Here is a 72,089-nt window from a genome sequence, read left to right as displayed (position 1 = left end):
CCTGTCCTACACTCACTCACCCCCGGTCTGGCCTGTCCTACACTCACTCACCCCCGGTCTGGGCAGTCCTACACTCACCCCCGGTCTGGGCAGTCCTACACTCACTCACCCCCGGTCTGGCCTGTCCTACACTCACTCACCCCCGGTCTGGGCAGTCCTACACTCACCCCCGGTCTGGGCAGTCCTACACTCACTCACCCCCGGTCTGGCCTGTCCTACACTCACTCACCCCCGGTCTGGCCAGTCCTACACTCACTCACCCCCGGTCTGGCCTGTCCTACACTCACTCACCCCCGGTCTGGCCAGTCCTACACTCACTCACCCCCGGTCTGGGCAGCCCTACCCTCACTCACCCCCGGTCTGGCCTGTCCTACACTCACTCACCCCCGGTCTGGGCAGCCCTACCCTCACTCACCCCCGGTCTGGCCAGTCCTACACTCACCCACCCCCGGTCTGGCCTGTCCTACACTGACTTATATAATTAATTTAAGATTAGTACTGCTTCAAAATATGTTTAGCAAAGGGACTAAGTTTTACCTGCAACTTTCTTGCTTTCAAGGTTAAAACTCCCATATGGTTGCCCTTTTATTGGCTCCATTGGGATCACCTGACTGTAGCTGGGAAGAGTGGGGGCTACAACATGGAGCTGGCCACTGCTCCTGTATAAACTATATCAAAAGGGGGAAAAGGGGAAAGTTGTGCTCAACCACTAAATTGCAATGAGGCTGTGACCACAAAATACATATAGACAGCAGCAAAAGATCCTCTGCACTCACCCACCAATGTATTCTCCTCTAACTACTCCTGCCCTTGGCCAAATAAAACTCTACCAGCTGTTTACTACACTCGCTTGTCTACATTTGATGTAAGAAGCTGATTAAATGCAGGAACCGTATAGCCCCAAACATTGTTCTGCAGCAGTTTGTTAGATTAGCTTCAGCTGAGCGATGAGGTGCAAACAACCCTCATCTTGGGGAGGAGGGTCAGAGGTCTATGCTTTACCCTTTCTACTCCACTTTACTATTCACTGTAATAAGGGGAGTTTGTTTAAAGGCAAACTATACCCCCAGAATGAATACTTAATTATCAGACAGTTTATATTATATGAAGTGGCCTATTAAAGAATCTCCCCAAACTGGAATATATATATCAGTAAATATTGCCCTTTTACATCCTTTCCCTTGAGCCGCCATTTAGTGATGGGCTGTGTGCTCCCTCAGAGATCAGCTGACAGGAAGTGATGCAGCTCTAACTGGAACAGGAAGTAGTGTGGGAGTAAAAGGCAGAAAGTGTGGCTTAATAGCCAATTCTAATAATTAGAAGGGGAGACCACATACTATGCCAAATAGTGTATATGTATATTTATGGGTTATTTTAGTGGCAGCCGAGCCGATGCGGTCCCCGATCCGACCGGATTTTCTAACCTGGCCGATCGAGATCTGGCCAATTTCAGGCCAGATATCGGTCGGCCAGGCCGCTCTGCCCTGCCCATACACGGGCCGATTAGCTGCCGAATCGGTCCAAGGGACCCATATCGGCAGCTATAGTCGGCCCGTGTATGGCCACCTTAAGTTGGTGAGGGCAAGTGATGGCCGGCGAGGGCCATTTTGGCTGACTGGAGCCAGAGTGATGGAAAACCTGTAATTCAGCTCAATGAGGGAGGTAACCCTGGGGGAGCCCTGGGGATTCAAGGACTGTGGCTGGAGCAGATGGTAGAATTGGGCGCTCCTGCCCCAGTATTGCAGCTCTTCTGCAAGTCTATCTATATATAAAGCTTTCTCATCTGAACATACACAGGCTGAGAACATCTGTTGCATCTAACTCTGCAAATATTAAGTGCTATACCTTTGGGCATGTTTGCTGGGTGTCTTTATCAATACCAAAATATAATTCTACAGTGTTAAAGTGTGTTTACATTTAGACAGATACATAGATAGATTATAGATAGATAGATAGATAGATAGATAGATAGATAGATAGATAGATAGATAGATAGATGATAGATGATAGATAGATAGAAAGATAGATAGATGATAGATAGATAGATAGATAGATAGATAGATAGATAGATAGATAGATAGATGATAGATACAGTAGATAGATAGATAGATGATAGATGATGATAGATGATGATAGATAGATAGATAGATAGATAGATGATAGATAGATAGATAGATAGATAGATAGATAGATAGATGATAGATAGATAGATAGATAGATAGATAGATAGATAGATACAGTAGATAGATAGATGGTAGATAGATAGATAGATAGATAGACATATAGATAGATAGATAATGGAATGATAAAGGTAGATAGATAGGTAGATGATAGATAGATAGATAGCTAGATAAATAGATAGATAGATAGATAGATAGATAGATACATGCTGAAGGATTTATTTTTCTTGTTACACTCCAATGCTACAAGTTGTTTTGCTCGTTAGACGCATCACTTGATATGAAAGGGATTAACGGGGTTTAGTTGTTAATCACTTTGAGTTAATCCCTCAGACACCTATTAAACAAGCCAGTTTGGCTACTTTAATGCCACCATTGTTACCATCAGGCACCTGTTAAACAGGTCTCATTATTTCTGTTATTTAAAGCAAATTCAGCCAAGTGGTTGGAAAGTGGCAGCTTTGGGTCTGTGGCTGAAGGCAAAGTATAAATGGGAGAAATACAAACTCCCCACAAACATTTAGTGAAGTGGAAAAGGAACAAAGAAAAAACAGTGATTATAGTGATAGCAATTATTTTATTTGGTCCATCAGCCTAATCAGGAGCAGGGAATGGGAGAGGGAATGGGAGAGGGATAGGGAATGGGAGAGGGATAGGGATAGGGAGAGGGATAGGGAGAGGGAATGGGAGAGGGATAGGGATAGGGAGAGGGATAGGGAGAGGGAATGGGAGAGGGATAGGGAGAGGGATAGGGAGAGGGAATGGGAGAGGGATAGGGAGAGGGATAGGGAGAGGGATAGGGAGAGGGAATGGGAGAGGGATAGGGAGAGGGAATGGGAGAGGGATAGGGAGAGGGATAGGGAGAGGGAATGGGAGAGGGATAGGGAGAGGGAATGGGAGAGGGATAGGGAGAGGGAATGGGAGAGGGAATGGGAGAGGGATAGGGAGAGGGATAGGGAGAGGGATAGGGAGAGGGATAGGGAGAGGGATAGGGAGAGGGAATGGGAGAGGGATAGGGAGAGGGATAGGGAGAGGGAATGGGGAGAGGGATAGGGAGAGGGAATGGGAGAGGAATGGAGAGGGATAGGAGAGGGATAGGGAGAGGGAATGGGAGAGGGATAGGAGAGGGAATGGGAGAGGGATAGGGAGAGGGAATGGGAGAGGGATAGGGAGAGGGAATGGGAGAGGGATAGGGAGAGGATAGGGAGAGGGATAGGGAGAGGGAATGGGAGAGGGAATGGGAGAGGGATAGGGATAGGGAGAGGGATAGGGAGAGGGAATGGGAGAGGGATAGGGATAGGGAGAGGGATAGGGAGAGGGAATGGGAGAGGGATAGGGAGAGGGATAGGGAGAGGGAATGGGAGAGGGATAGGGAGAGGGATAGGGAGAGGGATAGGGAGAGGGAATGGGAGAGGGATAGGGAGAGGGAATGGAGAGGGATAGGGAGAGGGATAGGGAGAGGGAATGGGAGAGGGATAGGGAGAGGGAATGGGAGAGGGATTAGGGAGAGGGAATGGGAGAGGGAATGGGAAGGGGATAGGGAGAGGGATAGGGAGAGGGATAGGGAGAGGGATAGGGAGAGGGATAGGGAGAGGGAATGGGAGAGGGATAGGGAGAGGGATAGGGAGAGGGAATGGGAGAGGGATAGGGAGAGGAAATGGGAGAGGGAATGGGAGAGGGATAGGGAGAGGGATAGGGAGGAGGGAATGGGAGAGGGATAGGGAGAGGAATGGGAGAGGGAAGGGAGAGGGAATGGAGAGGGATAGGAGAGGGAATGGGAGAGGGATAGGGAGAGGGATAGGGAGAGGGATAGGGAGAGGGAATGGGAGAGGGATAGGGAGAGGAATGGAGAGGGATAGGGAGAGGGAATGGAGAGGGATAGGGAGAGGGAATGGGAGAGGGATAGGGAGAGGGATAGGGAGAGGGATAGGGAGATGGGAGGATGGAGAGGAGGATAGGGAGAGGGAATGGGGAATGGGAGAGGGTAGGGAGAGGGAATGGGAGAGGGATAGGGAATGGGAGAGGGATAGGGAGGAGGGAATGGGAGAGGGATAGGGATAGGGAGAGGGATAGGGATAGGGAGAGGGAATGGGAGAGGGATAGGGATAGGGAGAGGGAGAGGGATAGGGATAGGGAATGGGAGAGGGATAGGGATAGGGAATGGGAGAGGGATAGGGAGAGGGATAGGGAGAGGGAATGGGAGAGGGATAGGGAGAGGGATAGGGAGAGGGATAGGGATACGGATAGGGAGAGGGAATGGGAGAGGGATAGGGAGAGGGATAGGGAGAGGGAATGGGAGAGGGATAGGGAGAGGGATAGGGAGAGGGAATGGGAGAGGGATAGGGAGAGGGATAGGGAGAGGGAATGGGAGAGGATAGGGAGAGGGAATGGGAGAGGGAATGGGAGAGGGATAGGGAGAGGGAATGGGAGAGGGATAGGGAGAGGGATAGGGAGAGGGAATGGGAGAGGGATAGGGAGTAGGGAGAGGATAGGGATAGGGAATGGGAGAGGGATAGGGATAGGGATAGGGATAGGGAGAGGGAATGGGAGAGGGATAGGGATAGGGAGAGGGAATGGGAGAGGGAATGGGAGAGGGATAGGGAGAGGGAATGGGAGAGGGATAGGGAGAGGGATAGGGAGAGGGATAGGGAGAGGGAATGGGAGAGGGATAGGGATAGGGAGAGGGATAGGGATAGGGAATGGGAGAGGGATAGGGATAGGGATAGGGATAGGGATAGGGATAGGGAGAGGGATAGGGATAGGGATAGGGAGAGGGAATGGGAGAGGGATAGGGATAGGGAGAGGGATAGGGATAGGGAATGGGAGAGGGATAGGGATAGGGAGAGGGATAGGGAGAGGGAATGGGAGAGGGATAGGGATAGGGAGAGGGATAGGGAGAGGGAATGGGAGAGGGATCAGCTTTGGAAAATTAGGAATGCATATTTATCAGTACATTATCCTGTACATTTTGCTTGTACCTCCCTGTTAGCAAATACAGATAGTGGTGGTAAATAATCCAAATGAGAGGTTTAATTTGCCCTCTCTCTGTCTGTCTGGGGCAGATCAATATTTATCTGTCCTTCTTCACACGGCTAAGCCTTACACTTCATTATTGATTGAAAATCCGTTCTAATTGTTGCACATAAGGATAAAGTTCTTACTCCATGTAGCCCTTCTCATATACTTCCCTTGGGTACAAATAAGCAGTGTGGGACTGGCCCACCAGGATAGCAGGGAGACTCCCAGTGGGCACAGGGGTCAGTGGGCCCCCAAGGTCTCACCCAACCATTTTGCCTTGTACAGTATGCCTATATCTTTGTCATTCATTGTTTCTGGTTGGGCCCTGGCATCCCAGTCCGACACTGTAAATAAAGACTACGCATGGGCTATGGTTGCTGGGCTCCCTTTTATTTCCGGTTAATGACCTACTTTTAGGATTTGGAATAAAATGGAAAATTCTCACTTGAGAGACAAGGAGTCATTTATTAATTACAGTAATTGAGCCGAAGAGATATCTGTGATGTTACGGAGCCAGGCTGTAGAAATAAAGGAACCCCTCCTGCTATGTATCCCCAGGCCGGTGCAGTTGGCAGATCCAGTAAATGCATCCAACTTAAAGCTTTTCTTTCCCAGCAGAACTGGGTTTTGGGGAGATGAGTTACCTTGGGGCATACATATAATAAACTGTTCCCTTTCAGAGGGGAATAGATATATACATAATTAGATATATAATTAGATATATAGATAGACAGAAGATTGGTTGGAAGCTCTAACTTGCCTTAACATTACATAGGGCAAATATGGCAAATATTGAGGCCACATTAGTCTGGAACTCTGGGGCAGCCCCATGTCTTATTGTGCCGCTGGCACTGATGGTACCATATGAATTGGAAAACTGATGTTTTCTTGGCAGAGGCAATCAATATGGCAGCTTCAATTCATATGTCTAAGTACTGACCAAAGAAACAGATCTACTTATAACTATGGTTCCCTTACAGCACATTGGTTTGCACCCTTTATCCCTTTCATCAAATTAGCCGAAGGTCAGTATTATATTTGAAAGAGCATTAATCCTTCCCTAATTTAGCCAATCTTCTTATGGGAGCCTAAAAATGAAGAACGTTTGATCTGTGGGCGATGCTTGTCTTAAATAACTTAATCAGATTACATTTATACCATTAACCCGAACACTTGAGAGGCAAGGAGTCATTTATTAATTACAGTAATTGAGCCGAAGAGATATCTGTGATGTTACGGAGCCAGACTGTAGAAATAAAGGAACCCCTCCTGCTATGTATCCCCAGGCCGGTAGTCGGCAGCTACAGTAAATGCATCCAACTTAAAGCTTTTCTTTCCCAGCAGAACTGGGTTTTGGGGAGATGAGTTACCTTATTTATATAATAAACTGTTCCCTTTCAGAGGGGAATAAGTGGAGTTCAATACTATAGATAGCAGGGGGTAACTCTGTCACTCGGGTCAGCAATGCCTTTACTCTGTGGGGGGAATCTACCCCAGTTAATACATTCTTGGGGTCCCTGTACTTGTGGCTACTAACGCAACTATCAATCTTGGTGGAGCATAGGGTTTCTCACCGTATGGTTCTGCAGAACCTCCACAGTGTATCTGCTCCTATGCTGGCTAATCCTGGGGCCTACCTACCCCAGTACCTACAAACCCATTTAAACCCAGCCCTAAGGCAGCTCCAAGAGAAAGAACTACACCTCTTTGCTACTATATGTACACCCCAAAGGCAGTCACATAGAACTCTATGCACTCCTAGAAGGGAACTATATACCTAAGGGCGCTTCTATGAGTTCTTCTGCTGCTTCTACCACAAGTAACTGTAACCCTGCAAGGGTATATTTTGGGTTTCTGTGCGGTGCTGACTGTAAAGGTGGCTAAACATGGGCAGATTTCAGCTGCCGATTCTGGTTCTTCAGGCCAATTCAGCAGCTTATCTCCCCATGTATGGGCACCCCTGATGGGCTTACCCTGAAACAGGCCAGATCTCAATTGGGCTGGTTTGATTATCCATAAGATTGGAGACTGCATTGGCTTGCTGATGTAGTCCTTGGTCCAACAGTGCCTACGCCCGGCATTGAAAATTGATCTATTGGCCCTGGGGACAATATCCCTGTGTATGGCCACCTTTACTAATAACACAGGATCAAGCACAATGACCTCAAATGGCTTCTACCAAAACACCAACATTACAACTAAAATATGCCTTCAACATATATATTAAAGTGATTCTGTCATGATTTTTATGGTGTAGTTTTTATCACTAAATTTCACTGTGTACATTACAAGTAATTCAGTCTATCATTAAAAACTTTTTTTTTTAGCTGTAATATTGGTGTGTAGGCGCCATCTCAGTGCATTGTGCCTGAGTCTGAGCTTTCAGCCAGCGCTACACATTAGAACTGCTTTCAGCTAACCTATTGTTTCTCCTACTCCCATGTAACTGGAGGAGTCCCAAGCCGGACTTGGATTTCTTACTATTGAGTGCTATTCTGATACCTACTGGGAGCTGCTATCTTGCTCCCTTCCCATTGTTCTGCTGATCGGCTGCTGGGGGGGGGGGATATCACTCCAACTTGCAGCTCAGCAGTAAAGTGTGCCTGAGTCTGAGCTTTCAGTAACAGTCAGTACTGCACATTGCAGCTGCTTTGAGACAGCTATTGTTTATCCTTCTTAATGTTATTTCCCAAGCGGTGTCTCCACTTTTTTTCTCCTATTTCTCCTGCTTGGGTGCTATTCCTATATCCACCACTAGATGGGGCACAGGAGCATTTTTAGCAAAGCAACCAATTTCTGATTTAATTTGGATCAATACAGTATTAAAACCTCCAGCCTTTAGATCAGGGGTGTCAAACTCAATCACATAAGGGGGCCGAAATCTAAAACACAGGCTAAGTCGCTGGCCAAATTTGTTTTTAAGATACTGTATGGTCAGGCACAGTCACAGTCATGGGCGTCCGCAGAAAATTTTCCAAGGGGGGGCAAGTAAGCTAGCATCATCCTGCAACAGATAAATATATATATATATTTTTTTTTTTTGCAGGATGATACTAGGGGAGGCTAAAGATGGCCCATACACAGACTGACCTACAGCTAATGTGACACTTAGTGGATTCACTGCTGACGTAAAAAGTTAACCTCCCAACTACCTCTTGCCGTTCCCACTGACTCCCAGGGATACTGTACAAAAGTGCGGGTGGGGGTGCTTTTTTTTTTTACCCTAAAATGTTTAGTATTAGTAGTAAAAGTATTCATACGCGCACTTCTGTTAGGGGATCTGCAAACATTTGTGTTTGGGATCAGTTAGCTTAAAGGGGTAGTTCGCATTCGAATTCACTTTTATTTTTAATGGTTTTTCAGTTATTTAGCTTTTTGTTCAGCAGCTCTCCATTTGGTATTTCAGCAGCTATCTGGTTGCTAGGGTCTTATTTACCCTAGCAACCAGGTAGTGATTTAAACAAGAGATGGGAATATGAATAGTTAAGGGGCCTACTTGGAAAAATAAGTAATACAAAATTATAATAATAATAAAATTGTAGCCTCGCAGACCAATATTTTTTGGCCCCCATCTGAAATCTGTATAGAGGCAGAAGAGAAAGGCAAATTATTCAAAAAAAATTAATTAGGAAGACCAATTGCAAAGTTGCTAGGAATAGGCCATTTTATAACATACTAAAGGTTAACTTAAAAGTGAACCACCCCTTTAGATGTGTTTATGTTAGTTTTATAGCAAGAAAGGCAGTGGGTACTGACTCCCCATTATATACAGTGAGACACAGTCCGTAGTTACAAAACCAGCACATTATATGCCATGAGAAGCAGTGGGTACTGATGGCAGATATTCAGGCACTGGCACTATAACACTGGCACTGATACACAACATTGGCCCCACTGTAACTTACTATAAATGAACAAAACAATGACAAAAAAAAAAAAAAAATAGTAAGTGCAAAAAACAACAACACATATATAAACACACAATGAGCTTTTTCAGAGGGAAAGAGTTAACTTACCCTCCATGTGTTAGGGTAGGGGATAGATTATAAATTAAACAATTTAATGTCAGCTAGTGATTCTTTAGAACTGTATAGTGCCTGTGTATAGTGCCTGGGTATAGTGCCTGTGTATAGTGCCTGTGTATAGTACCTGTGTATAGTACCTGTGGGATGAAAACTGCAGCAAAAGTTGAGAGTTGGTTCTCAGGTAAAGTTACAGCTGCAGATTCATCTTTTCAGTCTTTATTTCTGTTTCCAGTTTGCAAAATCTCCCGATCCCTGTGTGCATCTGTGCTCTGATTGGTCAATTTTACTGTCTGTCAAGGAAGCTGTGCTCTGATTGGTGAATCCACAAGAAGAAAGATCCAATCGGAGCACAGCAAAAACGGGCTTGAGGGGAAAGTGCAGAAACGGAGTAAGGTTTTTGTTTTTTTTGCTACTTTTCCAGGGGGGGGCAAGTGCCCCCTCTTGCCCCCTTCTGTGGACGCCCATGGTCACAGTGCAGTCAGGCAATTGGTGCTGCGCGGTCAGGCAACTTCGGGAAACCAAATCGACGCCTATGCCATCCCACCAGCGATTTACATTCTTGCCGGTGGGATGGCATTATGGGGAGATTAGTCGCCCGAGGAAACAACAATTCATGGCAGGTGACTAATCTACCTGTGTACCACTGCCCTAAGGGTGGGTTTGTGGTGTGATGTATTTAAGGCTAAAGTTCCCACTGCCTCTCACTGTATGTAATGTATTTGTGGTGTCACTACCCTCCGCTTCTCACTGTATAATGTAGTTTGGATCTAAAGTCATTGTTCATATATATTGGTGCTTAGTGATGCTATTTGTGTCACATGACTTACTCAAATGTGTGTATTATAATGAATAATGCCCTCGCCATTGGGGTTCCTTGGAGTTTGTTTGGCCTCTATATGGTCATGGAACTCCTATATATAACTGTATATATATATATATATATATTGAGTTTGAAAGGCAAGAAAGGCCCAGGTGCTGCCACAAAAAAAATAATAGCACGTAGAACACAGAGCACTCATGGGGCTAAGTTATGTGCAAAAATGTCATTGTGTAAGTCAACATTTCAGTCCTACACATCATCGAGATGTCTTGATAAAGGTCCTCTGTGTAGGATCGAAACATTGAGTTTCACCATTAAATTTTTGCACATAATCTAGCCCCATGAGTGCTCTGTGCTCTATATGCTGATATATATATATATATAGTTTGTATTTGTTGACATAGAACCTACAAATTTGACCCCTGTTTATCTTCCTGTGTAAGAACCAAACCTATTGTATTCTACTGAGTTTATTCTATGTAACCTGTGCCTTTTCTCCTTTTTCAGCTTGAATGGCTGCCCCCGTGGCTTTATCTTATTTATATAAACTACAGTAGTCTTTCTGAAGCGAACACCCAAGTTTTACCAGCACAGGGTAACAGTAAATTACATTGTAATTACTTTACATCACTTTCATTTTGAGAGGTTCCTGTTCCTTTAATGAGACAGCTTCAGGTCATTGTGGCTAATTGACTTAGCTGTTGTGTAATTTGTACAGAAGAAGAGCCGTTAAATACTTTCTAACTGATTTGCTGTGTTCTTACATAAGGCACTATTCCATGTGGCCCTGTTTTCCAGCTTCTAATAAGTGACAGTCCTGCCCTGCTGTATAGCTGAGATCCTTGATATCTGTATATAAGACTATCCTGTCCTTTTCTATAGCTGAGATCCTTGATATCTGTATATAAGACTATCCTGTCCTGCTCTATAGCTGAGATCCTTGATATCTGTATATAAGACTATCCTGTCCTGCTGTATAGCTGAGATTCTTGATATCTGTATATAAGACTATCCTGTCCTGCTCTATAGCTGAGATTCTTGATATCTGTATATAAGACTATCCTGCCCTGCTGTATAGCTGAGATTCTTGATATCTGTATATAAGACTATCCTGTCCTGCTCTATAGCTGAGATTCTTGATATCTGTATATAAGAATATCCTGCCCTGCTCTATAGCTGAGATCCTTGATATCTGTATATAAGACTATCCTGTCCTGCTCTATAGCTGAGATCCTTGATATCTGTATATAAGACTATCCTGTCCTGTTCTATAGCTGAGATCCTTGATATCTGTATATAAGACTATCCTGTCCTGTTCTATAGCTGAGATCCTTGATATCTGTATATAAGACTATCCTGCCCTGCTCTATAGCTGAGATCCTTGATATCTGTATATAAGACTATCCTGCCCTGCTCTATAGCTGAGATCCTTGATATCTGTATATAAGACTATCCTGCCCTGCTCTATAGCTGAGATCCTTGATATCTGTATATAAGACTATCCTGTCCTGCTCTATAGCTGAGATCCTTGATATCTGTATATAAGACTATCCTGTCCTGCTGTATAGCTGAGATTCTTGATATCTGTATATAAGACTATCCTGTCCTGCTCTATAGCTGAGATCCTTGATATCTGTATATAAGACTATCCTGTCCTGCTGTATAGCTGAGATTCTTGATATCTGTATATAAGACTATCCTGCCCTGCTCTATAGCTGAGATTCTTGATATCTGTATATAAGACTATCCTGCCCTGCTGTATAGCTGAGATTCTTGATATCTGTATATAAGACTATCCTGTCCTGCTCTATAGCTGAGATCCTTGATATCTGTATATAAGACTATCCTGCCCTGCTCTATAGCTGAGATCCTTGAAATCTGTATATAAGACTATCCTGTCCTGCTCTATAGCTGAGATCCTTGATATCTGTATATAAGACTATCCTGTCCTGCTGTATAGCTGAGATCCTTGATATCTGTATATAAGACTATCCTGTCCTGCTCTATAGCTGAGATCCTTGAAATCTGTATATAAGACTATCCTGTCCTGCTCTATAGCTGAGATCCTTGATATCTGTATATAAGACTATCCTGTCCTGCTGTATAGCTGAGATCCTTGATATCTGTATATAAGACTATCCTGTCCTGCTCTATAGCTGAGATCCTTGATATCTGTATATAAGACTATCCTGTCCTGCTCTATAGCTGAGATCCTTGAAATCTGTATATAAGACTATCCTGTCCTGCTCTATAGCTGAGATCCTTGATATCTGTATATAAGACTATCCTGCCCTGCTCTATAGCTGAGATCCTTGAAATCTGTATATAAGACTATCCTGTCCTGCTCTATAGCTGAGATCCTTGATATCTGTATATAAGACTATCCTACCCTGCTGTATAGCTGAGATCCTTGATATCTGTATATAAGACTATCCTGTCCTGCTCTATAGCTGAGATCCTTGAAATCTGTATATAAGACTATCCTGTCCTGCTGTATAGCTGAGATTCTTGATATCTGTATATAAGACTATCCTGTCCTGCTCTATAGCTGAGATCCTTGATATCTGTATATAAGACTATCCTGCCCTGCTCTATAGCTGAGATCCTTGAAATCTGTATATAAGACTATCCTGTCCTGCTCTATAGCTGAGATCCTTGATATCTGTATATAAGACTATCCTGCCCTGCTCTATAGCTGAGATCCTTGAAATCTGTATATAAGACTATCCTGCCCTGCTCTATAGCTGAGATCCTTGATATCTGTATATAAGAATATCCTGCCCTGCTCTATAGCTGAGATCCTTGATATCTGTATATAAGACTATCCTGCCCTGCTCTATAGCTGAGATCCTTGATATCTGTATATAAGACTATCCTGCCCTGCTCTATAGCTGAGATCCTTGAAATCTGTATATAAGACTATCCTGCCCTGCTCTATAGCTGAGATCCTTGATATCTGTATATAAGAATATCCTGCCCTGCTCTATAGCTGAGATCCTTGATATCTGTATATAAGACTATCCTGCCCTGCTCTATAGCTGAGATCCTTGATATCTGTATATAAGAATATCCTGCCCTGCTCTATAGCTGAGATCCTTGATATCTGTATATAAGAATATCCTGCCCTGCTCTATAGCTGAGATCCTTGATATCTGTATATAAGAATATCCTGCCCTGCTCTATAGCTGAGATCCTTGATATCTGTATATAAGACTATCCTGCCCTGCTCTATAGCTGAGATCCTTGATATCTGTATATAAGACTATCCTGTCCTGCTCTATAGCTGGGATTCTTGATATCTGTATATAAGACTATCCTGCCCTGCTCTATAGCTGAGATCCTTGATATCTGTATATAAGACTATCCTGTCCTGCTCTATAGCTGGGATTCTTGATATCTGTATATAAGACTATCCTGCCCTGCTCTATAGCTGAGATCCTTGATATCTGTATATAAGACTATCCTGTCCTGCTCTATAGCTGAGATCCTTGATATCTGTATATAAGACTATCCTGCCCTGCTCTATAGCTGAGATCATGGGCGTCCACAGAAGGGGGCAAGAGGGGGCACTTGCCCCCCCCTGGAAAAGTAGCAAAAAAAAACCTTACTTTCTGCACTGTCTCCTCAAGCCCGTTTTTGCTGTGCTCCGATTGGATCTTTCTTCTTGTGGATTCTCCAATCAGAGCACAGCTTCCTTGACAGACAGTAAAATTGACCAATCAGAGCACAGATGCACACAGGGATCGGGAGATTTTGCAAACTGGAAACAAATGAAGACTGAAAAGAAGAATCTGCAGCTGTAACTTTACCTGAGAACCAACTCTCAACTTTTGCTGCAGATTTCATCCCACAGGCACTATACACAGGTACTATACACAGGCACTATACACAGGCACTATACACAGGTACTATACACAGGTACTATACACAGGCACTATACCCAGGTACTATACCCAGGCACTATACCCAGGCACTATACCCAGGTACTATACCCAGGCACTATACCCAGGCACTATACCCAGGCACTATACGCAGGCACTATACGCAGGCACTATACCCAGGCACTATACGCAGGCACTATACGCAGGTACTATACGCAGGTACTATACACAGGCACTATACACAGGTACTATACCCAGGTACTATACACAGGCACTATACACAGGTACTATACCCAGGTACTATACCCAGGCACTATACACAGGCACTATACACAGGCACTATACACAGGTACTATACCCAGGTACTATACCCAGGCACTATACGCAGGCACTATAAACAGGTACTATACCCAGGTACTATACACAGGTACTATACCCAGGTACTATACACAGGCACTATAAACAGGTACTATACCCAGGTACTATACACAGGCACTATACACAGGCACTATACCCAGGTACTATACCCAGGTACTATACACAGGCACTATAAACAGGCACTATACCCAGGTACTATACACAGGCACTATACACAGGTACTATACCCAGGTACTATACACAGGCACTATACACAGGTACTATAAACAGGTACTATACCCAGGTACTATACACAGGCACTATACACAGGCACTATACACAGGCACTATACACAGGCACTATACACAGGTACTATACACAGGTACTATACACAGGCACTATACACAGGTACTATAAACAGGTACTATACCCAGGTACTATACACAGGCACTATACACAGGTACTATACACAGGCACTATACACAGGCACTATACACAGGTACTATACACAGGTACTATACACAGGCACTATACACAGGTACTATAAACAGGTACTATACCCAGGTACTATACACAGGCACTATACACAGGTACTATACACAGGCACTATACACAGGTACTATAAACAGGTACTATACCCAGGTACTATACACAGGCACTATACACAGGCACTATACACAGGCACTATACACAGGCACTATAAACAGGTACTATACCCAGGTACTATACACAGGCACTATACACAGGTACTATACCCAGGTACTATACCCAGGTACTATACACAGGTACTATACCCAGGTACTATACCCAGGTACTATACACAGGCACTATAAACAGGTACTATACCCAGGTACTATACACAGGCACTATACACAGGTACTATACCCAGGTACTATACCCAGGTACTATACACAGGCACTATACACAGGTACTATACCCAGGTACTATACCCAGGTACTATACACAGGCACTATACACAGGTACTATACCCAGGTACTATACCCAGGTACTATACACAGGCACTATACACAGGCACTATACACAGGTACTATACACAGGTACTATACACAGGTACTATACCCAGGCACTATACACAGGCACTATACACAGGTACTATACCCAGGTACTATACACAGGCCTCTGTTCTGCCTCTATACAGATTTCAAATGGGGGCCAAAAATATTGCTCTGTGAGGCTACAATTTTATTATTATTATAATTTTGTATTACTTATTTTTCCAAGTAGGCCCCTTAACTATTCATATTCCCATCTCTTGTTTAAACCACTACCTGGTTGCTAGGGTAAATAAGACCCTAGCAACCAGATAGCTGCTGAAATACCAAATGGAGAGCTGCTGAACAAAAAGCTAAATAACTGAAAAACCATTAAAAATAAAAGTGAATTTGAATGCGAACTAGCCCTGATCACAAACACAAATGTTTGCAGATCCCCTCACAGAAATGCGCGTATAAATACTTTAACATACTAAACATTTTAGGGTAAAAACAAAAAAGCCCCCCCCGCACTTTTGTACAGTATCCCTGGGAGTCAGTGGGAACGGCAAGAGGTAGTTGGGAGGTTAACTTTTTACGCCAGCAGCGAATCCACTAAGTGTCACATTAGCTGTAGGTCAGTCTGTGTATGGGCCATCTTTAGCCTCCCCTAGTATCATCCTGCAAAAAAAAAATATATATTTATATATATATATATATATATATATATTTGTCTGTTGCAGGATGATACTAGCTTACTTGCCCCCCCTTGGAAAATTTTCTGCGGACGCCCATGGCTGAGATCCTTGATATCTGTATATAAGACTATCCCTGTCGCTGGGGACATAATCCTGAAACTGCATCCTCTTGGCAGCATTAATTAGCAAAGTGAGTGAGATTAGGAAGCCAAGCAATACACAGGAAACCAAACCTCTGCAGTTAAAGATATGGCATTTCGTGGAAATCAGACATACTGTATCAGGCTAATGTCACGCCAGGCGGATTATCCTACAGTGTCAACTGCTAAACCCCCGGTGTCGTGTTCTATAGACTTTTATGGAAACCCCCCCGTACAGATATTTTGCAGCCCAATGTATTTGTTCTGTCCCACCGTATTTCTGCTACATATGGGAGGGAGCTGCCACATAGTTTGAATGTATTTTGAGTGAACATTCCCTCCATGGTGGGGAATTTCATGGAAGAATAAACCCTTAACCATAGTAAAAAAGAACTTAACATTTACAAATCACTTTAACAGTAGGATTAACAAGAATATTAACATTCTTCCATGGAGTTTCATTCTCTTTTGAAGTTCCTCCATCACTTGTGTCTCTAATCTTTAATACATGCTCATATATCTACCAGCAGCTTAAACGATCCATTGCCCTAATAGAAATAGAAAATTATGGTGAGTGAATCTGTCCCATTTGGGCAACAATGGGCAACACTTTTTTTTTTAGTATTGCCAGCAAAAATAGAAATCTATGCCCACCTACAGGTCATTAATAAACAAGTTAAAAATCAAAGGACCAAGGACTGACCCCTGCGGTACCCACTAACCACACTGGTCCAATTAGAAATGTTCCATTTACCACCACTCTGTGTACTCTATCCTTCAGCCAGTTCTCTATCCAATTACAGATATTATGTTCTAGGCCAATATTCCTCAATTTGATCATTAACCTTCTGTGAGGTACTGTATGAAGTACCATCAAGTACAGGTACTGTTTTATTATTATTACAGAGAAAAGGGAATCATTTAACCATTAAATAAACCCAATAGGGCTGTTCTGCCCCAATAAGGGGTAATTATATCTTAGTTGGGATCAAGTACAGGGACTGTTTTATTATTATTACAGAGAAAAGGGAATCATTTAACCATTAAATAAACCCAATAGGGCTGTTCTGCCCCAATAAGGGGTAATTATATCTTAGTTGGGATCAAGTACAGGTACTGTTTTATTATTACAGAGAAAAGGAAATCATTTAAACATTAAATAAACCCAATAGGGCTGTTCTGCCCCCAATAAGGGGTAATTATATCTTAGTTGGGATCAAGTACAGGTACTGTTTTATTATTACAGAGAAAAAGGGAAATCAGTATAATAATTTGATTTATAGGAGATGGCCTTCCTGTAATTAAGAGCTTCTGGGAAACGGGTTCTGTTAGCCCCAAGTACATTCTGTTTCAAAATAATACATTCTTAATTGAAAAAATATACTCAATACACTTTTGGACACAACATAAATTACGCTCAGGGTATATACTGTATGTCATCGCTGCCCTATGCACTGGCAACAAATTCATAAAAGGCTATATTTTTTATGCAATATAAGATCAAAATCAAGTCTGTGCACAAAAGGATATTTTATTATATTCTGTAAAACATGCATTTTGTCTCTCCGACTTGAACAAAATAAAGAATCTTGTAAATGACTACCATAAGCTAAGCTACACAATATATAAATATATAACTCTTATTTGCCGAAATTGCGCCGCCGCGTGTGCCATCCCACTGGCGACTTACATGTTCGCCGGTGGGATGGCAACTCGGGGAGATTAGTCGCCCGCAAACAGGGAGATTTGTCGCGGGCGACTAATCTCCCCGTGTGCCAGAGCCCTAAAGGTTCAGAAGTCTGACTGATGACATTGTTTCACAGAAATGATTTTTTGGAAATGAGAACCTGAGTTTTGTAGAACGACACTGTTACTTTTGTTAGATACTAAACCTTGTCCGCACTTGGCAAAAGAAAAATAAATTTAAATTTATAAACACTAAGTGAAAAGGTATTGATTAATCACCTGTAAATCTAAATTACTCCACACTGAAGTCCCCACACCAAAATATGTGTGATAAAATTAAGTGTCCAGCTGCCTTCCTCCAGAACTAATCCCCAATCAAAAACAAACTAATTATAAAGCAGAGTTGGCGCTCATAGGAAACAAACCACCAAGTGTAGTGAATTTAAATAAAACAATTAATATTTATTGATTAGTTACAGTAAAAAATATTCACACGTAAATACATATTGCATTTAAAAAATAAATAAAGTGCACCAATACATAAAAAATATAATCAAGAGTTGAATATTTAACCTCAAATGCATTAATTAATGGAATAAGACCTAACAATTCATAATTGGATGGAAAGGATGCAATATAAATAATCAGAGAGACTGGTTTAAGAACAGGCCCGTGCAATAAATCAGAATACAAATGCAAGTAATAAATACAGAAAAATGTAGGCTAAGAAATGAGTAGGAGAACCACCATAAGGACTGGGTAATTACACATGTACCTAATCCTTGGTTACAAAAATAATTGCGACTTTAACACTGTTCAGTCGCTAAGTACAGCAAGTGGTAAAATACAAACAATTCCCTATAGGGAGCTCGCTCCAAAATTTAACACCCAGTAGGGGAAAGGCTAGCAAATATATTGCTAAGGGTGAGTGCTCAAACTCATGGCGTATAGGTTAGAATGTGACGCTAACAGCAAGTATTAGTAGGCATAATCCCCCACACTCTAGAGAATAATATAAGAAACTACCCTCTGTCCCGGCCGGGAACTTACTATAGGGCACAGCCGACGGCGGATCCCGCTCCTACCTGTGGCGCAGCACCGTTTCACTCCTAACGGTGACGTCACCCTTGTGAGCCAAAGGAAACACCATGAGTTTGAGCACTCACCCTTAGCAATATATTTGCTAGCCTTTCCCCTACTGGGTGTTAAATTTTGGAGCGAGCTCCCTATAGGGAATTGTTTGTATTTTACCACTTGCTGTACTTAGCGACTGAACAGTGTTAAAGTCGCAATTATTTTTGTAACCAAGGATTAGGTACATGTGTAATTACCCAGTCCTTATGGTGGTTCTCCTACTCATTTCTTAGCCTACATTTTTCTGTATTTATTACTTGCATTTGTATTCTGATTTATTGCACGGGCCTGTTCTTAAACCAGTCTCTCTGATTATTTATATTGCATCCTTTCCATCCAATTATGAATTGTTAGGTCTTATTCCATTAATTAATGCATTTGAGGTTAAATATTCAACTCTTGATTATATTTTTTATGTATTGGTGCACTTTATTTATTTTTTAAATGCAATATGTATTTACGTGTGAATATTTTTTACTGTAACTAATCAATAAATATTAATTGTTTTATTTAAATTCACTACACTTGGTGGTTTGTTTCCTATGAGCGCCAACTCTGCTTTATAATTAAACTGTTACTTTTGTTGACAAAATGGATTCTGTCATCTTTCTTTCTGTAATAATTCTGTCTAGCAGAGTTATATATTCATTGTGTAGCGTGGCGCACAGCAGTCACCTACAAAATTATTTATTTTCTTCATGTTTATTCACATTATTAATTCTGTAAGTAACTTTACACATCACTGGTTCTGTTATATGGATTTTCATACATCAGAGAGACAAAATACAATTTGAGAGGCAGAATGGTTACACTGTATTCTGCAATGATTTACAGAATGGAATTTGCAATATTATAATATCCTTTTTTGCACAAACTTGATTTCCTTCTCATTCTTTCCTGCTGAAAAAGGCTGATCTCAAATGAAATCCTGGATTCGGTGCATCCCTACTTGGGACAAATGGCAACCCATATATATGAAGTCACGGAGAGAGGAGTTCTGTGGCTGTATAGGGGCACAAAGCCTTGGAACAATGAGATGACTTCCAATATCCTTATGTTTTATAGTAGGGGGTTCATTATTTTTCTAATACACAAGGTTCAGTGAGTCAGAAGACACAAATGACATTACTAAGTCACTAAGTGTAGTAGTGTTTATAAGGATATAATTTAGACAATATTCACCACTCTTGTGTTTCATAACAATAGTATTTACAAGATATTATTATAACATTATTGCGTTTGTCCTCCATATTGTGTAAAATACCCACATGGGTAGCAAACCAAACCGAAGGAGCCAGCAGGATTTTATTAAAGCAGTCTTTGCCTTTCTTTTCCATCTTCTCTGACAGTTTCTGGTGTATCTTCCCCTCCTTTGTATTGTTCTTTGTGATGTAGGAAACAATATAGTGCTACAGAGGGGTGCCGTCAGCCATATACAGAGGGGTGCAGTCAGCCATATACAGAGGGGTGCAGTCAGCCATATACAGAGGGGTGCCGTCAGCCATATACAGAGGGGTGCAGTCAGCCATATACAGGGGGTGCAGTCAGCCATATACAGGGGGTGCAGTCAGCCATATACAGGGGGTGCAGTCAGCCATATACAGGGGGTGCAGTCAGCCATATACAGGGGGTGCAGTCAGCCAGATACAGCGGGAGCGGGGGGATCACATAAGGGCACATTTCTCCTCAGCCGCCTGTTTCATTTCCGTAAACGTGGCCGTCGCCTTCTCTTTAATGGTGTCCATGTCCATGTTTTGAAGGTTTTGGATTTGCCCCAATATTGAGCCCTTTTCTTCTTCTTCATCCTGATCTTCAGCCACCATTTTCTGGAGATCCTCCGGTAAGTCAATGTCGTCGCCCGCCATCTGGATCTGGTTCTCATCCTTCTCACTCTGGGAAACAAAAGGGAAAAAGAATATGTGAACCAACTGCTGGGGTGTCCATTCATTCTGAGGTTCTAGATTCAGCAGTTAGATATGTAAAGAGGGTTGTTAACTTTTAATATGATGTAGAGTGATATTCTGAGATATTTTGCAATTGGTCTTCATTTTTTATTATATGTGGTTTTTTAATTATTTTACTTTTTGTTTAGCAGTTCTCCAGTTTGGAATTTCAGCAGCTATCTGGTTGCTAAGGTCCAAATTACCTAAGCAACCAGGGAGTTGGTAAGGTAGAGTTGCAATGAGAGACTGGAATATGAATAGGAAAGGGTTTGAATGGAAAGATAGGGAATAAAAAGTAACAATAACAATAAAATTGTAGCCTCACAGACAGGGCTGGATTTGTAAGCCGGGCGCCCCGAGGCTGCCCCCTGTCCATCGCCCCCCAGCAAGCACACTCCTCCACGCATGCGCAAAGTCGCGATCGCTCATGCGCGGGTCTTTACAATCGCATTTGGAGCAGTGGGGGAGAGGTCCCCATTGCTCCGTATGCAAGAAAAACATTAATATTTTGGTGCGCCCCCCAATTTGTGCCGCCCTAGGCCTTGGCCTTTGCGCCCTTTCCACAAATCCGGGCCTGCTCACAGAGCAATAGTTTTTTGGCTGCCGGGGGGTCAGTGGCCCCCACTTGAAAGTTGGAATGAGCCAAAAGAAGAAGGAAAATATTTCAAAAGCTATACAAAATAAACAATGAAGACCAACTGAAAAGTTGCTTAGAACTGGTCATTCTATAACATACTAAACACGTAGCTTTGCAGACACTAGAAATCCTAATGGTAATATCAGACACCTGTGCCTGTCCCTAGGTATAATATTAGCTCTAGGGCAAGCTCCTCAGCACACTCCCCAGCCACCCAATTGTCCTGTTTTTGTGCATCGAGCTGAAGATCTTCAGAGGGGTGCAGTCTCCTTCTATTAAAATGATGGCAGAGATCCCCAGGAGCCAAGATAGCAATTCGACATTCACCCTAAATGTCACCCTAACTGACCTAAAGACCTAGGCCCCAATACACAGCTTTGAGTCCCTACAGGGGGCAGCTAACAGTGTGAGGAGCTGTGAGCTCACTAGATTTCAAACCATTACCAGACGTGTATTGGACAAAAGCACGGAATATGTATTTTTACCTTTGGAAGTCTATATTTTTCCCTCATGTGGAGCCTTAACGTAGCTCTCTCTGCTTTCTTTTGGACAAACTGTGCATCTCTCTCCATCCTGTAAAAGAAAAACAGCAGAGAGAGAGTAGTAGGAACTATGGGAGAGCCAAGCTAATGCATAGCACGTCTCTGAGTAAGACACACAGAAGTTGCACTTGCTGCAATGTTGTTATTTTTCATGTTATATGCTGAGTGGACCTGTGAAACCAAAATCACTGTCAGACTGAGCTTTTTACAGAACTAGGTGGCTTTAAATAGCATTTATTTGAGTTGAAGTAGTAGGAACGACTCTTGTTATCTAAAACACTGTGGTCTGTGCAATATAAATGAACAAGGAAACTCTTCTAAAAGTTGGTTGTGCAATGGAACTGTTTTGGCCAGGCCAGTGACTATTGTACCTTGTATGGCCAGTTTTACCCTTCTGTATCTCCATTTCGGCCTTCTGTCATTGGCTTAACAAGCCCTTAAGTCAATGAAGGATGCTGCAAATGGAGATCCATAAGGGTCTTTAGAGGTCATGGCTACTGCAAGGCTCTGGAACTATTCTGGCATCATACAAAACCGAAGGAGGTTCTTTTTCTGTTTTCTTTAAAGGAACAGTAACACCAAAAAATGAAAGTGTATAAAAGTAACTAAAATATAATGTGCTGCTGCCCTGCACTGGTAAAAGTTGTGTGTTTACTTCAGAAAGTCTGTTATAATTTATATAAATAAAATGCTATGTAGCCATGGAGGCAGCCATTCAAAGGAGAAAAGGCACAGGCACATAGCAGATAACAGATAAAACACTATTGTATTCTACAGAGCTTATCTGTTATCTGCAATGTAACCTGTGCCTTTTCTCCTTTTTTCCAGCTTGAATGGCTGCCCCCGGGGCTACACAGCAGCTTATTATATAAATTATAGTAGTGTTACTGTAGCAAACACCCCCAGCTGTACCAGTGCAGGAATGGCTGGCCCCCGGGGCTACACAGCGGGGTATTTATATAAACTATAGTACGGTTTCTGTAGCAAACACCCCAGCTGTACCAGTGCAGGAATGGCTGGCCCCCGGGGCTACACAGCGGGGTATTTATATAAACTATAGTAGGGTTTCTGTAGCAAACACCCCAGCTGTACCAGTGCAGGAATGGCTGCCCCCGGGGCTACACAGCGGGGTATTTATATAAACTATAGTAGGGTTTCTGTAGCAAACACCCCAGCTGTACCGGTGCAGGAACGGCTGCCCCCGGGGCTACACAGCGGGGTATTTATATAAACTATAGTAGGGTTTCTGTAGCAAACACCCCAGCTGTACCAGTGCAGGAATGGCTGCCCCCGGGGCTACACAGCGGGGTATTTATATAAACTATAGTAGGGTTTCTGTAGCAAACACTCCAGCTGTACCAGTGCAGGAATGGCTGCCCCCGGGGCTACACAGCGGGGTATTTATATAAACTATAGTAGGGTTTCTGTAGCAAACATCCCAGCTGTACCAGTGCAGGAATGGCTGCCCCCGGGGCTACACAGCGGGGTATTTATATAAACTATAGTAGGGTTTCTGTAGCAAACACCCCAGCTGTACCGGTGCAGGAATGGCTGCCCCCGGGGCTACACAGCGGGGTATTTATATAAACTATAGTAGGGTTTCTGTAGCAAACACCCCAGCTGTACCGGTGCAGGAATGGCTGCCCCCGGGGCTACACAGCGGGGTATTTATATAAACTATAGTAGGGTTTCTGTAGCAAACACCCCAGCTGTACCAGGGCAGGAATGGCTGCCCCCGGGGCTACACAGCGGGGTATTTATATAAACTATAGTAGGGTTTCTGTAGCAAACACCCCAGCTGTACCAGTGCAGGAATGGCTGCCCCCGGGGCTACACAGCGGGGTATTTATATAAACTATAGTAGGGTTTCTGTAGCAAACACCCCAGCTGTACCAGTGCAGGAATGGCTGCCCCCAGGGCTACACAGCGGGGTATTTATATAAACTATAGTAGGGTTTCTGTAGCAAACACCCCAGCTGTACCAGTGCAGGAATGGCTGCCCCCGGGGCTACACAGCAGGGTATTTATATAAACTATAGTAGGGTTTCTGTAGCAAACACCCCAGCTGTACCAGTGCAGGAATGGCTGCCCCCGGGGCTACACAGTGGGGTATTTATATAAACTATAGTAGGGTTTCTGTAGCAAACACCCCAGCTGTACCAGTGCAGGAACGGCTGCCCCCAGGGCTACACAGCGGGGTATTTATATAAACTATAGTAGGGTTTCTGTAGCAAACACCCCAGCTGTACCAGTGCAGGAATGGCTGCCCCCGGGGCTACACAGCGGGGTATTTATATAAACTATAGTAGGGTTTCTGTAGCAAACACCCCAGCTGTACCAGTGCAGGAATGGCTGCCCCCGGGGCTACACAGCGGGGTATTTATATAAACTATAGTAGGGTTTCTGTAGCAAACACCCCAGCTGTACCAGTGCAGGAATGGCTGCCCCCGGGGCTACACAGCGGGGTATTTATATAAACTATAGTAGGGTTTCTGTAGCAAACACCCCAGCTGTACCAGTGCAGGAATGGCTGCCCCCGGGGCTACACAGCAGGGTATTTATATAAACTATAGTAGGGTTTCTGTAGCAAACACCCCAGCTGTACCAGTGCAGGAATGGCTGCCCCCAGGGCTACACAGCGGGGTATTTATATAAACTATAGTAGGGTTTCTGTAGCAAACACCCCAGCTGTACCAGTGCAGTAATGGCTGCCCCCGGGGCTACACAGCAGGGTATTTATATAAACTATAGTAGGGTTTCTGTAGCAAACACCCCAGCTGTACCAGTGCAGGAACGGCTGCCCCCAGGGCTACACAGCGGGGTATTTATATAAACTATAGTAGGGTTTCTGTAGCAAACACCCCAGCTGTACCAGTGCAGGAATGGCTGCCCCCGGGGCTACACAGCGGGGTATTTATATAAACTATAGTAGGGTTTCTGTAGCAAACACCCCAGCTGTACCAGTGCAGGAATGGCTGCCCCCGGGGCTACACAGCAGGGTATTTATATAAACTATAGTAGGGTTTCTGTAGCAAACACCCCAGCTGTACCAGTGCAGGAATGGCTGCCCCCAGGGCTACACAGCGGGGTATTTATATAAACTATAGTAGGGTTTCTGTAGCAAACACCCCAGCTGTACCAGTGCAGTAATGGCTGCCCCCGGGGCTACACAGCAGGGTATTTATATAAACTATAGTAGGGTTTCTGTAGCAAACACCCCAGCTGTACCAGTGCAGGAACGGCTGCCCCCAGGGCTACACAGCGGGGTATTTATATAAACTATAGTAGGGTTTCTGTAGCAAACACCCCAGCTGTACCAGTGCAGGAATGGCTGCCCCCGGGGCTACACAGCGGGGTATTTATATAAACTATAGTAGGGTTTCTGTAGCAAACACCCCAGCTGTACCAGTGCAGGAATGGCTGCCCCCGGGGCTACACAGCGGGGTATTTATATAAACTATAGTAGGGTTTCTGTAGCAAACACCCCAGCTGTACCAGTGCAGGAACGGCTGCCCCCAGGGCTACACAGCGGGGTATTTATATAAACTATAGTAGGGTTTCTGTAGCAAACACCCCAGCTGTACCAGTGCAGGAACGGCTGCCCCCGGGGCTACACAGCGGGGTATTTATATAAACTATAGTAGGGTTTCTGTAGCAAACACCCCAGCTGTACCAGTGCAGGAACGGCTGCCCCCGGGGCTACACAGTGGGGTATTTATATAAACTATAGTAGGGTTTCTGTAGCAAACACCCCAGCTGTACCAGTGCAGGAATGGCTGCCCCCGGGGCTACACAGCGGGGTATTTATATAAACTATAGTAGGGTTTCTGTAGCAAACACCCCAGCTGTACCAGTGCAGGAATGGCTGCCCCCGGGGCTACACAGCAGGGTATTTATATAAACTATAGTAGGGTTTCTGTAGCAAACACCCCAGCTGTACCGGTGCAGGAATGGCTGCCCCCGGGGCTACACAGCGGGGTATTTATATAAACTATAGTAGGGTTTCTGTAGCAAACACCCCAGCTGTACCAGTGCAGGAATGGCTGCCCCCGGGGCTACACAGCAGCTTATTATATAAATTATAGTAGTGTTACTGTAGCAAACACACCAGTTTTACCAGTGCAGGGCAACAGTGCATTATATTTTTATTAATTTAAAGCTCTTTCATTTTTTAGTGTTACTGTTCCTTTAACATGTTGCTCCCCAACCCCTTGGGGTTATTTTTGAATTCCTGGCTTGGAGGCAAGTTTTGGTTGTATAAGAACCAGGTGTACTGGCACACAGCGCCTCATATAGACTGCCAATCCACATAGGATTTACCAGTCAATCACAGCCCTTAATTGCACCCCCAGGAACTTTTTCCATGCTTGTGTTGCTCCCCAACACTTTTTCCAGTTGAATGTGGCTCACAGGTATAAAAGGTTGGGTTTGAGTGCATTTACTGTACGAGGACCCTTGAGTAATGCCTTACTGCAGCCACAATTAGTCAGTTTGTATTAGCAATACTTACAATATCTCATTTAGGATGTATGCAATGGGTGCAAAGTGCAAAAGTCAGACAACATTTGTTGCACTTTGTACCCTTCTCAGGCACCTTTGCTTCTCCTATGAGTACAAAGCTTCCTGCACAGGGTACAACTATATTCACATTCAGTAGATGCAGTGGGGTCATGTACATACCAGCTGCCTGAGGCTTTAAGTACAGAGCTGTGTTGCCCCCCACAGTGAATAAGTGAGGCCTCTGTCACTGGGAAATACTAAACACCAAATTAGCATTGCTGGCTGTTTCCAGTGTTATTCATAAGCCTGATAAATGTGGGAAGAATCATGATCCTTTACAGAGCAGTCAATCATTCTGAGTGTTTCAGTGGCCAGGGCCATGATAGGGTGAGGGATATGAGTCCTAGCTGGGGTCTGATCTCAGTGGTATGGCAGATTAATAGATCCTGATGATCTTTTTTGTGGATTCCAAGAAATGAGGGGATCAGAGCCATAATTCAACAGAACAGGGCTTGGCTAAAAATATTGGTTTAGAAGACCATTCTGTAGAATTAGAACCCAGATGTCTCAGACTTTAATCATTGGTCAGGTGGTCATCTGGACTGTCTTGGGGCCAGGTGATGGATCAAGGCCATTAACAGTGTAGAGATTGTTTCTACACTCTCCTTCTATACAGTTTCTCTATAAGAAAAAGTTCTCAGAGCTATTTACAGTATGTGGGCAGCATTTCTGAAGCGCTTTAGATACTTGCAATATATGTAGTGTTGCATTTTGGGCTTTTACTTGGTCTGGTTGATCAAAATAAGACCAGTGTTATTATAGGAAGGAAAGACTAAAGATATAGGAAGGTTGGGAATACAGACTTCCAAGCACATATAAAGGTAATCTTTTCTGGAAAAAAATATACCAGCCTTCCTTCATATTACATTTTCTTCTCGAGTAATAACATTGGCATTAAGCATCATTTAAACCAGCCAAGTGCCTGTCTGAGCTATGCCAGGAGGGGTGATAGCTCTAAGGCAAGGGGTCACATGGGTGGCCAAGTAATTAACTGTACAGTAAAAGCCTAGACCCACTCTGATGTGTATGTTTGTAGGTGGTAGTGGGTGGGAAGTCACAAGGAGGGCTAAGGCTTATTTTTATTGAGATAACATTAAGGCCCATCTATGACCCATTCTCCTTCATCATAAGAGATCTGAAAGGAGGAAAGCTGATTTGTAGAACGGTAACTAACAGGAATGTGTGAAAAGATAATTACAAGGGGTAATGGATCTAAATGCCCAGAATGGAACGGACATTTGTATTATCCCAGTGTTGGCTTCTGTAAGGCAGTACTATCCAACTTGTCACAGGCCAGTTATGTCTCATACATCATATTTGAGGGCCACATTATATTAAAATGGCAATGGCATACAATCAAGTATATTTAACCCTTGTGCAAAGGGGGGGGGGGGCAATAAACATCCTTTGGAGGTCCACGTATGGCCTGCCGGCTCCCAGGGACAGCCCTGCTCTATGCCATCCCTACCTCCCTTCCTGCTGTAACAGCTCCATGCATGTACTACTACCAGCCTGGCTTATAGCTCTGTTGTTATTGCTACAAATGGAAAGTGTAATCCCGGACCCAGTCTTATCTAATCTAAATTCCTATGTCCCCAATCTCCCCTTTCCCTGCTTTTAGGACTATATAATGACCAGCCAATAGTGAAAGGTTGAGCCACGTGCCACTATGGTGGCTATTGATCAATCAGGGACCCTTAAGATCTGGCCTATTAGTGACACTTGATCTTGAGCTCATTCCTGAACTATCTTCAATATGAAATAGCACTTAATATCATTATCAGCAAATTCCTCTTAAACCCAAAGCAGAACTCATTGAACTCTACTGAGTCAACATGGCAGAAAAACCAGAATAGGCAACACTACTAATTCCATTGGGCACAATGCACATGTTTATCTCCAATCCCTTGTGCCAAGCCTTATAGAGCAATGTCATTCTATACATTAATCACCAGTTTATGAAGCCTCCATACCCACGTTACTCTTTTGGCATTTCTTTTGGAAGGCAGACACACAGGAATATTTTAGTTAATGGCAAAGTGCAATGATCTTCTGATGCTTACATTGAGGGTTGAGGTTAGAGAAGCAACTGCAAAGTTCAACTTCAGCTGTATATTACATGTATATTATACACATGGTACCCTACCCCTGTGTTCTTTGTATTTATTTACATTTTTCCTCCCCCTGGATCCCTTTGATACAATGGTTCAGAACCAGAAGCCCTATTTTTGCCATGCCCTAAGGCAGTGATCCCCAACCAGTGGCTCAGGGGCAACATGTTGCTCACCAACCCCTTGGATGTTGCTCCCAGTGGCCCCAAAGCCCCCATGAATCTTTTTAATGCTTGTGTTGCCCCCCAACTCCTTTTACATTTGAATGTGGCTCACTGGTAGGAAAGGTTGGGGACCCCTGCCCTAAGACCAGCTGTGTTTAAATTAGGGATGGAATGCTTGATGTACTTAATCAGGAGTGACCATTAAAGGAAAAAAATACCTGCAAACTTACTTCTCCTCCACCAGCTGCCTCTGATACTCTTCAAACTCTTCCCGAGTCATTCCTGCCGCTGCCGCCGGGTCAGTGGCTTCACCCTCACCCTCTTTCTTCTCTTCACTGGATCCACCAAGCCCAAAACTCTTCATAGGATTCCCTACCATAGTCTTCAGTAGGAAAGCCATAGTTTCTAGGGGTTAGCCCTTACAGTTCCCAGAGCATAAAATGAGCAGAGAAGACAGCGATAGTCCACCTTTCGCACAGGGAAATGCCAGCCGTTGTATCTGTCAAGGACACACAGTCACTGGGAACCATATGCCAAAAATGGTTTGTCAGCCATAATCTGGATTAGAGGGAGAAGTGGATAGTATAGAGAGGCAGATGGTTCAGATTACTTCCAAAATCATTAGTTGCAGCTGCCTACTCTTTATAATAATGCTCTAAGCTAATTTGCACTCCCAGGGCATGTTATGGTACAAGTTGGTCCGTCGCCCATTAGGACACTTTCTGATATAATATACAATCACGGGCGCCGGTTAAAGAGGATTACGGCACAACTGATCAAATTTCAGTGGATTACTAGGTGGAAGTATCACTGTTTAGTCGCAACGGCATTCCTAAATATTGCGGCTGGGCATTTAGTCGTGGAGATTGTGGAACTGCTACTGAATGGATTTAGTAAAAAACAAATTTTTTTACCTGGAATATATTTTTCTTTTAGGTTTTAGGCAACAAAATAATGCCTACAAATAAGAATGAAATCTCTGGACTTGGAAATAAAACCAACAAAGGGTGTAGAAATGGGTTGGTAATGGATTGAATGCTCTCCAAATGACAGAACATAGATAGTTATTGTTTATATTTGTATTATATTTTGATAAAATACGTATTAAGTATTTATTTACAATGGTTAAGGATTTTTTGTTCTGATTTTCCAAAGCATTAACCCAGTCATTACCAATGAGAAGGCTCCACCCACTTGCATTATATCAGTAACGACAAGGTTTAAATGAGGCAGGGATGGGTAAAACCAGCCTAGATGTGACAAAAACCTCAAATAATCACTTACAGATTCTACCCGCTGGCACTGAGAGGGTCAATCTGAACCCAGGACCCCAGGGCTCAGGCCAAGTAAGAAAGCCCCGAGGTTGGGGCAGGTTGCGGGTCAAAATTCAAACATGGCACCCCCCCCCCTTTGGTAATGCAATTATGCCAATCCACCCCATCTGGGGATTGGTTCCACCCATCTATGTCATCATCAGGAGGAGTCTGGGCAGGTGTGAGTCACGGAAATGGAAGTCTTTAGCTTGGGTGCAGGTTGGGAAGCAGCGGGTAGAACTGGTTGTGGGTTGAAACATTTCCAATCCACTTATCACAACTGCCCAATTCATTTTTTTTCTACTTTTACCCCCCCCCACTAATTTTTTTTTTTTTTTAAGGTGGGGCTATCTATAAACCAATCACAACTCTTATAAACCATTACAACCAATAATGTTTTTTCTCTAATGTAGCCTAAATCCTAGTAGGAAACTCTCATGGGCTTATTTATCAATTTTTGAGTTTATGAATTTGGGAGTTTTTTTTCTTATTCACATTTTATAAAAAAAAAACAAACTTTGAATGCTTTATTATTTATTAATACGGAAAACTCATTCGAATACAAAAAACTTGAATACCTCAAAAAAAAACCTTGAAAAAAATCTTGAAAATATAGCTAGGAAAAACTCCCATTGACTTCTACAACTCGCAAGCTTTTAGCCGCCAAATTTTTAGATTCAAATTTTTTATTAGTGATGAGCAAATCTGTCCCGTTTTTGAGAAACGTCAAGAAAATTCACGAAACGGCAAAAAATTCACAAAACACATTTGTCACATGATTTTTTTTGTCGCCTGCGGCTATTTTTTTTGTCACCCACGCTATTTGACGTGACTACGCCTGGTTTTAACACAACCGCACCCTTTTTGACGCGATCGTGCCCAATTTGACACGCAACAAAAAAATTCTGCGCAACGAATTTTGCCGCGGCTAATTTTTACGGAAGATTTGCAACACAATTTGTCAATGGAAATTCGCTGTGAATCCATACCTGACGAAAAAATTCGCTCATCACTATTTTTTATGCACTTAATAAATACCACAAATTGGAGTTTTTGGTAAGCACGTTTGCCATATGGTGCGGTTCCGCTGGTTTCATTTTCCCAAAGGTTCTGTAGCCGCAGAGACAGACAAACTGCTCTTCCCATCCTCTGTCTGCCCATGGTGGTGGCAATCTGTACATCTGTACAGTGATCTCTGTGGACTGGAGCCAACGAGTTTCACCAGCTTAGCTTCCTGCTCTTTTCTTCGTGTGAATAATGAGCCTGAGCAGGCAGCCATAGGGTATCTCATCATGTCTTTTAATGATAATATTGATACACTTAAGAGGAGAGATCTTGGAAGACGTCATCTAACAAAGTTATCTCTATCCTGCTGAGAAACAGAAATCCTAGTTCCTTAGCCAACGTTTATTCCAATATATAGGAATGTAGGAACAGCCTTAAGCTGGAGTGGTGGATTCCTTATGATTTCTTAGAAAGGATATTTCTGTTTTAATATATAGGTATAGGATCCCTTATCCAGAAACCCGTTATCCAGAAAGCTCTGAATTACGGAAAGCCTGTCACCCATAGACTCCATTTTAATCAAATAATTCCGAATTTTAAAACTGATTTACTTTTTCTCTGTAATAATAAAACAGTATCTGTACTTGATCCCAACTAAGATATAATTACCCCTTATTGGGGGCAGAACAGCCCTATTGGGTTTATTTCATGGTTAAATGATTCCCTTTTCTCTGTAATAATAAAAAAGTACTTGTACTTGATCCCAACTAAGATATAATTACCCCTTATTGGGGGCAGAACAGCCCTATTGGGTTTATTTCATGGTTAAATGATTCCCTTTTCTCTGTAATAATAAAACAGTACCTGTACTTGATCCCAACTAAGATATAATTACCCCTTATTGGGGCAGAACAGTCCTATTGGGTTTATTTCATGGTTAAATGATTCCCTTTTCTCTGTAATAATAAAACAGTACCTGTACTTGATCCCAACTAAGATATAATTACCCCTTATTGGGGGCAGAACAGCCCTATTGGGTTTATTTCATGGTTAAATGATTCCCTTTTCTCTGTAATAATAAAACAGTACCTGTACTTGATCCCAACTAAGATATAATTACCCCTTATTGGGGGCAGAACAGCCCTATTGGGTTTATTTCATGGTTAAATGATTCCCTTTTCTCTGTAATAATAAAACAGTACCTGTACTTGATCCCAACTAAGATATAATTACCCCTTATTGGGGGCAGAACAGCCCTATTGGGTTTATTTAATGGTTAAATGATTCCCTTTTCTCTGTAATAATAAAACAGTACCTGTACTTGATCCCAACTAAGATATAATTACCCCTTATTGGGGGCAGAACAGCCCTATTGGGTTTATTTAATGGTTAAATGATTCCCTTTTCTCTGTAATAATAAAACAGTACCTGTACTTGATCCCAACTAAGATATAATTACCCCTTATTGGGGCAGAACAGCCCTATTTGGTTTATTTAATGGTTAAATGATTCCCTTTTCTCTGTAATAATAAAACAGTACCTGTACTTGATCCCAACTAGGATATAATTACCCCTTATTGGGGGCAGAACAGCCCTATTGGGTTTATTTAATGGTTAAATGATTCCCTTTTCTCTGTAATAATAAAACAGTACCTGTACTTGATCCCAACTAAGATATAATTACCCCTTATTGGGGGTGAACAATCCTATTGGGTTTAAATAATGCTTTATTGATTTTTTAGTAGATAGAGATCCAAATTATGGAAAGACCCCTTATCCGGAATACCCTTGGTCCCAAGCATTCTGGATTATACCTATACCTGTACTATCACTTTCTTGGGCTTTCAAGCCAATGTCATAAACGTCTGTTTACGAAAGTCCCCTAGAAAGCAACAGACTGGAGACTACTTTACAGCAGATATCATTGCCAGCCACGGGGAGCCCTATTGCAATGATCATATCATTTCCAGGTCTCATTTTCCTATTCCAATATAACAGCTACAGAAAGGTATACGAAATACATATGACAGCACTAAACCACCAGCTGGCCCTTGGCTTTAATGCTTTATATGGGGGGAATTACTCAAGCCCTGGATAAAACCAGGAAGTTATGGTATTTTGAGTAATTGATATTTGACATTTGAGTCACAGATAATCTCCAGGATACTACAAAGGGGGTCGAATCAAGACGACGGCATGATAACATTTCCGAATACAGAGATATTTGCCATAGACCCCTTCTTTAAATGGCTATACTCACTGACTGCACACAGAACCATTCTGTGTATCGGAGACTAAAGCGCTCCATGTTGGGAACACATTCCAATCAGGTTAATCACAGATCTCTTTCTGGGAAAATTACTGCTCTATTTTTAGTCAGAAGAGGTTAATTCCACCATTTGCATTAGCAGCCTTCTAATTAAATTACTCTCTGTTCCCAGGGGGTTGAGGGTATCCAGTAATCCTAGATTACCAGCGATCATGTCAGAGAAAAGAACTTTCCTCGGAGGCCCAGGCAACGGAATGGTGCAGCGAGGATCCAAGGCCAACACGTGACATCTCAGTTATACAGTAACATAGGGACGACTGACTGATAAGTCTGCCCTCGGGATGCTCACATCTCAACATACTCACAGATTTCTCATGGAGGGGAACCAGAATATGTTAAAGAGCCCCACACAACTCAAAAACCTATCTCTGTAATCTGTTCCTTCAAAAAGTAGGAATAAATACCATTTTTATATGCTGAAATCCAGCTCACAAGTACAAATGGTTGAAGATCCCTGTTCTAGATCCCAGGAATCTCCCAAGGAATCTCACGTGCAAATTAGAAATACCCTAAAGAGCAGACAAAATAAACTACACTCCAAACCAGATGCTGTGACCTCCTTCTGAAGAACAATTTTTAGTTCTTGGAAAACTTTGACAGGAGTTTGATAGGAATCCTCATTCCTCAAAGGCAAAAGTGCCATTTCTTTAGAGGTAACTAGAGAGAGGTGACTGCAGGGTTGGACTGGGTGATGCAGGGCCCACAGGGCCCCCCCAAATGGTCCCTGCCACCCACCTAACCCCCACCGCCAAGCGTGCCTACTTTATTCTTACCTTCAGTGTGTTGAGATCCGTAGCCTTAAGGAGAGCTGGTTGAGATCGGGTCTGGGCTTGTGAGAACCGCTGGCGTTTTTTTCCCCCAGTGCCGTCAGCCCAGTCTGCCCCTGGGTGGCTGGGACACTTAAAGCCTTCCTTAAGTACCCCATGATATAAAGACTTGATTGGGATAGCCACAGTTATACAACTGATCAGGGCAACTGTCCATTCAACCCTTCAGTGGATCTAGAACTATGACTGCCTACACAAGGTCAAACATGAACCAAGTTGTTCATAAGATCTATAAACCCATAGAGCAGATCAGCTTAAAAAGACTTTCCATATGCAGCCTTATTATATTAGACTTCAAGCTACAGCCTCAACTGATCTCTATAGAACAGAGGTCCCCGACCTTATTTACCCATGGGCCACATTTAAATGTAACAAAAGTCGAAGAGAAACACAAGCTTACCAAATATGGGATGTGATTGGCTATTTGGTTTGTAGACTGCAGCCTATAGAAGGCTCTGGTTTGGCAGTACACCTGGTTTTTATGCCTCTGAAACTTGCCTTCAAGCCAGGAATTCAAAAATAAGCCCCTGCTTTGAGGCCCCTAGGAGCAACATCCAAGGGGTTGGGGAGCAACATGTTGCCCTGAGCCACTGCTGTACAATAAGCTTCACATTGATGTATATCTTGAGATGCCCACACTATACAGATCAGTTACTGTTGTAGCTTGAAGCCTCATTTATTATATTTTAGATCACGGACATGTAAACTAAGGCCAGATATTAGTCAGGCAGGCCCCTCGTTTCTGCCCCTACACGGGCCGATAAGCTGCCGAATCGGTCCAAGTGACCAATATCGGCAGCTACTATCGGCCCCTGTATGGGCAGAAACGAGGGGCCTGCCCGACTGATATCTGGCCTAAAATTATCGGACCTAAAATCGACCAGATCTCAATGAGGCAGGTTTGATGTCGCTCCCAAACCGGCAGCGCCTATGCCCTAGGGGCAAACAATTGAATTAGCCCGATAGCGCCCACCCATAGGTGGGTATATCAGCAGAAGATCAACCAAGTGTTATTTGACCCCTTATAGAGAGCATTGGAGCCAGTGGCCATGCCTTGCTATGGGAAGTATTTACAGACAATAAAAGCACCACAATGGGTCACCAAATTCTACATTTCCATGGCAGCACAGCGAAACCGGCCAATAGAAGTTCTTTTCTCATTAGATTCTTCTATATTCTAGAAAAGTGTGTGTACATTAGCTGGGGGTGCTATGTATCTGTACAGGGGTGTAAGCGCCGTCCCTTTCCTTCCAATAGAATCTGGGATAGTAAGAGAGTAACACAGAGTGTACATTAGCCGGGGGTGCTATGTATCTGTGCATGGGTGTAAGCGCCGTCCCTTTCCTTCCAATAGAATCAGGGATAGTAAGAGAGTAACACAGAGTGTACATTAGCCGGGGGTGCTATGTATCTGTACAGGGGTATAAGCGCCGTCCCTTTCCTTCCAATAGAATCAGGGATAGTAAGAGAGTAACGCAGAGTGTACATTAGCCGGGGGTGCTATGTATCTGTACATGGGTGTAAGCGCCGTCCCTTTCCTTCCAATAGAATCAGGGATAGTAAGAGAGTAACACAGAGTGTACATTAGCCGGGGGTGCTATGTATCTGTACAGGGGTATAAGCGCCGTCCCTTTCCTTCCAATAGAATCAGGGATAGTAAGAGAGTAACGCAGAGTGTACATTAGCCGGGGGTGCTATGTATCTGTACAGGGGTATAAGCGCTGTCCCTTTCCTTCCAATAGAATCAGGGATAGTAAGAGAGTAACTCGGAGTGTACATTAGCTGGGGGTGCTATGTATCTGTACAGGGGTGTAAGCGCCGTCCCTTTCCTTCCAATACTGATTAGAATCAGGGATAGTAAGAGAGTAACTCGGAGTGTACATTAGCTGGGGGTGCTATGTATCTGTACATGGGTGTAAGCGCCGTCCCTTTCCTTCCAATAGAATCAGGGATAGTAAGAGAGTAACTCGGAGTGTACATTAGCCGGGGGTGCTATGTATCTGTACAGGGGTGTACGCGCCGTCCCTTTCCTTCCATTACAGAAGGGAGAGTAACTCAGAGCTGAGACAAAGGACAACAGATTTTATTGACAATCAAACGCAAAAGGACATTCTGTAGGAGACGTAACCCCAAGCTTTCAGCAGCATTATTTTAATTATGTAATTTGTATGTAAAAATGACAGTATTCATTCCTCAGAACCGTGCCGTTTCGGTAAAACAGTAAATACAGAGATGGAGATAAACAAGAAAATGTATCAGCAATAACTGTGCAAACATGTCCCACTGCCAGTATTTTGATGTGGGAAATGAATGTAACGAGGCAGCAAAGGAACCTGATAGTCAGACAAAATGAAGGGAATGACTAACTGACAGGGGTTGTTGCCATATGTCAATATCTGTATATTAGGGTGCAAACAAACAGGAGCAAATGGAAGCATAGGGTTGGGGGAAAGACACACAGAGCTACTAGTAGCAGCTACTTGTCACGGCTACAGAAACAGACAATGCTGATCATTTACTGATAATTGTCTCTACGTGTGTTTACCAGAGGCAATTCTCAGTATTGTCTATGGCAAGGGATTTTCTGGCGCTTAGTTGCCGTGACAAGAAGCTGCTACTAAGTAGCTCCATGTGTCTATACCTTTAGGGTGCAGAACTGATGCACAAACATTTAGTAAGTAAAGCTATGCTATGTTAAAAAGGACAAGTCAATCCAAAAATATAATTTTTTGCCTAATAAAAGAAAACATAATTCTAAGCAACTTTACAATATTTTTTTTTACTTATTTGTATATATAATTGCTATTAAACACAGTGTCTGCCTGTCCTTTCTATTCCCTGCCCTGGGGGCTCTGGCATATGAAATAATGTAACACAAGGCAGCAGCCTGACAGACCTGCCTCGCTGGAAGAGACAGACAGACCTCCCTCGCCGGAGGAGACAGACAGACAGACCTGCCTCGCTGGAAGAGACAGACAGACAGACAGACCTGACTCGACAGACAGACAGACAGACAGACCTGACTCGACAGACAGACAGACCTGACTCGACAGACAGACAGACAGACCTGACTCGACAGACAGACAGACAGACCTGACTCGACAGACAGACAGACAGACCTGACTCGACAGACAGACAGACAAGACGGACCTGACTCGCCGGAGGAGACAGACAAGACGGACCTGACTCGCCGGAGGAGACAGACAAGACGGACCTGACTCGCCGGAGGAGACAAGACGGACCTGACTCGCCGGAGGAGACAGGCGGACCTGACTCGCCGGAGGAGACAGGCGGACCTGACTCGCCGGAGGAGACAGGCGGACCTGACTCGCCGGAGGAGACAGGCGGACCTGACTCGCCGGAGGAGACAGGCGGACCTGACTCGCCGGAGGAGACAGGCGGACCTGACTCGCCGGAGGAGACAGGCGGACCTGACTCGCCGGAGGAGACAGGCGGACCTGACTCGCCGGAGGAGACAGGCGGACCTGACTCGCCGGAGGAGACAGACAGACCTGACTCGCCGGAGGAGACAGACAGACCTGACTCGCCGGAGGAGACAGACAGACCTGACTCGCCGGAGGAGACAGACAGACCTGACTCGCCGGAGGAGACAGACAGACCTGACTCGCCGGAGGAGACAGACAGACCTGACTCGCCGGAGGAGACAGACAGACAGACCTGACTCGCCGGAGGAGACAGACAGACCTGACTCGCCGGAGGAGACAGACAGACAGACCTGACTCGCCGGAGGAGACAGACAGACCTGACTCGCCGGAGGAGACAGACAGACCTGACTCGCCGGAGGAGACAGACAGACTTGATTCGCCGGAGGAGACAAACTTGATTCGCCGGAGGAGACAGACAGTTTCAATAGCAATTACATTTACAAATATTCATACTGGAAAGTTGCTTAGAATTATATTTTCTTTTTAGGCAAAAAATTATTTTTTTGGTTTGACATGTGGGTGGTGTAACTAATGGGGGTAAACTATGGCTGCAGTGGGGGCCAGGGGTACCAGACCCCCCAACCCATACTGGCAGCAAGTCACAAAACACCTGCAGCCTGACCGTGCTTATGTACCAGTACAGCTTCCTCCCACCTTGATTGGCTGGCTGCAATATGTAGGGAGGCAGCGCAGTCTGAGACTCAGTAAAAGGCCACTGTACCCTCAGAGTTTGTGCTTTAGACTGTCAGGTCACCATCACCCATTTTCTTCTTAATTCAGTTAAGGCCTGCCCACATCCCAGTGGTAGAAGGGCAAATAGAAGACACACATATTGAAACCGAGCCCAGTGATACAACTGTATGTTCTTCCGGTTGGGAACAGGGGCAGCTCTCAGGCTGCTGTAGAAACCAAGCAGAGAATTGGCATTTTGGTACAAGTAGCATTTTAGACTTCAAGCCGCGAGGGGTAAAATAAGGAGGAGCTTCATAAGGCACTTAGAAAAAGATACAAATATTTAATTACACTTTCCCTTTAATTCTGGCAAAATCAGATTAGGAGCTTTGCCTTTAATTCGGGGCAGATCAGATTAGGAGCTTCCCCGTTAGCGGGTAAATCCTCAGTAAATGTTTATACAAGTGGCACAAAAGTAGCAACGTGAGAGGAAAGAATGGCCCGTGTAATAAGGTCACGGAACCACAAGGTTCTAGACCAAATGGTGTTTACCGAAGCACTGTATGAGCCAATGGGGTCTCGTTACAGAAAACAAAATACAGAAGCACCATCTGGTATGGGACAATGTGTAATTAAGGCAGCAAACATCAATAACAACACTTTTGGTAACAGAACAGAACATCCGGGTAAAACAGTGTTCCTTAAAGGAGAACTAAAGCCTAATAATGACTCTGGCTAGAAATACTGTATTCCATAAACAGACCTCACTGTACCAGCCCACGGTGCAGACAGTCCTAAAACTGTAATGATCCAGGCCTTCAGAGCCGTCCATTGGAGCTCCCCATCTTGAGTCTTGTGTGGCCTTCCTTTGTGTCAGTGGCACTGCACATGCTCAGTGGCCCAAAACATAATGAGGGCTAATTTAACAACACTGAGTACCATAAGGAGTTAAACATCAGACGGAGATATCAATATAATATTGTTTGCTGAACTATTTCATAAAATCAAGCAGCTTTTACCTGTTCCACTCTCTGATGTGACTTTATTTGGTCTTAAAGAAGTGTTTCTGGTACAGTCCCTTCTACTCTGAGCAAAGGTATGGAGAGGGAGATTCTTTGCCACAAAGCAACATCCAAGTGTTGGAAAGACTGCTGCAGGTCACATGATTGACAGGAAGGAAAGTGCGGCTGCTGAGCAGGAACGTAGTCAAGGTTACAATTTGGCTCATAGATATGAATGATCAGATATTAAGGATAAACTAAAAAAAGATCACAGCTTATATAACACAAAGGTGTTTATGGCAACATTACGACTGCGGAGGCCGATGCACATACAAACGGTGATACATTGCATTTCAGGAGTAGAAACGATCATACATACATCATATATATATATATATATATATATATAAAGACAGTAGTGGTCTTGTTTCTATTTGGGCCACAGATGAGAAACTGGGGGCCCTCCAAATATTGTCACCATCCGGAAGGGGCAGCCAGTCGCCCAAGTGGCGCCAGTCTGTCCTACATCTAACATTCTCTCGCATCACCTCTTTGAGGCAAATATCCCTATTTTGCACAACAAAATGATCCACTGTGATGGTGAGGCTGATTCACATTTGCACCACATTTAAACAGACAGCGACGCCTCCCACAGTATTTATTTTTTTTACAGGAAGACGTCAGTGTCACCTTCCTAAAGTGTCGGTATCGCTTTAGCCGGAAGTCGCTGCTCCTGCGTCCCTGTTGGACAGCTATGCTCATAAGCTTATTTCTGATCCTTTCCCCAATTATCCGCACTAATAATAAAAAATAACATTTTTTCCCTAAAACATTTCTTCTCTAAGCTGCAAAATACTTTTTATTCAATTAAACTAGATCAGTACAGGGAAATTACGCTTGTAGAGTAGAATTACAGCATAAGGGGGGCTTCTGATTGGCTGAAGCTGTGAGCTTCCCCTAAAAGCCCACTCATGGGGCTTCCCATTAGTCAGTGGAAAATGGCCTATGGTTATACAGAAACCCCTATGCCCAGATCTTGAATTGCCTGAAATAACTGCTCCTATTGGTTACTTAGCTGGGGCAAGGCCCTTGGCCGCAGGGTATTATTGTTTATACATATTGTTGGCTGATACTGAGGGTGGCTGGCATAGGGTTGCTGTTCATACAAAGTGGCATAGAAGCTGGTATAAATTAAGCTATAGAAGTAAAGGCGTTTCAGAGCTTTAGTTCCCCTTTAAAATCCACAAAAAAAAATAAATTGGTGGCCCTGAGGAAGATTTTTACACAGGTAATTCATAAAAATAAACAAATGGAGCCTCTTTAATGGACAAGGGTTTAAAAAGTTTTGTTTAAAAAAAAAAAAAAAGTTTTCATTTTGTGCCCAATTTCGATTGCCGGAGACTAATAAACAATAAGTTCATTTTGTTCCACAAGAATTCAATAATTTAATCTAATGAAGCATCTCGTTACTAAAAAAAAAAGTTCCTCGTGTACAAACGTACGCTTGGCGCATCCTGACGGACGGACGTAGACCTCGCAAATGCGTCATCAAAAGAACTTCTTGGCGGCTGCTTCCTGCTGACTCCTGCCAGACACAAAGGGATAGAAATGTCAGCGAGTGGAAATATCTCTGCCATGTTCCTGGGGGGGGGGGATACATTGGCCGTAGAGCCCACTATTCACTGAAAGCCCCCTCATCCACCTACAGGTACCATGTATCAGCCATCTAGGGGACCCCTAGCCCTGCCCATCAGAACCCCTGAAGGGGTCGTTCATTTTTGAGTTTGGAGTTTCAACAGCTATCTGGTTGCTAGGGTCCAAATGACCTTAGCAACCAGGGAGTGGTTTGAATGAGAAACGGATATATTTATAGGAGAGGATCTAAACAGAAAATGTATAAAACTGTAGTCCCAAAGAGTAATACTTTTTTGGCTGCTGGGGTCAATGATCTCCATTTGAAAGCTGTGAAGAGTCAAAGGAAGAAGGAGGCAAATAATTCAAAAAGGATAACAAATAATGAAGACCAATTGAAAAGTTAACTAAAAGTTTAATTCAAATATGTTTTTTGAGGTTTGCTTTCAGGTGAAATGTACTTACCTGTACATAATGTAGCCAAGGAATAACACTGTCTGTATAGCCACAAATATAAAGAAGTGGGTTGTGGTTAAACAGGAGGGAAATGGAGGCACTTCTGGACACTTCTGTACCTCATGTGGCTGGAGAAAAAAAAACAAAAAGTGCCCGTTAGTACAGAGAGGACTTCTGCCCAGGGCCTGGCTGTGCTCTGCACCTAGCACTGGATTTATCAGAGCAGTGATGGCACAGACCATAGGGCAGGTATAATATACAAGAGCCTGTTGTGGCTGATTGTCAACTTGTACATCTGAATAACACAAATTAGGGGGCCTGGCAACCTACATGGTGCCTCCTTCCCTCCCTTCATGAATACAATGTTACCAACCACAGGCAGCCCTGTATTCATGGGGGCAGTTGCAGGCCTTTGTGCTCAAGAATGACCTGTGGCAACTCAAGTAAATAGGATGGCAGGGTGCAAAATGCAAAAATACAGCAAATTGCACTGCCTTCTCAGTTGTAAAAGACACTGAACATATGCAAAAAAAAATTCTCTGTACTGACATAATCCAAAATATGTAGTGACATATTCCCAAGACATCTAGTGGGAAAAAAAGTTGTTGAAAATGTCATGGCTACAACATATTCACAAAAAAATGTCACAGCCATGACACAGATTATGATATCTGATCCAGACTGGGACAACATAGCGAAGCATGGGCCGATCTGGAACAGTGTGTGGCCACTGAATACTTTAATGTATTAAAGTAATTATAATATAATATGCTGTTCCCCTCCATGTGTTTGCTTCAGAAATCCTACTATAGTTTACATAACCAAAGCTGCTGTGTAGCCACGGGGGCAGCCATTCGAGCTGACATAGGGCAAAATGCCTACGTAATAGCGAACAGATAAACTCTGTAGAATATAATGGTGTTTTACAGAGTTAATGTGCTACCTGCTATGTAACCTGTTCCTTTCCTCCTTTTTCCCAGCTTGTATGGCTGCCCCCGTGGCTACACAGATACTACTAGAAATGACAGACGGAGTGTCGAACGTTACCAAGCTCTTCTGCACCAGATGCTCAATGTCCCTCTTTACGACGTGGAGATGCTCCTTGATATCGTTGAAGTGCTGCGTCGACTCATAACCCCCCGTGCCTAGGTGCTTATTTCCGCTAACGTGCCGCACAGTCTCGCTTATAGAGCTCCTAAATGGCAACAAAATAATAAATGGATTATACCGACCATCAGGAACAGTCTAAGGCAACAAAACCTAAAATATTATTATTATTAACATTTATTTATAAAGTGCCAACATATCCCGCAGCGCTGTACAATAAGTGGGTTACATACATTGGAAATACAGAGTAACATATAAAGCAATCAATAACCGATACAAGAGGTGAAGAGAGCCCAGCCCAAAAGAGCTTCCAATCTATATTATTCATTATCAACAATACTGGCAAACTTGCCCTTTACTACCACTGGTTCAGCCAGCAAGCACTGAGCTCCTACTGCTAACAATATAGCCATTTGGCCCCAAACTCCCTGACTGCCCTGTATTCACTTCCCTGCAGACATATTTTGCCCTCTCCATCAGAATGAATGGCATGTTCAGATATTCTGAGCTTTTTCCAAAAGAAATTAATACAGTTTTGCAAGACATGAAGAGGCTTAAGGATAAGGAAAGATTTAGGGCTAAGGTTCAAGATTACATAGAACATAACAGAAACTCATCTCCCATATGTACGGCCGGGACACGCGCCCTCGCTGTTGTCATTACAATAAAAAAAAATCAAATTAAAACCCTTAGGCCATGGGCCTTTTGCAGAGATCTGTAAAGTGCTCATATAAGGGATCAACTGTGCTCCTTAATCAATATGCTGGGAACATTCGTCCTGTGGTCGTCCCTGCGAGTGGGGTTTATTTTCCCTTTGCAAAGAAGATTAAGGTCTGTAACGAGAATCTTTATCATCATGTGGATTTTAATCCCTTTTCTACTTCTGGCAAAAGACACTATGAAAAATAAACCCTGGAGTTTTTGTACTTGACACTTCAGCAGCATTGGGAAATCGGCGGCGCAGGCAAGTGTCCGAAGCACCAAAGACATTGAGCAATGGGAAGGTACCTGTACCTTTCCTTCTCCTTTAAATGCAAGTTTATTTGGAGATTTGATAAATACGCCCATACGTGTTCCGTCAAACTGAATGTGAACCCTAAGGGTCGGGTCAAATCTGAGCTTTGGCCAAATCCTAAACCAGATCTGGTGCATCCTGACAGGGGACCTAGAGAAACTTCAGCAAACTTACAGCGCGCATTGATGAACCAGAACAAAACATAGGGGTGTCCCATTTATATAACTGACCTCTGGGGGGTTGGCGGTCCTAGAGGCTTTGTTTGTTAGGACTTCAGTCCCGGAGAGAACTGAACAGGCCATAGAAAAACCAAGGGTTAGGGTTCCCCCAACCCTAACAGAACATAAGAGTGCATTGTTCCAAGTGCTTTGGACACTCAGATTTTAGACAGGGGAAGCAGAGACACAAGTCCATAACCAACACCCCATAACTGCCTGTTTGGAGAGCACCCCAATGCAGCCCCCTAAAAGAATGCCTTTGCTTGCCCTAAGCTGCTCGGTTGTTTCAGTGCCCTTCAGATGATATTTTCCTCCCCAGTATTAAGGTATAGGCAATCCCTTCTGATCTCACAAAAAACAAAAAGAACAATGGAATGATAATAAAGCTAGAGCCGCACTTAAATTGGCAACAGACTTTACTATTTCTCCCAAATCCCAAATCTTTAAGCAAAGCATAGAAGACATAATCAATGATTATTAAATCTTAACTGACATATCTGACCGGCCAGTCTGTAATCAGATTAAGACAAAAATCCATAAATCTGCAAAAAAAAAAAAAAAAAAAAAAAATAGGAAAACGACTGCTGTTTCTGGGCAAAATAAGATGATGGACATGTAAATATGAGCAACCCAAAGACTCATTAGGAATTTCCTGCTAAGCGCCACTCCCAAATACTTCTTTAATCCGCCCGAAACATATTAGGGGAGTCGTGTAAGCGCATCACCAATATTAAATAAGAGAGACTTGAACTGGTAAATCTAATTTGGCTTCCTTAGGAATAAAGATTTGTGAAGAATATTAATGCCAAGGATTCCCTGGGAAACAAAAGTAAAGATAATCTTTCGGAGACAGCTGACCTATATAGGCCACGGCACAATACAGAAGCTGCGAGTGCCCAAACTGTACATCTATTGCATATAATGTATATTATGTACCTTTCTGTATAATATTTGGCTTATATTCAGTATTCTGCAAAGCAAATTAAGGGCAACAAATTGAGTGCAGTAATGAGACAATGTATAACTGGCCTGGGCACTAGGGATGCATCAAATGCATTATGTTTGGATTCAGCTGAATACGGAACCAAATCCTAATATATATATATATATTATTATTATTATTATTAACATTTATTTATAAAGCGCCAACATATCCCGCAGCGCTGTACAATAAGTGGGTTTCATACATTGGACATATAGAGTAACATATAAAGCAATCAATAACCGATACAAGAGGTGAAGAGAGCCCTGCCCAAAAGAGCTTACACTCTATATGAATCTATTATTATTATTAACATTTATTTATAAAGCGCCAACATATCCCGCAGCGCTGTACAATAAGTGGGTTTCATACATTGGACATATAGAGTAACATATAAAGCAATCAATAACCGATACAAGAGGTAAAGAGGGCCCTGCCCAAAAGAGCTTACAATTAGGATACAGAAGGGTTAAAGAGAGCTGTGCAGCGAAAAATTTTCAACTTCCATGTTTATGTGACAAAAGTCACTTGATTTTAAGATTTGGGATTCAGTTCGGCCAGCAGCATGGATTTGGCTGAATCTGAATCCTGCTGAAAAAGGCAGAATCTTGGCTGAATCCCAAACCGAATCCTGGATTTGTTGCATCCCTACTGGGCACCCTCCCCAATATTTGGCTGTTACCAGGTTGCTCACGTCTGATACTATATAATATGTAGATGTAACACAGTGGTTAAACTTTGAACTTGTCTACATTCAAGACCTTGAATAACCATGAGCCCAATTTCGGCTAATCTAATTGGTCAGGCCGCATGCCTACGCTGATCTACTCTGCTGATTTCCCCCATGCACAAGATTTCTGCATGTCTGGATAAGGGGGTCACATGAACCCACATCCCAAGGGGCAGATTTGCATGGTTAGGGTTAATTAAATGGGCTGGGCTAAGCACCCGAGTGTCTGTGTGTAAATACTACATACATTTTTATATTTTTGTTCCTTTTAAATTACCCCCATGAAAGTCTAAAGTATGAAAATTCAGACCAAGGTGGCCCTATGGGAGAAGCCACATGGAGTGTGATGGCTAGGACAGTTGCTTATGATCACTGCTGTGAACATTTTCCACACCGCGCTTCCCTGTTACTAATAAAAATCGTAGTTCCCTGGACATCGGCCCATGCATTAGGTAGTGAGATGGACAACAAGTCGCACAGGTTTTTTAATCGCAACCTTTCTGCGACATCAGTAGTGATGTTGCATGGACACACCGGCTAGCCCGCCCCATTCCCTCACAACCGCTGCAACTGCAACGTCCGGGTAATTAAGTGCAGTGGGAATAGCTTGGGGCTGCAGTGACTGTGAATGGATGAGCCATATGCCCCCTGTAGACTCACTTTATACCAAACAATGAGCGCTCCCTATCACTATCACTCCCTATGGTGTTCATTTTCAATTCCCAGCTTTACGGCATCAGCTGACTGCAAATTGTTTCCCCGCAACACATATTGCAGATTGACTTACATCTCCCTGATTTATTCTACTACCCTAGAGAACAACACAACCGCAGCACAAAATTCCTTTACCTCGGCTGACATCGGACCAATAGCAATGCATATATAGAAACTGTATTGTTTACCCAGAGAATAAGAGAAATATAAACTGCTGTATTCTGGTTACCTCATATCCGCCATCTGCTGTAAGACTTCCCTCTGAGTGCTGAGCAGGAACTGCAGGTCCGCAGGTGCAAACTTCAGTGGGGAAGACAAAAGGTGGCAGTTAGTGCAAGTACCGCTGGGACTGAGCAACAGTAATCAGGCAGCCATTTTTTCACATTTAGTTAAAAAAAAAAGGACAGAATATGAAAAACTACACTGTGTGGCTGATGTGCATTAAGATGCAAATGTGGCCCTTCAGAATAAGCTAGCAGCTTCTATGGGCCCTCCCCGACTTCCTCTCAGACAAGCCAGGCTTGAAAATCTTATTGGCACACTGATACTGTCCTCTCCCCACAAGCCTGCATAGGCCTCTGTGAAAAACGAATCATTTGCCCAGGGGCAAATATCAGATTAGCCCATTTGCCCCAGAATGTAGGAGGCCAAATCAGACCATAACCTTGCCAAATGGGCAGATCTTACTGTGTTCGGCAAGCTATAGGTGATAAGTAGCATTAGTGTCCCCAGCAGCAAATCAGATCCTTGATTTAACTAGCTAGTTGGTAACAGACTCCTCAAAATGAATTTCTGATTGGTTTCTATGTGGAACTGCACTGGTCCAGTTTAACATCTACGTTAACAAATCTCTATGAGTGGAATATATGTTGAGTAAAGAAAATGTAGTGGTGGTTGTGGACGAACTGTAGCAGAATCTATAATACTGACTTTTACAGGTTACAGGCGCCCAATTGCCTGCCCCTGCACTAAGGATACTGGGACTTATAGGCCACAAGATCCAGAGGGCGCAGTAAGCTTGCTCATTGGATACATGCAACTTCACTGCCTCTGCTGTTGCGATCATTTTGTTAAGGAATCACAACCCCAGGCCAATTAATAGGATTACCCTTGAGTAAGGTATTGTTTAGGTGGCCTATTTGATAATACCTTAAAGACGCCCAGTAAAATAAACAGATCATTTATGACAGTCTGGCCACCCAGCTTGCCCTATGACTGGAGACATTTAACTCTTGCCCAACCTGTTGCTGATGACCAGGGCCGCCTGTTCCGGCTCCATCTCCGGCACCTCTCTTGGCAATCTCATCGGTGACCGCTGTCACATATCTTCTCTGCTCGTCGAGGATCATGTCCAACTGCCTGTTGAGCTGCTTTATTTCTAGATGAATGCGGTTCTGACCCTCGAAGATTTGTCGGAGCTCGCGGTCGTTTACAGACTCATACATGTCATCCACTGCACAGAGAAACCATTACTTTATAATGTACAGCCATCTGTGTGCCAACTGCCTGGTACCCCTACGGTTACTGGTGTACTAAGGGGCATATTTAGTGTGTAAGCCAACATCCACCGGTAATGTTGCCCATAGCAACCAATCAGCAATTAGATTTGAACAAGTTAGCAAAGATTTGATTGGCTGCTATGGGCAACATCACCGGTGGATATTGGCTTACACACTACAATAAATATGCCCCTTAGTATGCCGATGATCATCAGCCCATTAGCTAATCCCGTATACACCAGTTGGCTGCACAACATCTTTACTACAGAAATGAATTGCTTACGGACAGTTTGTAACAGAACTTTATACTCAAATATATACAGTATTTATTTTATTCGTTTATAACTCCGCATTCATAGCGCTGACCTAACTTCCAGGGTAATTACCATTAATATTAGGGTTCCTTCCAACAATGGAATATGACTCTATTTCTTAAGAAATGTCAGCTTTTGTTAAATTTGTTTTGTTACCAATAAACGTTAAGATTTTTGATTGATGGGGTCAGCGACCCCTTGACCACCAGATATCATATCATTCGGCTAAAATGAGGCAGAAGCGGAATGCTAATAAATCAAAAACTATAAATAAAGGAAGACAATCGCAAAGTTGATTTCCGGTGCTTATACTAAATGTATATTTGGGCCATAGTGTAAAAGATGCACAATTAATAACATATGAATAAACTAAAACAACTAAATTCGCCATCTATAAGCTTTCAAGGTCATGTAGAAGCCAATGGGAGCCAATTGTAGCAATCTTTATTAATTTGTGGTTTTAGAGGTTTTGAATCCATAAAGATTTGCACAAAAACCAAAAGTATGTTTATTAATTTATGCTTTTTCAATTAGACATTTGAGGTTTTAGAGAAAATGAGTTGTGGTTTCAAAAAACCGCTAAAATGAGAATGTTGATAAATGGGCCTCCAATTCTCTTCCCAAAGGTGCATATTTGAACATCCGTTTTTCCTCTGCTTGTTTAGAAGCATTCTGTCAGTCACCACTTTAATATCTAATCCTTCAGGAGCAATATGCACGTGGGAAATATCTGAGGAAGCTATTCTGGAAAGCCATTAATCCTCTTTCCTATAATATTACAATGTAAGTAGTATGGCTGGCAATATGAGCTAAAGAGCGGATAAGCAGTTACATACACGGATTTATTGTGGGGAGCAGAAACACTGGAGATACCGCATCACGCCCCCCACTGGAGTCTGAGTGCACTTGCCTGGTTGCTCCGCTGCCTCGGGGTGATCCTTCTGAAACTCCTCTTTCCTCTTATCCAGCTCTTGTTGGAAGTTGTCAAATTCTTCCTGGTACTTGTCCTTTTCTTCCTTTGGAATCTCTGTGTCGGGCGGGGGCTGTAGGGCACAAGTGTTTATTTATTGCCAGAAAAGGAAACAAACAACTAAAGCAGAGAATAGAACCATTTATCCAAGACCATTGTAGGCCAAACTTGGACAGCCTATGGGCATATACACAGGTTCACTGGCTAACCAAAGAGATCAAGCCCATGCACACAACTTGCAGGGTTTTTTTTAACTAAGGGAGAACTAAAGCCTTACAATGAATCTGGATAGAAATACTGTATTTCATATACTGAACTTACTGTATACCCTATAACTGTTATAATCCAGGCCTTCAAAGTTTTTGATGGGCTGACATCAGGGAGTGGGTCCCTAAGCTCAGGTTATATTGTGACATTTATATTGTATATATACAGTATATAGTGAGTGGGTCCCTAAGCTCAGGTTATACTGTGACATTTATATTGTATATATACAGTATATAGTGAGTGGGTCCCTAAGCTCAGGTTATATTGTGACATTTATAGTGTATATATACAGTATATAGTGAGTGGGCCCCTAAGCTCAGGTTATACTGTGACATTTATAGTGTATATATACAGTATATAGTGAGTGGGCCCCTAAGCTCAGGTTATATTGTGACATTTATATTGTGTATATACAGTATATAGTGAGTGGGCCCCTAAGCTCAGGTTATACTGTGACATTTATATTGTATATATACAGTATATATTGAGTGGGCCCCTAAGCTCAGGTTATACTGTGACATTTATATTGTATATATACAGTATATAGTGAGTGGGCCCCTAAGCTCAGGTTATACTGTGACATTTATATTGTATATATACAGTATATAGTGAGTGGGTCCCTAAGCTCAGGTTATACTGTGACATTTATAGTGTATATATACAGTATATAGTGAGTGGATCCATAAGCTCAGGTTATACTGTGACATTTATATTGTATATATAGAGTATATAGTGAGTGGGCCCCTAAGCTCAGGTTATACTGTGACATTTATAGTGTATATATACAGTATATAGTGAGTGGGCCCCTAAGCTCAGGTTATACTGTGACATTTATAGTGTATATATACAGTATATAGTGAGTGGGCCCCTAAGCTCAGGTTATACTGTGACATTTATAGTGTATATATACAGTATATAGTGAGTGGGCCCCTAAGCTCAGGTTATACTGTGACATTTATAGTGTATATATACAGTATATAGTGAGTGGGTCCCTAAGCTCAGGTTATACTGTGACATTTATATTGTATATATACAGTATATAGTGAGTGGGTCCCTAAGCTCAGGTTATACTGTGACATTTATAGTGTATATATACAGTATATAGTGAGTGGGGCCCCTAAGCTCAGGTTATACTGTGACATTTATATTGTATATATACAGTATATAAGCTCAGGTGAGTGACAGCAGCACAGACCAAGTGCAGAGAATCAGCAGAAAAGAAGATGGGGGCTACTGGGGCATCTTTGGGGCACAGATCTTCCCTGTTAAAGGGCTGTATTGGCCTTTGGCCAGTAAAGAAGCTGGAAACATAATGTGTAGTATTTTTAGCCTATTTCTTTGTTAAGCTTTAGTTCTACTTTAAAACATAATCAATTTTCTATTTATGTTGCTGGCAGAAAAGAACTGACTGGATCGTTTCTTTGTAACTTGCCTGTTTACAAGGAGACGGAATAACAACCCGTAGTATTTCCACTTCATTTTCCTTTCCTTTAACACAGGGTCGAACTCTAGGTCATACCAAATACACTGATGTGCACACATACTCGGGTAAGTTGAAATGAGCACTTTATAATTCACCCCATGTGTGCACAAAGTTACTTTTTGTTTGACATTTACAGAAACCAAATCAATTCACATCAACATTTAACCCATGCAGTGCCAATAGGTGAGCACAGAGACAAATGTTATAAATGGGGATGGAGGGGGGATTTAAATATTCCTACTTACAGCTTCCTTTCCAGGTTCAGTCAGTTGGAAAGTCAGGAAGGAGAGCACGTCATGATCATCTGTTACCAACAAACGCAAAGAGAGAGTTAAGATAAGTAACCAGATTTGGGAATAAATTAAAATGATGATATTGCTAGATTTCTGCCATAAAAGTGGAAGGTAGTTGCGCTGGTTATAAAATATAAAAACGAACCCTCAACTAACCCACAATTATTCTGTTTTTTGGTTGTTAGGGTCACTGACACTCGCAACCAAAAAGTATCTAAGGAAAATAATGGACACACAAAGAAAAAAGCAACATTTCTTGTTAGAGACTAAAGGTGGCCATACACGGGCCGACTATAGCTGCCGATATCGGTCCCTTGGACCGATTCGGCAGCTAATCGGCCCGTGTATGGGGAGAGCAGAGCGGCCTGGCCGACCGATATCTGGCCTGAAATTGGCCAGATCTCGATCGGCCAGGTTAGAAAATCTGGTCGGATCGGGGACCGCATCGGCTTGTTGATGCGGTCCCCGATCCGACTGCCCCATTGCCGCCCACATAATCCGATCGTCTGGCCCCAGGGCCAAACGATCGGATTATTATTTTTTTTACCTAAATGGTCCCCGATATCGCCCACCCGTAGGTGGGGATATCGGGGGAAGATCCGCTCGCTTGGCGACATCGCGGATCTGCTCGTGTATGGCCACCTTAAAATGTAATTTTATGGTGAAGATAACAATCATACCTTCCAGCAACAATTGACACAAGGAAAGCCACACCCTAATCTGCCCCATATAACCCAAATGTGTCCCCTTTTCCATCTGAAACCCACCTTGTTTTTCTATAAGCCCCGTTTCATTAAAGGGGATCTGTCACCTTAAGAAATAATTCCAAATCCTTTTCTATCATGTTATTTGAGCAAAATAAACTTTACTCACACTATATAAACCAGCCGGCACAATTTTGTGGGCACTGTTATTAAGGCAAGCTTTGTTTCATCCCTAATATCTTATGCATTTGTCATCTAAGTGTTATCTAGGAAGTGCTGAATGGAAAGTTAAAGTAATTGCAATTAAAAATCTGAGCTGTTGATCATATATTGCCTGCCCCGCCTCTATGCCTCAGGCATAGAGGTGGGGCAAGCAATATATGATTGACAGCTCAGATCTTTAAATTCATTTATAACGGGTATGGATGATTATTAAAAAAATAATTTGGGTTTCATGTTTAATTTTTTAAGACCTGATTCTCAACCACAGTCACTAAAGAAAACACTTTGCGTTTACTTTGCACAAAAGGCAACAAACCTTGCGCGACAATGAAATGACGAAGGGACAAAGCAAAGTGATTACCTGCCAGGCCCCCAGTAGCCGCAGATATGCCAAAGTAACCTTGGCTTGGGAGAATCATGTTTTCCACTTTGGCACAGAACTCATAGTCCTCTTTATCTGGTGTAAAGCCATTGTTAATCATTATCTACAGAGAAAATACAAGGAAAAAGCAGACGATTAGATATGGTTTGTTTTTATTCTTATAAATATATAATCTGCAGTCTGGTCCATTCTGTATGGGACCAAACTGTAAACTATATCCTTATAAATGCTTATTTACATTGCTATAACTTAGAGACAAGCACACTACTACAATGTGCGCCTCTCCTTGCGTCTGCCACCTTATGATCTACTCTCTTGCTGATGAACACCCTGCCCCAACAACCGCCAGATTACATTGGAGTTATGTGGCCTGTAGCCTTGTGCCTTTATATGGTCACGTAACTCCTCTGTGAATTCCAATGTCTGTATAAACTACAGTAGGGGGGTAAATTATCCAGAATAATATATAAATGGCTAATAAAAGACTGGGGGCATATCAATTCATCTGCACAGGGCTAGTGTATGTGGAAATTAGTACAGCAGCCCTGTGCATCAGAACTAGAACCAAAGTCAAATAAACGTAACTGTCAACTTACTTACCGTTAATATCTTTTTATAATACGTGATCTTTGCTCTCACTGGGTAAGGTTTATTCCGGAAATCCCTTAGACATGAAGCCAAAGCCTGTGTGGCGCCATCACTGCAAAACCACATATATTCTGTTATAGACAGCTACCTAAGATAATGCTACTACTATATTATAATAGCTCTTACTCATACAGATAAATACAATTATGCAGAAAAGGAATATTCACTAGAAGCAGTACCTGCCTACAGAGCCACCATCAGAAACTTTGGGGCCCCTCACAGGTTATTTATATGGGGCCCCCATGAACCCAAGTGCAACCCAAATATTGTTCCACAACCCTTGTGTGTGCAGTATAAACAGCTGAGGGGGACAGTGGAGTTTGCTCTAAATTTAATCCCTTCTCACCTAGCTGCCCCTGCTCATTGCTTGATAAGAAAGTTAAATAAGTTTTCGCATAAGTTAAGTAAACTGCGTAAATGTAGGGTCCCAATGACCTTGCTGTGAGCCCATAACTAGTCAGTTATAGTTCATAGAAATATTAAAAATAATTAATGTGCTAAGAAGTATTAGCAATTTTAATTGGGGGGTCAGTGGAGTTTATATGGAAGTTACATAAGCAGCGTTGGTGTGGGGCCCAATAACCAGTCATTTCCCTGCTGGGAATGACGATATAATTCAGTATATAGCTCCCAATATAAACAGCTGATGTGACTCTATAATAACCAGCATCTGGGAAGCATCTGCCTTCCCTGTCAACTGTGAGAACTTACTTCTGGTGGTCATACTGAAGCTTGCCGTTGTTACCCACAGCCAATATGGCAGGATTGTTTTTCTACAGAAAGGAAAATAAATGCAACAATTACAATGAAACTTTCAATACTATACAGATATATTAGCTTTCATTGGATGGAACTAAATAAATGCTTTCTTTCTGCTTCACTTTCCCTCATGGGGTCTATTTACCAAAATAAGGGCATAAAATACACCCCATCATCACCTGAAAGCCATGGCTTGCTTTATAACATCTGTGTGTTAATTTACACGTACACAGAACCCACTGCAAATTCCTGGCAAAAAAAACAAATCAAAGTCCACCTAAAAAACCTTTGTGCATTTTTTTTCCCCATTGACTTTGATGAATTACACCAGGTTTAAGATATGGCTAAACTTAATGGGGTTGTTTACCTTAATAATAACTCTTAGTATGATGTAGAGTAATATTCTTAGACAATTGTCAACAGGTCCTTGTTTTATATTATTTGTGTTTTTTCACTTATTTTTTCACTTATTAAGCTTGTTTAACTCTCCAGTTTGGAATTGCAGCAGGTATGTGGTTGGTAGGGTCTAAGTTACCCTAGCAACAAGGCAGTGGTTTGAATGAGAAACTGGAATATGAAGAGGGGGAGGGTCTGAATAGAAAGATAACTAATAAAAAGTAACAATAACAATAGATTTTTGGCTGCCGGGGTCGCCAATTTGAAAGCTGGAAAGAGAAGAAGTAGGCAAATACTTAACAAAAAAATTAAGATCAATTGAAATGTTGCTAAGAACTGGCCATTTTATACCATACTAAAAGTTAATTTAAATGTGAAGAGGTTTGGGTGAGTAAAATAAAACATGTCTATATAACTACCAATAAGGGCTGTGACTGGCTATCTGGTAGCGCAATGTGGACTGGCAGCCTACAGGTTTGGTAACACACATGGTCTTTGTGCCTCCAAAACTTGCATGACACTCAGAATTAAAAAAAGGAACATCAGCTTTCAGTGTGCTATTTATTTTACAATATTAACACAATTTTTTCAGCATAAACGACCCCTACGTGTTAACCATTAACTCCTGTACCAAGGCTAAAACCAAACAGGTGTTTTGCCCGATATTCAGTTTCTAAGTCTACAACAAACAGCGAGTGCCCTATACCCCACCGGCTCAGGCACACACCATGGTGCCAAAGTCCGCAAGCAAAATCAAACAAACCTTTCCATCATTATCAAAGGAGTCAAAAAATATCCCAACGCCGTTCCAGGAATCAGCTGCACCGTAGACATCTCCTTCAAGCCCTTGGGCGGCAGTGTACCAGATTGCCTGCAGGCGATATAAAGAGTGAAACGAGTCAGTACCAATGCTAAAACTAGAAACAAATAGAGCAGAATATGAACAAATTCATACCAATCCGTCAGCCCCTATTCTGCCCCGTCCGGTGATTCGGAACGTCACTTCCAGTTCCCAGTTCTGAAAGTTTGCTATGGCTTTTGTCCACACCGATCCTTTCTGACTTTTTAAAGATGGAGTTATCCGAATCTGATCGGCGCTGGGAATGGCGTCTAAAAGAGAGAATATATGAGTGGGTCACAATGTACGACCATGTAAGACAACGGCACTGCTAAATAAAGCCATGCCAAAGGCTGTATAGGGCTCTTTTAGGTGAGATGCCAATAAAGCCTGAAATCTGGAATAAAAGTAACTGCATTTAACACTGTGCCATAACGACCACCATATAAAATGCAGCACAGTCAGTGAAATGGTGTCACTACTCAGCAATGTCACTGTCAAATGGGGGTCACTGACCCCGGCAGCCAGAAATCTATTTCTCTGTGAGGCTCCAGTTTTATTGTTATCGTTGCTTTTTATAACTTATTTTTGTATTCAGTCCCTCTCCTATTCATATACCAGTCTCATAATCAAACCAATCCCTGATTGCTAAGGTAATTTGGACCCTAGCAACCAAATAAGTGCTAAAACTCCAAACTGGAGAGCTACTAAACAACAATGGACATATTTAAAAAACTACAAATAAAAAAAAATGAAGACCAATTGCAAATTGTCTCAGACTTTCACTCTCTACATCATACTAAAAGTTAACTCAATGGTGAACAACCCTATATTCTGTATCCTCCTAGCCACATCCGACCCATCCATTCCTATAGAACAGAACTAATCAGTAGTACTGGCAGTGTAGTACAAACGGCTGCACTATCACGCAGGTGTCCTTAAAAACAGAGCAAATAGTTCTCATACCACTTGCCGTGACTCATGGGTCTGCAGCTTGGGAGTAGCAGGATTCATATCTCTATGATGCACCAAACTCGGGACTACATGGTGCTATATATAACACAGGAAATCCACCCCTAAACTAAAATGATACCGTATAATTGCTTGAGATTACAATACATTAAGGCTCAGGCTGAACTATAATTCGCATCACTACACAAAGACCAGAAGTGTGCTGCAGCCCTTACAATAAATGTTTAAAAAAAAAAATATACAAAAAGAAGGGGGAAGTAAGCCGGCGATAACGGTTATTTTCAGATCAGTCAAACCTGAAATTCTCAGTTTCACTCAGATTTGCATGGCCGCTGCTTGGCCTCAATTCACATCTGCTTATTCTGCATTCACAGTCTGATAAGTCTGACCAATGGCAGGCCTCCAAGTCTCACAAGGAGCGATAGGGAATACCTGTGCCAGTGCTCCTATGGATTAAGGTTCATCAATTAGACAGTCTGCAAAATCTCACTATGATTCATCTTTAACCGTCTCAAGGGTCACAGTCGGCCCTCGGCTATCACTTCTCCTGCGGTTCTGTTGCTAGGGAATGTTATCATATGTTCTTTATTATTGAAAATCAGACCATGACTTGGATTTGCCTATAAAGCAGTTCTATAACTACAGGTATGGGATCTGTTATCTGTAAACCCATTATCCATATTATTTTTAAATTATTATAATTATAAATTCATATTTAGTAGCTATGAGGCACAGAGATCCTAATTACCCCTTATGCGGAAAACCCCTGAGCATTCTGGATAAACAGGTCCCATAACCGTACAACTAAAAATCCTGAGGTTTGTGCTTGATTAATGTCGCTGCTTGCTGCCTGTTTAAACTAGCACATAGAGTTGAATGAGACAGATTAAGTCAAAGCACAAACTGGGACAAAAAACAGACTGCAAAAAAGGAGACTCCCCTGAACTGTCAGTTTATTGGAAGGTGTAAAACGATTTCTGCTCCAAACCAGAGACAGGAGGCAACATTCTCACAGACTAGAAATCTCATCACGTCCTTTTTGGCACACATGTCAGAGATCCCAGCGCAGGGTTTGTGCACACCTAGCCCACAAATAAGGGAAAGACTGGTTTCCAGTCCCCAGGTGCTCATTAATAATCATTAAGTTATTTCCAGTTATTTCAGAAAACTTCCCAGCACTACATCACAATCACACATTCATTAAATACAAAAAATAAGGAAAAGGCAAAGAGTATGGTTGCCCTGAGCTCACCAGGGGGGCAACGCCCAGAATATGCCACTGGCAGAAGGACACATATATTCTCTAATAACTACAGATAAACGAGTAGTAATTCAGCAACATTAGCCACACTTGTCATTATACTCCTGGTATTCCCTAATATTCCAATCATAAAGCTGCTCATGGCGTCCAAGAGAAACGCTACTATGTCAAGATAATACCACCGACTTTCCACAAGTTTGCAAAGGAAAAATTTTTGCAGGCTTAAAACCAGGCCCAGACTGGCAATCTGTGGGTTCTGGCAAATGCCAGAGGGGCTGCTGTAAGGTGCCATAAACACTATTTATTGGGCTGGGGGGGGGGTGTTTGGGCCTCTGTACTCAGAATGAGAGGCCTATTTTGAATGCCAGTGCAGACCTGCTTAATGCCCTTAAAGCTTCATTATAGATAGAAAGGAATGGGCATCAATAGGCTGTGCCCTTTGCCTGCCCTCAGGCCAACTTGAGCCACACGTGCCACACTACTTACCAACGGACACACGTGGGCCTCATTTATCAACATTGTCAAATTTGCCTGTAGGCAGTTACTAATAGCAATTTTCAGCACACCTGCAAGTAGAACAATGAATGCAACAATTTGATTGGTTTGCCATGGGTTAAGGTGGCCATACACGAGCAGATCCGCTCGCTTGGCGATGTCGCCAAGCGAGTGGATCTTCCCCCGATATCCCCACCTACGGGTGGGCGATATCGGGGAGCATTTAGGTAAAAAAAATAATAATCCGATCGTTTGGCCCTGGGGCCAGACGATCGGATTATGTGGGCGGCAATGGGGCAGTCGGATCGGGGACCGCATCAACGAGCCGATGCGGTCCCCGATCCGACCAGATTTTCTAACCTGGCCGATCGAGATCTGGCCAATTTCAGGCCAGATATCGGTCGGCCAGGCCGATCTGCTCTCCCCATACACGGGCCGATTAGCTGCCGAATCGGTCCAAGGGACCGATATCGGCAGCTATAGTCGGCCCGTGTATGGCCACCTTTACTGCCCATGGGCAAATGTGCCCAGTTTTGATAAAGACCCTAAGTTTTGTCTAAACCATCCCAGCAACAAAACTGTGGCTACGCATTGCTCTGCTGAGGAACAGAAATAAACATGGAGCTTGTATGACAAGGTAGGTGTAAGTGTGTATGGCCAGTATAATAAGGTCACTATGTGAATGACAGTATTTAGACAATAAGGTTACTGCTCAGCTCTCCATTCCCATTTCCTAGCTATTTCCCAAGGGTAAATGGGGCTGTAACTGCTCAGGTCAGACCACTGGTTTCGGCCTGTTGCCCACTCCCCCGGACACTGGCAGTCAGATTCCATTCAGCGGAGGTTAACCATCCTGTTCCCACAGAGACAATGGGTTCAGCTTGGGCAGGCAAGTCCAACAGACCGAATCCAATCAGGCACAGGGAGACGTCTCTATCATTCATGGGCCCCGGGGCATGCACTCTTGCCTTGAGGAAGTCTCAGTTCAGCACTGAGTTTGTAAACATTCTCAACCTTTTCCCATGCTTCAGGCACCAACAACTACAGCAGCACCTTTAGGGTGAAGACACGGAGCTACTAGTAGCATCTACTTGTCGTGGCTACTAAAATAGACAGTTCTGATCATTTACTGATAATTGTCTCTACATGTATTTTAGCAGAGGCAATTCTCAGTATTGTCTATGGAAGGGGATTTTCTGGCGTTTAGTAGATGTGAAAAAGTAGCTGCTACTAGTAGCTCAGTGTGTCTTCACCCTTAAAGCTGGGCACAGAATGGTCGGCTCTTATACACAGTACAGATCAGTCATTTGACAATGAAAACATTGATTTGCCTACTTACCCTTACTAGCACTACATATTAGTGGGAAGCCATAGAAAGCCCTTCAGTTTCATTACTGTTAAGGCAAGGTAGTGTGTGTTCTGTAACTCTATGTTGTAAATAGGTCCTTATGTCTCTGTCCCCCTTGTGGATAACCCCCAGTCTCATCAAATTCTAGATTCAGAATGAGCAACATGAAAAATAAATATTAAGGGACACTAGAGGCATCAATTGCAGGTACCATGGGAGTCATGTCCCACCTGGGCCCCCATCTGTTGTGTAACTACAACTCTTATCATTTCTCAGTTTGACTGGGAGATTAAAGATCTGATGCAGGGAAGGCTAAATCACTAATGACAGCCTCTGAGAAAGTGTAAAGCAGCAACCTGAAGCTTTTAAGCTGTATAAAAACTACAACTCCCATCATGCTCCTAATGCATCTGGCTGGCTGTGGATACTGGGCTTAATAATTTAGAGCTGCAAGCAGCAGTAGAATCATTGCCATTGATGTGCTGCCCCATACTTACTGCCAGTGTGGCTCCAGAATGGCACAGAACCATCACTCTGTACTAGGTAAGGACCCTTGAAGCTGTATTTATACTCAAACCGGCGGTGCGGGGTGTCCTGTGCCGACTGAACTTCATTGGCTCCCACCAAGCTTAGCAGCCACAGAAAAAGAAGGGAACGGAGCCCGGTTGCCACACGGAGCTGCTCCTGCTGTATGGGCTCCGCCATCTTGCCCAATGCTGACGTAGCCATGATAGCAGAGAAGCTACAGAGCCAACAGGGCGCTCGGTGATTGGCAGCCAGAGGTGGGAATGGGCGGGGTTAAGTAAACTCGGCTGTCAGAAAATGCAAGCGCAAATGTAGTCCTCCGGCCGCTGAGGGTCGCTAAACAGCCTGCTTGTTACAGTGTTTGGAACTCACTAGTCGCCATATTCCTTCCTGGCAAAGGATTCTGCTGCTGTCTTGCTGCCTAATAGAAGCCGAGCAGCTGCTTTAGCAAGTCAGTTGCACTTGTATGTCGTGTGCCTTCCTTGGTCTGCCAGGGCTATTATAGGAATGGCGGAGGGGGCACTTCCCAGGGGCTTCTTGGGTCTTGGGAATATTAAAACGTTATATAATTTCTTTTAAACCTTTTTACGTAATTATATGAAATCTAAAGTAATTTTCAGTGAAGTCAAACCTGCACTTTTCTTGCCCAGCATTCCACTGAAGAGTTGTAGCGTTAAATAAATGGTTATTTAGCTCGGACGCCATAATAGGCCCCTCCCTGCTTTGCTGTGGGCCCATCTCTGGGTGCTGACATTTGAAAATCATTAAAAAACAAACACAGTAGATTCCTATAATGACTTGCGCCTTTACAGAACTACTGACAGTATATTGATGGTGACTGATAATAATTTAGCCATTAATACATCAATAACTCAAAATTAATTACTCACATACAAACCATCCAAATGCAATGGCTCCAACAGAAAGCTGCTTTGGCTAAATAAGCAACCAAACAACTAACCTGAAGTAAAATGTAGCTTATATGTTACCCTAATATAATTACCGTATATACTTGAGTATAAGCCGATCCGAATATAAGCCGAGGTAGAAAACTGGAAAAACCTATTGACTTGAGTATAAACCTAGGGTGGGAAATGCAGCCGCTACTGCTAAGTTTCAAAAATCAAAATAAATACCAATAAAATGACATTAAATGAGGCATCAGTGGGGTATATGTTTTTAAATATTTATTTTAAAGAAAAACAGTAAACTAGCTCTGTAAGTGCAGAAGAGGGTCAACAAAAACAATATGAGTACTACCCCATGCCCATTGCGCATTAGCAAACTGGCAGCAAACCCGGTCCCGGAGGACACGTAAGGGGAGCGGGCCAGGGCACTTGAGGTACTTGAGTGTACCCAAATTTAACTTCTGGTAACTTTATAATATAGGAGGAGAATGTGGGTTTTGAGGGCCCTGTGAAGGAATCTTTGCTCTGAGCCCACCAGTCAGGGAAAGTCAGATTCACTGAGAGGTGCCAATTTGTTAGGTTGCATTGAGTGACTAAAGTTGCTTACTTATAACCCTGGGCCAAAAAAAAATGCACCAGCACATTGACATCCCTAGTAAATTCACTATATTAGGAGATATACTGTGGCCCTGTCTGTGCACTCTGATTTTATTTGTATTTTTCCTGTATTTACTTACACAAGGACAGCAGTTGTAACTACTAGCAGGTCTGGCTGGAATCACCATGTCCCTGATGCACTTATGTTTGTTTTAGAAAGACAGCAAATCCTGTGATGCACCCTGAGGTCCTCAAGTTACAGGAGCCCAGCAGCTGCATCTGGACTGGGTAAGGGGCCACTACTGATACTGTTATCATAAAACTGCTGCCCTGCCTGGATATTGAACTTCCCATAGACTTGATTTGGGGTCAGTTATCCACAATTTAAAAAACCTTCCTCAACTTTGTCAATTCTTTAGGCTTAAGCGTGCTGCATCTAATGATGCTGGGTGCAAAGTTAAGCCTGGAGCTAATGACTGGTCAAGAGCAAAGAGGGCATTTTGAACAGAGTTCTGATACTTGGAGTCAGAGTCAGCAAAAATGTACCAACTCTGACTACTAAAAAATTAAATTTGCAATGAAAAAAAAAATACAATATGTCACAATGTCCTATTTCCAGATAATAGTGATAATAAAGTTCTTCTCTGTCCAAAATAAAGCCTAGTGTGTAGTTGTTTCACTAGCATGGAGTCCAGCTGAGCTTTTAGAACCTTATTGTTTTCATTTCTTGTCTTTTGTTTAAACTTTAGGTTTAGGGAATGTTTGTGGTTTCTTTAAAGGACAAGTAAAGTCTATTCACTGAGGGGTGCTAGAATGATAAATAAAATGAAGCGCTATTTTTTTTCCCCAGTATGGTGCTCCTGTTAGGAGAGAAGCGCACCAGCCTGTGAAAAAACACTGAGCGCTGCTCCACCATTTTACTTACCTTTCTACCTTCGTCCCAGGCATCCCCTGCGCAAATTCCTTTTCACTCATGCACAGTAGAGTATATCCGTTGAGATTTCCTCTACTGTACATATGCAGAACGCCAAGCACCACACAATAAGAAACGAATGTAAGGAGATGCCTGCGCAGGGCTCTGATAGTTTTTTCCACAGGCTGATGGGGCTCTCAATTTGGGTTTTTTAAGCACAAAAAATGGTTTTGCCATGAGAAAAACGTGATTTTTCCACAATTTATTTTGCAACAAAACTGTGACATTTCCTAATGCTAAAATACTTTATATAAAACCTGTTGAGATCATGTAGAAGTCAGTGACATGTCTGTTTTAACCTGGAAGATCTTTCTTTACTTTGTGGTTTTTAGAAATTTTCTTGGGGGGGGGGTTGACACTGGGTTTTGTACAACAATACAAAAAAGTTTCAGTTTTCATGCAACAGTAGAAAAGGTTGCGGTTTTTGTATTTCTTCTGCATCTTTTTTTCGTTCATGCTTTTTTGATTCAGATTTTTTGACCAACATATGCAGAAATGGTTTTAGTCCTGGTTTCAAAATATTATAAAACTACGAAAATCCAAATGTTGATAAACACCCCACCTTAGTGATCTATTTCACTTGGGGGTGCGTAACATTTTGGCAGCCCCCAGTGAAATAGACTTTACATTTTTTAATAAATAAAATAAATAAAAAGCCACAATGACATAGGCTTAGTCATAGATTTAGACCCAAACATGAACAGGATCCTCATTCATGTTGGCAGTGCCAGGCTTGGATGGCCAATAGGGCCAGCTTCCCTGTTAGTAGTTCTTTGGTTTGTTCCCAAAAGCAGACGCCATCTTCATATAGCTTTAACATTACTGAGCTTTGGCATGGATGAAATCAACATGGGAAATACATTAATATATTAAAAACCGAGGTACCAGTGGTTCTACCACTAAGTGGAAGGATTTATGTACCAACTCCACAGCCCTCGTTTAGATTCAAGTACCTTTATAGAATGGGGTTAAGCACGCAGGTTAAATACTGGAGCGCAACTGCGTAAAACAACATTGACCCACAATATGAAGCCTGCCGATCAATCAAAATTCCCAGTACGTGACTACCAGTGGCAATCATAGAGTGGCCATGGAGAGTGAGTTGCATTATCCCTGCTTGCTTTTGAGGAATAGAATCCTCACCAAAAAAAAAAAAGTAAGCACTGAGGTAAATTGAAACCCTTCATTTTGTGATTAACTGAAGAGCTATTCAGAGCAGGTTTAATTGTGTTACCTGGGTTAGACCACCATGATCTATAACCTAAGGGGCCCTCCCAAGCCAGCCACAGAGATTGTTATTCACTAGCCATCTAATTAAACACACAGGCCAACCATTCTCCCACTGGGAACACAGTGACAGTGTATCCACCTGTCAGGTCAAGGGACATTTATGACTTCCTCCAGAAATCATTTTAAAAAGCACTTCCCTGTTCATATTTTTAAGGTCAATGCATTTTTCTTCCATTGATGGGATACAGATATCTGAATGACAAGCAGTACTATTTGAGCCAGAAAATGCGCACTATGCTGTCGCAGTGGAAAGGAGCTCCTGGTATAGGCGACCATGCATACAATGAGTGAATCTCCCAGCTTGCTCTTTATGCACATGTGTTTAATGTAAGATTGGGGGACTCCTCCCCTAAAACTACTTCATATGCATAATGAGTGACCTAGGGGGCTTCTTATTTCCATGCTTAGAGTCTCAACATGGCTGCCCAAGCCAGAAACTCCCTTCCAGTGGGTGGAATTGCACTTTAACACATATTTATATTTCTACCATATTTTGCAGCTCTGTACAACAGTTACATTAAGGGGGACATTTACTCTAGCTTGGGCTCTGTAGGTAGAGAGGTTTGCTTACATGGGTTTTCTTCCACAACGTAAAAACATACAGGCAGGTTAATTGGTTCCTAATAACTACCGGGGGGGGGGGGGGGTGTGTGATTGCACTGGGCTAGAACCCACTTAGGGACCTCTGAAAACCCATGCCTATGCAAATCTGTAAACCTGGACTGTGTCGAAACCTGCACCTTGGGGCCCAGCGCTAATAGTTACATATGGGGCTGATTTCCTATGCTGAAATCAGCCTTTCCTTGTGCCTGCACCACAAGCCATCGCGTTAGCCTGAGTGTAGGCACACAGAGTAAATTTTGGCACTGAACTGCATACTCATGTGTTTGATGAAATTTTCTCCAGGTGCCTAATCCTGGGCCCAAGCAATAGCTTTGGGTGCAGCCATAGGGGAAGGCTGGTGCCATTATAAAAATCAGCCCATTTGGCATTAGCCTTAAGGTGACCATAAACAAGCCCACCCGACCGAAATCTGTCCTAAACTTGGCCAGATATCGATCGGGCAGGTTTGATTTTCCCATCAGGGACCACATCTGCTCGTTGATGGTCCTCACTCCAACAGGTCATATTCCTATCACTGTAATTCCCTAGGGCCAAATGATCGGATTACTCCAATATCGGCCACCTTAGGTGGGCATGTCGGTGGAAAAATCTGCTCGTTTGGCGAACAAAGCACTTCAGAATATATTGGCGCTATCTAAATAAAACATGTAATAGAGAATAAAACAGAAATAAATAACGGCTTTAATAGGTAAAAATAGCCCCACATGAAGACAGTCATGGCCGCAATTAGTTCAGAATCGCACTGCACAATTATCCACACTGAGTATGAAACAAAGGACCTCTCCATGAGATTAGCTAATAGATGCACAAAGACAACAGAAAAGTAAGTGTCAGCCTCTGTGTGACAACACTCTGTCTCCTACTGGCCTGCCACTTCTCCCCACTGAAAGGGACACCTTCAGGGATCAGGTCACTTGAATTCCCTGCAAATTCAGTGTCATCTTAGCTTGACCAGTTCTGGAAGGACATATTAACCTCCTCTTGTGATTTTCAGAGGACCATTTGAGTTTAGTGAGTAATTAAGGGTCACATGCGGGATAAAGAACCAGATAATCTTGGATTACGCACAGGAAGCTTTGTTTCCAAGACAACCCTGTCCGAGGGGGGTGTTAATGCTGAGGTCAATCAGTTAATGAACTGGCAATGGGCAGTGACTCCAGAACTTGTTGGAACTAACGAAACTGGAAGTTTGAGGAATTCTTATAAAATTGGCTTCTGACTCTAAAGAAAAAAACTGTGTTTTGGATACACAGTCTAAAGTGTAATTGACAAAATACACAACTATACACATTTACATAGGAGAAGAAAAGTAAAAGCTATTATTTTTAGTTGTCAAACAAAGCTCACTGACAATGAAAGTGACTTTTCATAAAACAAAAGGAAAGAAAGACAAAGAAACCCACACTTTCATCACAAAACAAAATTCCTCTTTGTGACTGCAAACAATGTGTGAGGTTTAGTAGAGGAGAAGCTTATTTATTTTTCCTTAAGCAGTTGTACTGGCAGATACATAAGGGTTGGTGTCCTGTTTAGACAGAAAATATAAGGTTACTGGTACAGGTAAAGGATCCGTTATCCAAAAATCTCCGAATTACAGGAAGGCTATCTCCCATCTACTCAGTTATAATCAAATAATTTTTATTACATTTTCTTTTTCTCTGCAATAATAAAACAGTACCTGTGCTTGATCCCAACTAAGATATAATTACCCCTTATTGGGGCAGAACAGCCCTATTGGGTTTATTTAATGGTTAAATGATTCCCTTTTCTCTGTAATAATAAAACAGTACCTGTACTTGATCCCAACTAAGATATAATTACCCCTTATTGGGGGCAGAACAGCCCTATTGGGTTTATTTAATGGTTAAATGATTCCCTTTTCTCTGTAATAATAAAACAGTACCTGTACTTGATCCCAACTAAGATATAATTACCCCTTATTGGGGGCAGAACAGTCCTATTGGGTTTATTTCATGTTTAAATGATTCCCTTTTCTCTGTAATAATAAAACAGTACCTGTACTTAATTCCAACTAAGATATAATTACCCCTTATTGGGGGCAGAACAGTCCTATTGGGTTTATTTCATGGTTAAATGATTCCCTTTTCTCTGTAATAATAAAACAGTACCTGTACTTGACCCCAACTTAGATATAATTACCCCTTATTGGGGGCAGAACAGCCCTATTGGGTTTATTTCATGTTTAAATGATTCCCTTTTCTCTGTAATAATAAAACAGTACCTGTACTTGATCCCAACTAAGATATAATTACCCCTTATTGGGGGCAGAACAATCTTATTGGGTTTATTTCATGTTTAAATGATTCCCTTTTCTCTGTAATAATAAAACAGTACCTGTACTTGATCCCAACTACGATATAATTACCCCTTATTGGGGCAGAACAATTCTATTGGGTTTATTTCATGGTTAAATGATTCCCTTTTCTCTGTAATAATAAAACAGTACCTGTACTTGATCCCAACTAAGATATAATTACCCCTTATTGGGGCAGAACAGCCCTATTGGATTTATTTAATGGTTAAATGATTCCCTTTTCTCTGTAATAATAAAACAGTACCTGTACTTGATCCCAACTAAGATATAATTAATCCTTATTGGAGGCAAAACAATCCTACTCGATTTATTTAATGTTTGAATTATTTTTTTAGTAGATTTAAAGCATGGAAAGATCCTGAGCATTCTGCATTCTGGATAACAGGTCCCGAACCTGGTTTAAAACTCTTACCCCCACATGTAATAAAAGGCAGTAAGTTTGCCCAGTGGCAGTAACCCATAGCAACCAATAAGATGTTTGCTTTTAAACAGGTCAGAGATCATAATATTGGTCGGAGATCATATTGTTTAAATGAACTGTAGTATTTTGAGTTCTTAAAGGATAACAAACCCCCTTCATTTCTCTGCAGTCTGATCTCTACCAAGGGTGGCCTGCCCTTTCTGGAACCTTGTTGTCATCTCTGTGATCCTCCTCCTTCCCCTGAACCTTCTTGGGAAATAAGGAGAAGCACAGAAGTGTTGGCAGAGAAGATTTTCTCATAGGAAACCAATATAGGTTCTGCCATTCTGCACTACTCTGCAATTTCTGAAGGTGTACATGGTATGTACAGAGTATGATGTAGGTCTATTCAGGGAGTGACTGGTCACCCACCATAGCCCAATCTAATGTAGCCACTCTATAGGATCTAAGGAGCAGCCATCTAGTTTGTAAGTTCTGATAAGTAGGGAGCTTTAAAATTGGTGCTGTTTACACTGTAAGTGCTGATGCTCAAGACTCTGTAGTATCTTTAGATTGTAAGCTCTTCAGGGCTGGTTCTACAACAGAGCAGAGAATGAGTCCAACCCTAGGAAAGAAATGTACAAACTACACATTATTATCTTGTTTCATCAGTGTCAAACATGACAAATCGCCTCTGCGTAAAGTTGATCTGTAAATAGGAAATCATTTCAAGAAAAGTAAAACTGCCTCCTACTTGTTTTTGATATATTAGTAGCTGTGAAGCTGTCGCGGCATTTTGCCATAATAGTTCTTGCTCACGCACTGTAAATATCGAACAAAGGGCGCAATCTCTATGTCTGATGATAGGATGAAACATCTTCCAATAAATGTAGTCAGTATTTCCTTTTAGAGCTGATCACATTGTGTTGCTCACTGTTTCTGTTATTCAATATGTTTCCAAGTACTTTGATGCTACCCGGGAACAAATGCCTATGTGGAAGAACAGAAGGAATTACTGGAGAGTCACTTTGAAATAATTATTGTGAAAGTTGACACTGGAGCCAAAATTGCAAATGGGAGGTGCGCCTATGAATGTTTGATAAAAGCTAGATTGGGACTTTGTAGATAAGGAGATTTCTGTTTAATCTTGGGCCGCTCAAGTCATGCCTATGTGCGCTAGAAAATATCTTAAATTGCTATGGGAAAATGTTTTGCAGTGGGGGCCCATTTGTACAATCCCATTGCCCTTTGGTAAGCAGATTCAAGGTTTACTGCCAAACAGAGCCTTCTGTAGGCTGCCAGTCCACATAGGGGCTACCAAATAGCCAACAACAGTCCTTATTTGGCACCGCAGAATGTGTTGCTTCCCAAGTCTTTTTACATTTGAATGTGGCACACTGGTAAAAAAAAGGTTGGGGATCCCTGCTATAGATATATGGGGATGGTTAGGGGACAAGGAGGCATGTATATGTATGTATGTATAACTTTATTTATAAAGCGCCACAAGGGTACGCAGTGCTGTACAATCTTACAATATACAGAATTACACACAGGGAAGACAAGTGTTATAATAAATACAATAAATAAGTATAAATACACAGGGAATAAGTGCCATGGGGTATGAGACACAGTAGGAAGGAGGTCCCTGCCCCGTAGAGCTTACAATCTATATAGGTTTCTTGACCCATAGGAAAATCTTTTTAGGGCCACCACCACCACATATACTGCAACAGTCAGGTCCCCTAATTAACTGTCTATCCTCTTTTTCCTCTGGCAGCCATAGGTTTGCTATATCAGCTGTAAAGGTCCCATTCAGGCATCTTCACTGTCCAACATTTGACCAAGCCTGACCTTAGCTCATAGCAAAAGTTACAAATGAATAAAACTAAATCATGACACCCATCCTTCTTTAATTCTGGGATTATTCAAAATTCAAAAAGCATCCCCTACTACATCTTGCCCTAAAGTGCCTTGAGACTTGGGTCCACACCCACTGATTTTACCCATACCTGGGAGGGCAGCCCCACTGTTTGAGTATTTTTCTGTATTAAGCCACTGATCATCACTGAAATAATCCAGAAAAATACAGTGAGACGGATGAAATTTACCTATCGGAAGCAATTATTTAATCACCCTGTATCCTATGCATATTGTTCAAATATATTACTGTTGTCAGAATGCCACATGTATCTATTGAAAGGTTAATAGTGGCCCAAGAAAGTGTTCTCCTGAATCATTTCATTTCACACATGGTCACTTCCTTTCATTGAACACCTAATTGTCAGATCCAATTACGTCTGTAGAGTGTAATTGCGCTGCTATTGTTTGGAATGTTAGAGCTTCATCTGATAACCGGTGATCATCTGATCTGGATACTTTTATGGCCTCAAACGTGGTATCTCTAAAGAGTTATACAATTATGTGTACCAACAAATAATCTTGTATTTGTAGCCTTAGGTCTCTGGCACACGAGGGAGATTAGTCGCCCGCGACAAATCTCCCTTGTTGCGGGCGAGTAATCTCCCCGATATGACATCCCACCAGCGATTTACATTTTCCCCGGTGGGATGTCATATTGGGGAGATTAATCTCCCCGTGTACCAGAGCCCTTATAGACCACCTGTACACTGTCTAACCCTGCTCTTATGAGAAAATAGTGATATATGGAACTGAAGGTAATTATGTAGGTAGAGTCCCCACACCCACAAGCTGTGAGTAAGAGGGTGGGGGAAACTTGGAGTGAGTGGTGGGCTATAATTCAGACCTGCTGATGATCACTCCAAGTTCAAACCCTAGAATTTTGAGGGTGGTGTATGTGATCTTCTTTAACACGATTAAAGCTCTTCTTACAACATAATAATAGTTTTAATTTGTTCACAATAGTAATTCCAAAATGAATATTTATTCTACTCCACATGTGGGAGGGTCATGAGGTTGATTAAGAGACCCTGCTCTGCTTATGGATGAATGACTGCTCCCATTATACTGAATAATTAGGAACTTATTTCCCCACTCATTGGCTGATCTATGCCGGTGTATTCTATAGAAGAAGTGATCCCCAACCAGTGGCTCGGGGGCAACATGTTGCTCACCAACCCCTTGGATGTTGCTCTCAGTGCCCCCAAACCATGTAGTTATTTTTGAATTTCTAACTTGGTGGCAAGTTTTGAATAAAAACAAGATTTATTACTAAATAAAGCCTCCTGTAAGCTGATAGGGTGCATAGAGGCTGCCTAATAGCCAATCTGAGCCCTTATTTGGCTCCTCCATGAACTTTTATGATGCTTGTGTTGCTCTACAACTCTTTTTACATTTGACTGTGGCTCACAAGTAAAGGTGGCCATACACATTCAGATCCGCTTGCGGATCTTCTCCCGATATCCCCTACCTATGGGTGGGCGATATTGGGAGAATCCAGGCTAATTAATTAATTATAATGGCGGGTATAGTCAAAGTCGGTTCGGGGACCGCATCAACGAGCCGGTGCGGCCCCCGATTCGACTAGATTTTTTAACCTGCTTGATCGATATCTGGCCGATTTCAGGCCAGATATCGGTCGGGCAGGCCCGTCGGTAGTGCCCATACACGGGCCGATTAGCTGCCGAAATAGGGACCGATATCGCCAACTAGAATCGGCCCATGTATGGGCACCTTTAGACAGGTTGGGGATCCCCTGCTATGGAACATGAAAGAAGAGGGAGGCACACAGACTGCTTTGTTGACTATGCCCTACTATATGTATTCAAAACATATAGTAGGGCATCAACATAAAAGGGGGCCCTTTTATAGGGGCACAAATACTCAATCACACAACATACCACACCAGCTTGAGATTGTTGGGGCACGCTAAAAAATTAGTTGGTAAACGCAGACCTCCAACCGAGCATAACACTGAACACAATAAATCCAGTTGTAGGGGATCAAAAATAGTGATATATGGAACTCTAGATTATTGTGTTTCCAGACCCATAAATTATAAGAGGGTGGACGAAGCTTGGAATGTATGGTGCGCTATAATTCAGACGGGCTGAAGCTCAATTCCTAGGGCAACATTAAGATTTAGTTTGTAAAGTTTGATACAAGGCAGACTTCCCACCAAGGATAGTTGTTGGGATGTCATTGTCTAGAGAAGAGAACGTACAATCAGTAGTAGTGGTTTCAGAGATAAAAGGGTTCAATTGTTGGGCAGTTATGGGCAAACACATCTGGTGAGTTTCCCTAGCTTAAGGGCTCTGGCACACGGGGAGATTAGTCGCCCGCGACAAAACTCCCTGTTCGCGGGCGACTAATCTCCCCTGATTGCCATCCCACCGGCGAGGCAACTTGCGCGATTTCAGTGAAATCGCACCGCCACGTATGCCATCCCACCGGCGATTTAGATTTTCGCCGGTGGGATGGCAATCCGGGGAGATTAGTCGCCCGAGACACGGGAGATTTGTCGCGGGTGACTAATCTCCCCGTGTGCCAGAGCCCTAATAGTTCTAGGTTTGACAAGAAAGGAGGAAAAATCCTAAATTTCTTTCCAATGGGTTATTTACTACTTTGTGTTCCCCCTCCGCCCCCCCCAGAGGCTGACACTACCATCTGGGAACCTACAATTTAGAACAGGGCCCAGCAGTTCTTGCTGGTTACAAACATCTAGTTGCTGTGCATTGCTGGACAGGGTGCAACTTTTATGATACTTTTACAGTCATACTGGGCCAGATTCAACTGCATGAGGAAGACTTATCTTTTAATTTGGTTCCAAATTTTCCAGTAGACGTAATAAACCATGAGAAAAGTTTTTCTCATCAAATTAAATGTGTCCCTTTATGTAGTAATGAGTTTATGACAGCTCAGAAGATCTTGGTAATAGATTATATTTGGTACATACAAATTTGGATCGGTTACGGACCAACTAGTTTGTGTTCAAATGAAAATGTGTATTTCCAAGTTATGTCAGGGCATCCATGTTATTTGGACCTTATATATTTCTTTGTGAGACTATAGATTACAAGGCCATAAAAGGTCAAGTAGTCAGGCCAAACACAATGCATCTGGGGCAGATAGAAAGAGTGGTGGGATGGTAACAGAACTCATCGTACAAGAGGATTATTTTTGTAGGTTATACTGAATTTAGCAGAAAATCAATGAGGGGATTTGTAGAGCAGACAGAAGGCTTGTTTCTAAGGGATGGAGGCAAGATAGGATAATAAGGAGCAGACTAGAAGAAATTTACCAGATAATGCCTTTTTTTGTTTGTTTTGTTTTC

The 72,089-nt window shown here is 42.6% G+C and overlaps 2 protein-coding genes across 2 annotated transcripts; both read right to left on the bottom strand.

Annotated features, from left to right (window-relative positions):
* Positions 1 to 20,068: 20,068 nt before the first annotated feature.
* Positions 20,069 to 29,416, bottom strand: cplx4 (complexin 4). Its single transcript, XM_002936670.5, has 3 exons — positions 29,119 to 29,416; positions 21,997 to 22,084; positions 20,069 to 20,823 (listed from the first exon to the last, which is right to left on the bottom strand). The coding sequence occupies exons 1-3, from the start codon at positions 29,286 to 29,288 to the stop codon at positions 20,596 to 20,598; spliced, it is 486 nt and encodes a 161-aa protein (XP_002936716.1). The 5' UTR covers positions 29,289 to 29,416; the 3' UTR covers positions 20,069 to 20,595.
* Positions 29,417 to 38,108: 8,692 nt separating this feature from the next.
* lman1 (lectin, mannose binding 1) lies at positions 38,109 to 59,911 on the bottom strand. Its single transcript, NM_001247993.2, is given in 13 exon segments — positions 38,109 to 41,066; positions 41,579 to 41,697; positions 42,617 to 42,764; positions 46,565 to 46,635; positions 47,577 to 47,788; positions 49,059 to 49,191; positions 51,114 to 51,172; positions 52,449 to 52,572; positions 53,070 to 53,169; positions 53,829 to 53,890; positions 55,036 to 55,143; positions 55,228 to 55,382; positions 59,684 to 59,911. Coding segments are annotated over 13 exon segments (1,536 nt in total). The 5' UTR covers positions 59,892 to 59,911; the 3' UTR covers positions 38,109 to 41,029.
* Positions 59,912 to 72,089: the final 12,178 nt, after the last annotated feature.

Source organism: Xenopus tropicalis, chromosome 1 (assembly GCF_000004195.4).
Source record: "Xenopus tropicalis strain Nigerian chromosome 1, UCB_Xtro_10.0, whole genome shotgun sequence".
Taxonomy (NCBI): Eukaryota; Metazoa; Chordata; class Amphibia; order Anura; family Pipidae; genus Xenopus; species Xenopus tropicalis.
The sequence above is the reverse complement of the archived record's forward strand: the minus strand, read 5'-3'. Positions and strand labels throughout refer to the sequence as shown.

Bases quoted from the DNA above. Each gene is read 5' to 3' on its own strand.
- cplx4 (XM_002936670.5), bottom strand. From the start codon at position 29,288: ATGGCTTTCCTACTGAAGACTATGGTAGGGAATCCTATGAAGAGTTTT. The intron at 22,085-29,118 runs GTAAGTTTGCAG...TTTCTTTTACAG, and splicing joins AGGCAGCTGGTGGAGGAGAA to GATGGAGAGAGATGCACAGT. The intron at 20,824-21,996 runs GTAAAAATACAT...TTTGTTTCCCAG, and splicing joins AAAAATATAGACTTCCAAAG to AGTGAGAAGGATGAGAACCA.